Source organism: Triticum dicoccoides, chromosome 3A (genome assembly GCF_002162155.2).
Source record: "Triticum dicoccoides isolate Atlit2015 ecotype Zavitan chromosome 3A, WEW_v2.0, whole genome shotgun sequence".
Taxonomy (NCBI): domain Eukaryota; kingdom Viridiplantae; phylum Streptophyta; class Magnoliopsida; order Poales; family Poaceae; genus Triticum; species Triticum dicoccoides.
This window is the reverse complement of record NC_041384.1, coordinates 254,954,516-255,026,604: the sequence shown is the minus strand read 5'-3', so window position 1 is coordinate 255,026,604 and position 72,089 is coordinate 254,954,516. Positions and strand designations below refer to the sequence as shown.

The window sequence follows — 72,089 nt, the reverse complement described above, 5'->3', positions numbered from 1 at the left end:
TAGGGGATCGCAACAGTTTTCGAGGGTAGAGTATTCAACCCAAATTTATTGATTCGACAAAAGGGGAGCCAAAGAATATTCTCAAGTATTAGCAGCTGAGTTGTCAATTCAACCACACCTGGAAACTTAATATCTGCAGCAAAGTATTTAGTAGCAAAGTAATATGATAGTAGTGGTAACAATAGCAAAAGTAACGGTAGCAAAAGTAATGTTTTTGGTATTTTGTAGTGATGATAACAATAGCAACGGAAAAGTAAATAAGCGAAGAACAATATATGGAAAGCTCGTAGGCAATGGATCGGTGATGGAGAATTATGCCGGATGTGGTTCATCATGTAACAGTCATAACCTAGGGTGACACAGAACTAGCTCCAATTCATCATTGTAATGTAGGCATGTATTCCGAATATAGTCATACGTGCTTATGGAAAAGAACTTGCATGAAATCTTTTGTCCTACCCTCCCGTGGCAGCGGGGTCCTAGCGGAAACTAAGGGATATTAAGGCCTCCTTTTAATAGAGTACCGGACTAAAGCATTAACACATAGTGAATACATGAACTCCTCAAACTACGGTCATCACCAGAAGTGGTCTCGATTATTGTCACTTCGGGGTTGCCGGATCATAACACATAGTAGGTGACTATAGACTTGCAAGATAGGATCAAGAACTCACATATATTCATGAAAACATAATAGGTTCAGATCCGAAATCATGGCACTCGGGCCCTAGTGACAAGCATTAAGCATAGCAAAGTCATAGCAACATCAATCTCAGAACATAGTGGATACTAGGGATCAAACCCTAACAAAACTAACTCGATTACATGATAAATCTCATCCAACCCATCACCGTCCAGCAAGCCTACGATGGAATTACTCACGCACGGCGGTGAGCATCATGAAATTGGTGATGGAGGATGGTTGATGATGACGATGGCGACGGATTCCCCTCTCTGGAGCCCCGAACGGACTCCAGATCAGCCCTCCCGAGAGAGTTTAGAGCTTGGCGGCGGCTCCGTATCGTAAAACGTGATGAATCTTTCTCCTTGATTTTTTTTTCTCCGAACACGAATATATAGAGTTGGAGTTGATGTCGGAGGAGCTCCAGGGGGCCCACGAGGTAGGGGGCGCGCCCAAGGGGGCAGGCGCGCCCCCACCCTCGTGGCTAGGGTGTGGGCCCCCTGGTCTTGATCTTTTGCCAGTATTTTTTATTATTTCCAAAAATAATCTCCATGAAGTTTCAGGTCATTCCGAGAACTTTTGTTTCTGCACATAAATAATACCATGGCAATTCTGTTGAAAATAGCGTCAGTCCGGGTTAGTTCCATTCAAATCATGCAAGTTAGAGTCCAAAACAAGGGCAAAAGAGTTTGGAAAAGTAGATACAACGGAGACGTATCAACTCCCCCAAGCTTAAACCTTTGCTTGTCCTCAAGAAATTCAGTTGACAAACTAAAATTGATAAAGAAAAACTTTTACAAACTCTTTTTGCTCTTATTGTTGTAAATATGTAAAGCTAGCATTCAAGTTTTCAGCAAAGATTATAAACTAACCATATTCACAATAACGCTTAGGTCTCATGTTTACTCATGTCAATGGCATAATCAACTAGTGAGCAATAATAATAAATCTCGGATGACAACACTTTCTCAAAACAATCATAGTATGATATAACAAGATGGTATCTCGCTAGCCCTTTCTGAGACTACAAAACATAAATGCAGAGCACCTTTAAAGATCAAGGACTGACTAGACATTGTAATTCATGGCAAAAGAGATCCAGTCAAGTCATACTCAATGTAAACTAACAGTAATGAATGCAAATGACAATAGTGCTCTCAAACTGGTGCTTTTTAATAAGAGGATGATGACTCAACATGAAAGTAAATAGATAGGCCCTTCGCAGAGGGAAGCAGGGATTTGTAGAGGTGCCAGAGCTCGGTTTTGAAATAGAGATGAATAATATTTTGAGCAGTATACTTTCAGTGTCAACATCACAACCAAGAGATGGTGATATCTTCCATGCTACACACATTATAGGCGGTTCCCAAACAGAATGGTAAAGTTTATACTCCCCCTCCACCAACAAGCATCAATCCATGGATTTCTCGAAACAACGAGTGCCTCCAACTAACAAGGGTCCCAGGGGGAGTTTTGTTTGCAATTATTTTGATTTGATTTGCATAAAGCATGGGACTGGGCATCCCGGTGACCAGCCATTTTCTCGTGAGTGAGGAGCAGAGTCCACTCCTCTTGATAATAACCTGCCTAACATGGAAGATGCGGACAGCCCTAGTTGATACATGAGCTATTCGAGTATACAAAACAAAATGTTTATTTGAAGGTTTTGAGTTTGGCACATACAAATTTACTTGGAACGGCAGGTAGATACCGTATATAGGTAGGTACGGTGGACTCATATGGCATAACTTTGGGGTTTATTGAATTGGATGCACAAGCAGTATTCCCGCTTAGTTCAGGTGAAGGCTAGAAAAAGACTGGGAAGCGACCAGCTAGAGAGCGACAACAGTCATGAACATGCATTAAAAATTAATCAACACCGAATGCAAGCATGAGTAGGATATAATGCACCATGAACATAAATATCATAGAGGCTATGTTGATTTTGTTTCAACTACATGCGTGAACATGTGCCAAGTCAAGCCACTCGAATCGTTCAAAAGAGGATACCACCCTATCATACCACATCACAACCATTTTAATAGCATGTTGACACCGCAAGGTAAACCATTATAAGCTCCTAGATAATTAAGCATGGCATAAGAAACTATGGTCTCTAATTGTCATCGCAAACATGTTTATTCATAATAGGCTGAATTAGGAACGGTGAACTAATCATATTTACAAAAACAAGAGAGGTCGAGTTCATACCAGCTACTCCCATCTCAATCAGCTCATCATATATCGTCATAATTGCCTTTCACTTGCACGACCAAACGATGTGGATAATAATAATAGTGCACGTGCATTGGACTAAGCTGGAATCTGCAAGCATTCAATAAACAGGAGAAGACAAGGCAATATGGGCTCTTTTGTTAGATCAACAATAATGCATATAAGAGCCACTTCAACAATTTAATCATGGTCTTCTCCTATCGACCCCCAAAGAAAAGAAAAGAAATAGAACTATTTACACGGGAAAGCTCCCAACAAGCAAAAAGAAGAACAGGAAATCTTTTTGGGTTTTCTTTTTAATTACTATTACAAGCATGGAAATTAAAACTAGCTAAAAGCTACAACTATTTTTGTTTTTGTTTTTCTTAATGTTTATTAAACACACAATAAGAAAGCATAAAAAGAGAAAATAAACTAGCATGGATATTACAATGAAAAAGTATGAGCACCGACATCTAGCAATGAGTGTGTGAACATAAATATAATGTCGGTGGGAAATACGTACTCCCCCAAGCTTAGGCTTTTGGCCTAAGTTGGTCTAATGCCACGGATGTCCTCGTGGATATCCAAAGTTGTAGTTGGGGTCATACTGAGTTGCAGTAGTCATTGCATCGTGGGCTGCAGCTTGGAGGCGAGCTATCTCAGCCCTCCTCTTATACTCTTCTGCCTCCTCTCTGGTTATAAAATATCTCCCTTTTGCCTGAAAATCAAAGAAAGTAGAAGCAGGGAGAGCGACGTGATAGGTGTGTCGTGTGTCAAAGATTAGTTGGTACTGGAGGAACTGATCGTTCCTCTCAACAAAATGATGAAGAACCATAGCCTCATAATCCAAATAAGCAGGAGGCAACTCAATATCATCCTCACGTACGGTTATACCAAGAAAATTAGCTATGCGGGTTGCATAAATTCCACCAAAGAAATCTCCATTAAATCTATTAAGATGCAACCTACGTGCAACAATAGCTCCCAAATTATAAGATTTATCTCCTAACACGGCACTCCTAAGAATACTGAGGTCAAGGACACACATATGACATGCTTCATATTTAGCATTAATGTATCTACCTATGAAGAGAGCAAAATAATGTATAGCAGGAAAGTGAATGCTCCCTATGGTAGCTTGTGCTATATCTCTAGATTCCCCCACAGTTATACTACCAAGAAAATCTCTAAATTCAAATTTGTGTGGTTCACTAGCACAACCCCATTGTGGAAGTTTGCAAGCAGTGGTAAAGTCCTCTAAGTCCATAGTGTAAGAATTTTCATAAAGATCAAACAGGACAGTTTGAGAACTACGTGAAGATGAAAATTCAAACCTCCTCACAAAGGAACTAGTGAGATAGTGGTACTAACGGCATTTTTCTACCTTGAAGCTCACAAGATCAGCATTACGCAAATATGCATTAAATTCTTCCTTAATTCCTGCTCGATCCATGAACTCCTCTAAAGGCCATTCACAAGACCGCACTGGAGCGTCCCTTGGTGGCTCATCATCAGCATCACGCATTGCAAGCCTGGGTCCTTGTTTCCTTGAAGAACCACCTTAGTACATTTTCCTAAACATATTTCTTCCTCTGAAAAATTTCTGAAATTTTTAGTAACTTCAAATAAAAGTAAACCAAACTCAATAAAATTGATAGCAACTACTCCTACAAGTGCCTAGAGCCTGTATCATGCATTAGAACTACTTGGAACCATATAAATTTGGCATGCAAGCTCAAGAACATGGTCACCTAGGCAGCACAAATTTGCAATGAATAAAACACTAGAAAAAAACTAATAGGACCAATGGAGGAGTCACATACCAAGCAACAATCCCCCAAAACAGTTTTGTGAAAGGTGCTTTGAGCAAGGAGATCGAAAATCGCAGCAAAATGAGTTAGAACTCGTGCTTGAGCTGGATAATGGTGTTTGTGGGAGGAAGAAGGAGTGTGTGGGTGCAGGAATAAGTGGAGGAGGGCCACCGTGGGCCCACGAGGCAGGGGGCGCGCCCTCCACCCTTGTGGCCAGCTGGATGCCCCCTGTTGTGTTCTCAGTGCCAAATATTCTCAAATATTCCAGAAAAATCATATTTAAATTTCAGGGCATTTGGAGAACTTTTATTTTCGGGGTATTTTTATATTGCATGGATAATTCAGATAACAGACAGAAAATACTATTTTTACTTTATTTAATATAAATAACAGAAAGTAAAAGGAGGGTACAGAAGGTTGTGCTTTTTAACTTCATCCATCTCATGATCATCAAAAGGAATCCATTAACAAGGTTGATCAAGTCTTGTTAACAAACTCATTCGAATAACATGGAACCGAAGAAATTTCGAATAACACTATGTTACCTCAACGGGGATATGCACATCCCCAATAATTAGAATATCATATTTCTTCTTGACAGTAGGAAGAGGAAATTCAAAACCTCCAAAAATAATCGATGGAACTTTTCCAATAGAATTAATACTATGAACTTGAGGTTGTTTCCTCGGTAAGTGTATCATATGCTCATTACCATTAACATGAAAGGTGACATTGCCTTTGGTGCAATCAATAACAGATCCTGCAGTATTCAAAAAGGGTCTTCCAAGAATAATAGACATACTATCGTCCTTGGGAATATCAAGAATAACAAAGTCCGTTAAAATAGTAACATTTGCAACCACAACAGGCACATCCTCACAAATACCGACAGGTATAGCAGTTGATTTATCAGCCATTTGCAAAGATATTTCAGTAGGTGTCAACTTATTTAAATCAAGTCTACGATATAAAGAGAGAGGCATAACACTAACACCGGCTCCAAGATCACATAAAGCAGTTTTAACATAATTCCTTTTAATGGAGCATGGTATAGTGGGTACTCCTGGATCTCCTAACTTCTTAGGTATTCCACCCTTAAAAGTGTAATTAGCAAGCATGGTGGAAATTTCAGCTTTTGGTATCTTTCTTTTATTAGTAACAATTTCTTTCATGTACTTAGCATAAGGATTCATTTTGAGCATATCAGTTAATCACATACGCAAAAACATAGGTCTAATCATTTCAGCAAAGCGCTCAAAATCCTCATCATCCTTTTTCTTGGATGGTTTGGGAGGAAAAGGCATGGGTTTCTAAACCCATGGTTCTCTTTCTTTACCATGTTTCCTAGCAACAAAGTATCTCTTATCATAACGTTGATTATTTGATTGTGGGTTATCAAGATCAACAGCAGGTTCAGTTTATATATCATTATCATTACTAGGTTGAGCATCAACATGAACATTATCATTTACATTATCACTAGTTTCAGGTTCATTACCAGATTGTGTTTCAGCATCAGAAATAGAAATATCATTTGGATTCTCAGGTGTTTTAGCAATAGGTTCACTAGAAGCATGCAAAGTCATATCATTTTTCTTTTTCTTCCTTTTAGAAGGACTAGGTGCATCTATATTATTTCTCTGAGAATCTTGCTCAATTCTCTTAGGGTGGCCTTCAGGATACAAAGGTTCCTGAGTCATTTTACCAGCTCTAGTAACCACTCTAACAGCATAGTCCTTATTCTTACTATTCAATTCATTGAGCAAAACATTTTGAGCTTTAAGTACTTGTTCTACTTGAGTGGTAACCATAGAAGCATGTTTACTAATAAGTTTAAGTTCACCTTTGACATTAGTCATATAATCACCCAAGTGTTCAAGCATATCAGCACTGCATTTTAATTCTCTACCAAAATAAGCATTGAAGTCTTCTTGCTTAACCATAAATTTATCAAACTCATCTAAGCATGGGCTAGCAAACTTAGTAAATGGGATTTCAGCTTTATCATATCTATAGAGAGAATTTACCTTTACTACCTATGTCGAGTTATAAAGACCATGTGTTTCTTCAGTAGGCGGTAAATTAAGAGCATGTATTTCTTCAATAGGAGGTAAATTCTTAACATCTTCAGCTTTAATACCCTTTTCTTTCATAGATTTCTTTGCCTCTTGCATATCTTCAGGACTGAGAAATAGAACACCCCTTTTCTTCGGAGTTGGTTTAGGAATAGGCTCAGGAGTTGGCTCAGGAAGTGTCCAATTATTTTCATTTGTCAACATATTATTCAATAGAATTCCAGCTTCATCCGGTGTTCTTTCCCTGAAAACAGAACCAGCACAACTATCCAGGTAATCTATGGAAGCATCGGTTAGTCCATTATAAAAGATATCAAGTATTTCATTTTTCTTAAGAGGATGATCAGGCAAAGCATTAAGTAATTGGAGAAGCCTCCCCCAAGCTTGTGGGAGACTCTCTTCTTCAATTTGCACATAATTATATATATCCCTTAAGGCTACTTGTTTCTTATGAGCAGGGAATTATTTGGCAGAGAAGTAATAAATCATATCCTGGGGACTACGCACACAACCAGGATCAAGAGAGTTAAACCATATCTTAGCATCACCCTTTAATGAGAACGGGAATATTTTAAGAATATAAAAGTAGCGAGTTCTCTCATCATTAGTGAATAGGGTAGCTATATCATTTAATTTAGTAAGATGTTCCACAACAGTTTCAGATTCATAGCCATAAAAAGGATCAGATTCAACCAAAATAATTATATCAGGATCAATAGAAAATTCATAATCCTTATCAGTAACAAAGATAGGTGAAGTAGCATAAGCGGGATCATATTTCATTCTAGTATTCAGAGTTTTTTGTTTAAGCTTAGCTAATAATTTCTTAAGATCACTTCTATCATTGCAAGCAAGAAAGTCTCTTCTAGTTTCTTCATCCATAACATAGCCCTAAGGCACAACAGGTAATTCATATTTATTAGGAGAGCCTTCACAATCACTTTCATCAGTATTATCAGTTTCAATAATTTCATTCTCTGTAGCCCTAGCGAGTTGTTCATCAAGAAATTCACCGAGTGGCACAGTAGTATCAGACATAGAAGTAGTTTCATCATAAGTATCATGCATAGCAGAAGTGGCATCATCAATAATATGCGACATATCCGAATTAATAGCAGAAGCAGGTTTAGGTGTTGCAAGCTTACTCAAAACAGAAGGTGAATCAAGTGCAGAGCTAGATGGCAGTTCCTTACCTCCCCTCGTAGTTGAGGGATAAATCTTGGTTCTTGGATCTTTCAAGTTCTTCATAATGATAAGAGGATATAAATCCCAAGTGACTCAAAGAATGGAGCTATGCTCCCCGGCAATGGCGTCAGAAAATAGTCTTGATAGCCCACAAGTATAGGGGATCGCAACAGTTTTCGAGGGTAGAGTATTCAACCCAAATTTATTGATTTGACACAAGGGGAGCCAAAGAATATTCTCAAGTATTAGCAGCTGAGTTGCCAATTCAACCACACCTGGAAACTTAATATCTGCAGCAAAGTATTTAGTAGCAAAGTAATATGATAGTAGTGGTAACGATAGCAAAAGTAATGGTAGCAAAAGTAATGTTTTTGGTATTTTGTAGTGATGATAACAATAGCAACGGAAAAGTAAATAAGCGAAGAACAATATATGGAAAGCTCGTAGGCAATGGATCGGTGATGGAGAATTATGCCGGATGTGGTTCATCATGTAACAGTCATAACCTAGGGTGACACAGAACTAGCTCCAATTCATCAATGTAATGTAGGCATGTATTCCGAATATAGTCATACGTGCTTATGGAAAAGAACTTGCATGAAATCTTTTGTCCTATCCTCCCGTGGCAGCGGGGTCCTAGTGGAAACTAAGGGATATTAAGGCCTCCTTTTAATAGAGTACCGGACCAAAGCATTAACACATAGTGAATACATGAACTCCTCAAACTACGGTCATCACCGGAAGTGGTCTCGATTATTGTCACTTCGGGGTTGCCGGATCATAACACATAGTAGGTGACTATAGACTTGCAAGATAGGATCAAGAACTCACATATATTCATGAAAACATAATAGGTTCAGATCTGAAATCATGGCACTCAGGCCCTAGTGACAAGCATTAAGCATAGCAAAGTCATAGCAACATCATTCTCAGAACATACTGGATACTAGGGATCAAACCCTAACAAAACTAACTCGATTACATGATAAATCTCATCCAACCCATCACCGTCCAGCAAGCCTACAATGGAATTACTCATGCACGGCGGTGAGCATCATGAAATTTGTGATGGAGGATGGTTGATGATGACGATGGCGACGGATTCCCCTCTCTGGAGCCCAGAACAGACTCCAGATCAGCCCTCGCGAGAGAGTTTAGGGCTTGGCGGTGGCTCCATATCATAAAACGCGATAAATCTTTCTCCTTGATTTTTTTCTCTCCGAACACGAATATATAGAGTTGGAGTTGAGGTCGGAACAGCTCCAGAGGGCCCACTAGATAGGGAGGCGCGCCCCCCACCCTCGTGGCTACGGTGTGGGCCCCTGGTCTTGATCTTTTGCCAGTATTTTTTATTATTTCCAAAAATAATCTCCGGGAAGTTTCAGGTCATTCCGAGAACTTTTGTTTGTGCACATAAATAACACTGATACGTCTTCGTCGTATCGATAATTTTTGATTGTTCCATGCCAATATTATTCAACTTTCATATACTTTTTCGCAACTTTTTATATTATTTTTGGGACTAACATATTGATCCAGTGTCTAGTGCCAGTTCTTGTCTGTTGCATGTTTTTGGTTTCGCAGAATCCATATCAAACGGAGTCCAAACGGGATAAAAATGGACAGAGCTTATTTTTGGAAAATTTGGAAGGAAAATCAACGCGAACCAGTGCCCGAGGTGGTCACGAGGCAGGGGGGCGCGCCTGCCCCCCTGGGCGCGCCCCCTACCCTTGTGACCCCACCGTAAGGCAGTTGACGCTCTTCTTTTGCCGCAATAAAGCTAATATTCGGGAAAAAAATCACGGCGAAGATCTCAGGCCAATCGGAGTTACGGATCTCCTTATATATACGAAACGGTGAAACAGAGCCAGGAGAGAATGCAGAACCAGAGAGAGACAGAGAAATAGATCCAATCTCGGAGGGGCTCTCGCCCCTCCCACGCCATGGGAGCCAAGGACCAGAGGGGAAACCCTTCTCCCATCTAGGGAGGAGGTCAAGGAAGAAGAAGAATGGGGGCCCTCTCCCCCTTGCTTCCGGTGGCGCCGGAGCGCTGCTGGGGCCATCACCATCACCGCCATCTTCACCAACAACTTCACCGCCATCATCACCAACTCTTCCCACCTCTATGCAGCGGTGTAACCTCTCTCTTACCCGCTGTAATCTCTACCTAAACATGGTGCTCAACACTATATATTATTTCCCAATGATGTATGGCTATCTTATGATGTTTGAGTAGATCTGTTTTGTCCTATGGGCTATTTGATGATCAAGATTGGTTTGAGTTGTATGTTTTATTATTGTTGTTGTCCTATGGTGCTATCTGTGTCGCGCAAGCGTGAGGGATTCCCGTTGTAGGGTTTGCAATATGTTCATGATTTTCTTATGGTGGGTGGCGTGAGTGACAGAAGCACAGACCCGAGTAAGTAGGTTGTTTGCGTATGGGATAAAGGGGACTTGATACTTTAATGCTATGGTTGGGTTTTATCTTAATGAATCTTTAGTAGTTGTGGATGCTTGCTAGAGTTCCAATCATAAGTTCATATGATCCAAGTAGAGAAAGTATGTTAGCTTATGCCTCTCCCTCAAATAAAATTGCAATAGTGATTACCGGTCTAGTTATCGATTGCCTAGGGACAAATAACCTTCTTGTTGACAAAAGCTCTCTACTAAAACTAATTTAGTTGTGTATTTATCTAAACAGCCCCTAGCTTTTATTTTCGTGTTCTTTACTTTCTTGCAAGCTTACCCAAAAACACCTACAAAGTACTTCTAGTTTCATACTTGTTCTAGGTAAAGCGAATGTCAAGCGTGCGTAGAGTTGTATCGGTGGTCGATAGAACTTGAGGGAATATTTGTTCTACCTTTAGCTCCTCATTGGGTTCGACACTCTTACTTATCGACAGAGGTTACAATTGATCCCCTATACTTGTGGGTTACCAAGGCCTTTTTCTGGCGCCGTTGCCGGGGAGCAATAGCGTGGGGTGAATATTCTCGTGTGTGCTTGTTTGCTTTATCACTAAGTAATTTTTATTTGTTGTTCTTAGTTGTTTTCTATCTTTAGTTATGGGTAGGAAACGCAAAATACCAAAAAAAAATTAGTTGTGCCTACTGAACCAATGGTTGAAGAACCACTCAAAATCTATCACACTGCTAAAGCTTATTACTTGGATCATCTTCGATCCATATGTGCTCGTGCTGAAACCCCAACTAGCTTAGTTGAGGGAAAATCTTTAGATGAGCATGCTTGTTATGTGCGACACCGTATATCTGAAAAAGGGAAACTTTTACAGCATCAAACTAATACTATGCAATGTTATGCTTGGAATTTATGCTATTATTGTGATTTTACTTGTTGTTCTAAAAACCCTAAGAAACACCTTCCCTACCAATGTGAGTTTATTGATAATGGAATCTTATCTTCATATTCTAATGGTGTTTATAATTACTATGATGTTCAACAAATTGAAGAATTTGTTGCTTTTAAGGGTGCTTTTGAAATTGCTTCTTTGATTGAAAAGTATGATGCTACTCTTTACAAATCTAAAAAATTTGCTATACTTGAATATTGTTATGAGAATTATGCTTCTAATACCTATGATAAACAATATATTGAGGAATACTTCGCTGTCCAAGAAGAGACTAATGTTTTGCGGGGGTCTATGGAAGAAGAAATTGATGAAACTATGAGCTCATTGGATGAAAAAGATGAGGAGGAGAGCAAAGAACAAAAGGAGGAAGAGCGGATTGATCACCCGTGCCCACCTTCTAATGAGAGTAACTCTTCAACTCATACATTGTTTAATTCCCCTTCATGCTTACCGAAGGATGATTTCTATGATGACTGTTATGATCCCTTTGATTCTCTTGAAATATCCCTTTTTGATGATGCTTTCTATGCTTGTGGCCAAGATGCCAATATGAATGATGCTTATGTTGATGAACTTGCTATAGTTCCTTATGTTAAACATGAAGTTGTTGCTATTGCACCCACGCATGATAGTCCTATTATCTTTTTGAATTCTCCCAACTACACTATATCGGAGAAGTTTGCACTTATTAAGGATTATATTGATGGGTTGCCTTTTACTACTACACATGATGATTTTGATGAGTATAATATGCATGTGCTTGATGCTCCTACTTGCAATTATTATGAGAGAGGAACTATATCTCCACCTCTCTATGTTTCCAACACGATAAAATTGCAAGAAATTGTTTATACTATGCATTGGCCTTTACTTTGTGTGCATGAATTGTTCTTTTATGACATGCCGATGCATAGGAAGAGAGTTAGACTTCGTCATTACATGATATATGTTACTTTGTGCTCACTACTAAATTACAAATCATTGCTAATTAAAATTGGCTTTGATATACCTTGGGATCCGGGTGGATTCATTACTTGAGCACTATATGCCTAGCTTAATGGCTTTAAATAAAGCGCTGCCAGGGAGACAACCCGGAAGTTTTAGAGAGTCATTTATTTCTTTTGAGTGCTTTCATATAGTTTAAAAACAACAAAAATAAAGAGGGAAACCCAAAACTTTTTCAAAAAGAAAAGCGAAAGTGAGAAAGACGAGCATTGTTAATGTGGGAGCTAGCCTTGAACTTTGTTCATGCTCACGGAAACTTTGTGAATCTTGATTACAGAAACTTTTAAATAAAAATAATTATCCCCGTGTACAATTCCATTGTATTATAAAAATAATATGCCAAGGTTTGCCTTTAGGATGTTTACATTTGCTTGATGGTTTGTACGGTGCAGGACAGAAACTTTGGCTGTAGTGAGCGATTTTACATTTTTAGCTGGAACGTCAAATGGTTCTGATTCTTTTTGCAATGTCTTTATGTACAAAATTTTTATTTTTCCTAATTTGTGCATAATTTTTCAAGTATCATAAGTATGGTGAATGTTCAGATTGCTACAGACTGTTCTGTTTTAGACAGATTCTGTTTTTGATGCATAGTTTACTTGTTTTGATGAAACTATCGATTCATATTAGTGGATTAAGCCATTAAAAAGTTATATTGCAGTAGACACAATGCAAAAACAAAATATGAATTGGTTTGCAACAGTACTTAGAGTAGTGATTTGCTTTATTATACTAACGGATCTTACCGAGTTTTCTGTTGAAGTTTTGTGTGGATGAAGTGTTCGATGATCGAGAAGGTCTCAATGTGAGAAGAAGGAAGAGAGGCAAGAGCTCAAGCTTGGGGATGCCCGAGGCACCCCAAGTAAATATTCAAGGAGACTCAAGCGTCTAAGCTTGGGGATGCTGGGGAGGCATCCCCTCTTTCTTCAACAAGTATCAGTATGTTTTCGGATTCGTTTCGTTCATGCGATATGTGCAAGTCTTGGAGCGTCTTTTGCATTTAGGTTTTTACTTTTCTTTTATGCACCATGCTGGTATGAGATGGTCCTTGGTTGATTTATAGAACACTCTTTGCACTTCACTTATATCTTTTGAGTATGGCTTTATAGAATGCTTCATGTGCTTCACTTATATCATTTGAAGTTTGGATTGCCTGTTTCTCTTCACTTAGACAACCGCCATTTGTAGAATGCTCTTTTGCTTCAGTTATATTTGTTAGAGTACGGGCATATCTTTTGTAGAAAGAATTAAACTCTCTTGCTTCACTTATATCTATTTAGAGAGATGACAGGAACTGGTCATTCACATGGTTAGTCATAAAATCCTACATAAAACTTGTAGATCGCTGAATATGATATGTCTGATTCCTTGCAATAGTTTTGCGATATAAGGATGGTGATATTAGAGTCATGCTAGTCGGGTAATTGTGAAATTGAGAAATACTTGTGTTGAGGTTTGCAAGTCCCGTAGCATGCACGTATGGTGAACCGTTATGTAACGAAGTCCGAGCATGAGGTGTTTATTGATTGTCTTCCTTATGAGTGGCGGTCGGGGACGAGCGATGGTCTTTTCCTACCAATCTATCCCCCTAGGAGCATGCGCATAGTACTTTGTTTCGATAACTAATAGACTTTTGCAATAAGTATGTGAGTTCTTTATGACTAATGTTGAGTCCATGGATTATACGCACTCTCACCCTTCCACCATTGCTAGCATCTCTAGTACCGCGCAACTTTCGCCGGTACCATAAACCCACCATATACCTTCCTCAAAACAGCCACCATACCTACCTATCATGGCATTTCCATAGCCATTCCGAGATATATTGCCATGCAACTTCCATCATCATCATATACATGACTTGAGCATTCATTGTCATATTGATTTGCATGATCGTAAGATAGCTAGCATGATGTTTTCATGGCTTGTCCATTTTTTGATGTCATTGCTACGCTAGATCATTGCACATCTCGGTACACCGCCGGAGGCATTCATATAGAGTCATATCTTTGTTCTAGTATCGAGTTGTAATATTGAGTTGTAAGTAAATAAAAGTGTGATGATCATCATTATTAGAGCATTGCCCTAGTGAGGAAAGGATGATGGAGACTATGATTCCCCCATTCGGGATGAGACTCCGGACTTTACAAAAAAATAAAAGAGGCCAAAGAAGCCCAAATAAAAAAGAGGCCAAAGAAGCCCACCAAAAAATAAAAAAATGAGAGAAAAAGAGAGAAGGGGCAATGTTACTATCCTTTTACCACACTTGTGCTTCAGAGTAGCACCATGTTCTTCATATAGAGAGTCTCTTGAGTTATCCCTTTCATATACTAGTGGGAATTTTCATTATAGAACTTGGCTTGTATATTTCGATGTGGGCTTCCTCAAATGCCCGAGGTCTTCATGAGCAAGCAAGTTGGATGCACACCCACTTAGTTTTAGTTAGAGATTTCATACACTTATAGCTCTAGTGCATCCGTTGCATGGCAATCCCTACTCACTCACATTGATATCTATTGATGGGCATCTCCATAGCCCGTTGATACGCCTAGTTGATGTGAGACTATCTTTTCCCTTTTGTCTCCTCCACCGTCATATTCTATTCCACCTATAGTGATATGTCCATGGCTCACGCTCATGTATTGCGTGAAAGTTGAAAAGGTTTGAGAAACGTCAAAAGTATGAAACAATTGCTTGGCTTGTCATCGGGGTTGTGCATGATGTGAATGCTTTGTGTGGTGAAGATGGAGCATAGCCAGACTATATGATTTTGTAGGGATGAGCTTTCTCTGGCTATGTTATTTCAATAAGACATAATTGCTTGGTTGGTATGCTTGAAGTATTATTATTTTTATGTCAAAGGATAGACTATTGCTTTGAATCACTCATGTCTTAATATTCATGCCATGATTAGACATATGATCAAGATTATGCTAGGTAGCATTCCACATCAAAAATTATCTTTTTTATCATTTACCTACTCGAGGACGAGCAGGAATTAAGCTTGGGGATGTTGATACGTCTCCGTCATATCTATAATTTTTGATTGTTCCATGCCAATATTATTCAACTTTCATATACTTTTTGGCAACTTTTTATATTATTTTTGGGACTAACATATTGATCCAGTGCCCAGTGCCAGTTCTTGTTTGTTGCATGTTTTTGGTTTCGCAGAATATCCATATCAAACGGAGTCCAAACGGGATAAAAATGGATGGAGCTTATTTTTGGAAAATATGGAAAATTTGGAAGGAAAATCAACGCGAACCAGTGCGCGAGGTGGTCACGAGGCAGGGGGCGCGCCTGCCCCCCCTGGGCGCTCCCCCTACCCTCGTGAGCCCACCGTAAGGCGGTTGACGCTCTTCTTTTGCCGCAAGAAAGCTAATATTTGGGGGGGAAATCACGGCGAAGGTTTTAGGCTAATTGGAGTTACGGATCTCCATATATATACGAAACGGTGAAACAGAGCCAGGAGAGAACGTAGAACCAGAGAGAGACAGAGAGATAGATCCAATGTCGGAGGGGCTCTCGCCCCTCCCACGCCATGGGAGCCAAGGACCAGAGGGGAAACCCTTCTCCCATCTAGGGAGGAGGTCAAGGAAGAAGAAGAAGAAGAAGGGGGGCCCTCTCCCCCTTGCTTCCGGTGGCGCCGGAGCGCTGCCGGGGCCATCACCATCACCGCCATCTTCACCAACAACTTCACTGCCATCATCACCAACTCTTCCACCTCTATGCAGCGGTGTAACCTCTCTCTTACCCGCTGTAATCTCTACCTAAACATGGTGATTAATGCTATATATTATTTCCCAATGATGTATGGCTATCTTATGATGTTTGAGTAGATATGTTTTGTCCTACGGGTTATTTGATGATCAAGATTGGTTTGAGTTGTATGTTTTATTATTGGTGCTGTCCTATGGTGCTCTCCGTGTCGCGCAAGCGTGAGGGATTCCCGCTGTAGGGTTTGCAATATGTTCATGATTTGCTTATGGTGAGTGGCGTGAGTGACAGAAGCACAGACCCGAGTAAGTAGGTTGTTTGCGTATGGGATAAAGGGGACTTGATACTTTAATGCTATGGTTGGGTTTTACCTTAATGAATCTTTAGGAGTTGCGGATGCTTTCTAGAGTTCCAATCATAAGTGCATATGATCCAAGTAGAGAAAGTATGTTATATGCCTCTCCCTCAAATAAAATTGCAATAGTGATTACCGTTCTAGTTATCGATTGCCTAGGGACAAATAACCTTCTTGTTGACAAAAGCTCTCTACTAAAACTAATTTAGTTGTGTCTTTATCTAAACAGCCCCTAGCTTTTATTTTTGTGTTCTTTACTTTCTTGCAAGCTTACCCAAAAACACCTACAAAGTACTTCTAGTTTCATACTTGTTCTAGGTAAAGCGAACGTCAAGCGTGCGTAGAGTTGTATCGGTGGTCGATAGAACTTGAGGGAATATTTGTTCTAACTTTAGCTCCTCGTTGGGTTCGACACTCTTATTTATCGAAAGAGGCTACAATTGATCCCCTATACTTGTGGGTTATCTAACACCATGGCAATTCTGCTGAAAACAACGTTAGTCCAGGTTAGTTCCATTCAAATCATGCAAGTTAGAGTCCAAAACAAGGGCAAAAGTGTTTGGAAAAGTAGATACAATGGAGACGTATCAGTGCTACTTAAGCTTATTTACGTAAACAAGAGCAAAAGAGTTCGTAAAAGTTTTCTTTTTCACTTTCAGTTTATCAACTGGATTGCTTGGGGGAGTTGATGCGTCTCCGTCGTATCTACTTTTCCTAACGCCTTTCCTCTTGTTTTGGACTCTAATTTGCATGATTTGAATGAAATTAACCTGGACTGATGCTATTTTCAACAGAACTACCATGGTGTTGTTTTTTGTGCAGAAATAAAAGTTCTCGGATTGGAACGAAATGTTGCAAGGATTTTTTATTCAATAAATAAGAATTTCTGGAGCCAAGAACCACCGGAGGGGGGCACCTGGGTGGGCACAACCCACCAGCCTCCCCCCCCCCTCTAGGCACGCCCAGGTGGGTTGTCCCCACCTGGTGGCCCCGCAGACCTCAACCCTGATGCTATAAAATCACATATTTGGCGAAAAAAACAGGGAGAACGAATTATCGTGTTTCACGAGACAAAGCCGCCGCCACCTCCTGTTCTTCATCGAGAGGCCAGATCTGGAGTCCGTTTGGGGCTCCAAAGAGGGGGATCTTCGATCTTCGTCATCACCAACCCTTCGTCATTGTCAATTCCATGATGCTCCCCACCGGGAGTGAGTAATTCCCTCGTAGGCTCGCTGGTCGGTGAGGAGTTGGATGAGATTCATCATGTAATCGAGTTAGTTTTGTTAGGGCTTGATCCCTTGTATCCATTATGTTCTGAGATTGATGTTGCTATGACTTTGTCATGCTTAATGCTTGTCACTTTGGGCCCGGGTGCCATGATTTCACATAACCATTATATCTATGTTCTAGATCCGATCTTGCAAGTTATAGTCACTTACTATGTGTTATGATCCGGCAACCCTGGAGTGACAATAGTCAGGACACTTCCCGGTGATGACCGTAGTTTGAGGAGTTCATGTATTCACTATGTGCTAATGCTTTGTTCCGGTTCTCTATTAAAAGTAGGCCTTAATATCCTTTAGTTTCCAATAGGACCCCACTGCCACGAGAGGGTAGGACAAAAGATGTCATGCAAGTTCTTTCCATAAGCATGTATGACTATTTACGGAATACATGCCTACATTATATTTGTGAACTGGAGCTAGTGTTGTATCGCCCTAGGTTATGACTGTTATATGATGAATATCATCCAACGAATTCATCGATCCAATGCCTACGGATATCTCTCATGTTGTTCTTGCTAAGTTACTACTGCTACGTTACTGTTATACTCGCCGCCAAATCAGTGCTATCACTGTTACCGTTACTATTGTTGTTGCTACTACTATAAAAGCTATCATACTACTTTGCTACTGATCACTTTGCTGCAGATAATTAATCTCTAGGTGTGGTTGAATTGACAACTCAGCTACTAATACTTGTAAATATTCTTTGGCTCCCTTATGTGAAATTAATAAATTTGGGTTGAATACTCTACCCTCGAAAACTGTTGCGGTCACATATACTTATGGGTTATCAGTCAGGAAGTTGATCCTTAGAGGATATGAACTTGATATGAAGAAGCTTCTGTGCAACACGTTCCCTCACAAAGTGATATTCAACTTTGATGTGCTTGGTACGAGGAAGGAAAACTGGATTAGATGAAAGATACGTCGCACCAATATTATCACACCAAAGAACCGGTGGTTGCTCTTGAGAGACTACCAACTCTCTCAAGAGAGACTGTACCAACATGAGCTTAGCCGTGGCATTGGCAACCGCCTTAGACTCTGCTTCAGTGCTAATCCGAGAGACGGTGGCCTGCTTGCGAGCACTCCAGGCGATCAAGTTGTGACCAAAGAAGATAGCATAGCCCCTCGTTGATCACCAGTCATCCAGGCTCCCAGCCCAATCAGCATCAAATAACACCGAGAGAGCATTCAAGGAGGTAGACCGAAGATGCAAACCATAGGTGACAGTATGAGAGAGATAATGCAGTATGCGCTTCACAGCTGACCAGTGCGAAGTCCGAGGAGCATGAAGATACTAGCACACACGGTTTACCGCATAAGAGATGTCCGGCCGTGTGATAGTCAAGTACTGCAACCCACCAACAATGTTGCGGTACTCTGTAGCATCATTTGAAGGAAGCAAGGCACCATCCAAGGCTGATAACTGATCAGTCGTAGACATAGGGGTGGTAGCATGCTTGCACTGCAACATACCTGCACGTCATAGCAAGTCCAAGGAATACTTATGCTGAGTGAGAGTTAGGCCAGCAGGAGACTGTGAAACCTCCAGACCAAGGAAGTAATGGAGAGCACCCAGATCCTTGACAGCAAAATGACCACTCAGAGCAGACAGCAGACGATCAGCAGCAGTCCTTGAGGAGATGATAAGAATAATGGCATCAACATAAACTAGCAGGTACATAGTAACCTTAGGACAATGGAACATGAACGGAGATGTGTCAGAAGTGGGCGGAGAAAACCCAAGACGTCAAAGAACTGAGCCAAGTTAGGCATACCATGCACGGGGAGCCTGCTTGAGTCCATAAAGCGCCTTATCAAGATGACTCAATGATGCGGATGAGCAGGATCAACAAAACCTGGAGGTTTCCGCATGTAGACCTCTTCCTCCAAGACCCCATGGAGGAAAGCATTTTGGACATCAAGCTGACGCAGAGACCACCCTTTGGCAATAGCCAAGGATAGAAGCACAGGAATGGTGGTAGGTTTGACAACTGGACTGAAGGTATCCTCATAATCAAGACCATACTGTTGTTTAAACCCTTTAGCCACCAGTCGTGCCTTGTACTGCTCAATAGATCCATCAGCATGCTTCTTTGCCTTAAACACCCACTTGGAGTCGATGTTGACACCACACACACGAGGAACCAAGCGCCAAGTATTATTCCTCTATAGTGCCTGAACTCCTACTCCACGACATTGCGCCAATGAGGAATCCGAAGAGCTGCCTGAAAATGTCGAGGCTCAGCAGTGGGGTCAGCATCTGTCTGTGCCATACATGCCGCAATCCATGCAACCGTGCCGTCAGTGCGGTCCTTCGGCCGAAAAATACCACTCTGACTACGCGTACGAGCACACAGAATAGTGACAGGCGGCGGAGGTGGTGGCGGAGACGGGGTCGGCAAAGATGAAGACGACGACGCAGACTACTCCCCAGATGCAGAACAAGTCACACCAGGTGACAGGCCAGGCGAGGGAGTTGGCTCAGGCGACGATGACCGCTCAGTCGACACGGGCGGGAATGCCGGCGCGGGCGCCGGCTCGGGCATGGACGTAGGCGAGGATGTCGGCTTGGTCGGCGCATCGGGAAGCCCTGTGCCCGGCTCGGCCAGCCCCGTCGGTAGGCCAGATGATCAAGTGTAATATAGCAGGGTTTTTACGCCCAAACTACGGATGTCATGTTCTCCACAGGGATCTAGAACTTCGAAGCACACATTCAAAACATTCAGAACAACGGAACATAATGATCAAACCCTAGTGATAACAAGCAGCCACTAGCACAAGTTAAAACCAAATAATAAGCAGCAGAGGTAAAGGGGTTCAGAAATAGGATTTTCTCTTTTTAGTGGTTTACTTATAATCAAACAGACAAGTAACACTAGCAGATGGAAGAGGGTTCAGACATCACACACAACTCATGCAACCAATTAAAGTAACAATAGCTCACACGACAATAACTACTAACTCAATATCCAACAAAGGGTCACAACAATTCAGCAAGGATACATGAGGATTCAGCAAAGGTACACAAGTAACAAGGTAAATTTCAGACTCAATAGTGCATATATTTAGGGAACAGGAACAAGAGAAGATAGAGATTCAAAGCCTATGGGTCTTGATGATCTTCAATTCGAAGCTGAAGACGTTGCAGGCGAAGAAGAATAAAAGCAGGACCACATTGGAGACGATCTGTAGTAGGAGAGGCTTCCGCGTGGTCGTTGAGGAAGAGTAGCAGAGAAGATTCCTTGGGAAGATCTGGAGCAGAGCACCACCAGAAGGCCCGACGCCCCTGGCCTTTAGTCAATCCTCTCCCTCTCAGTAGCGAGGAGGAGGGGAGAAGGAGTGGCAGTGGCAAGGCATAGGAGATGCGGCGCTGGTGGTGACGATGATGACTGGATGATGGCACTGGTTATGGTGGAGGCGGGTGATGGAGATGGTGGAGGCACGGTGGTGGATCAAGCGGCGCTGGCGGCGGCGTTGATGGAGGCGTAGTGGTGGATCCGGTCGTTACCCTGCCTCCCTTGCCTTCGTTTGGTGTGGTGGGTGAATAGCGAGGAGGACCAGCCGCGCGTGGCAACAGACAGCTGTATGGCCGGTCGCGCCAGCCCCCGGCTCCTCTCACGCGTGCCATAGGACGCTTCCTCTGGTTCTTTTCGGTTTTGCCCCCTTTAGAACTGAACTCCTCTCCAAGTTGATCCCTGCTTTAGTGTTGGAAGCATTTTCGATGAAGATTGGGTGCCTAAACGCACCAATTCTGCATAATATGAAGAAGTGTTGTAAGAAATGTCATAATAGGAACATTTCTGTAGGAATGAATATTTTATAAGTAATTATTGTGGTCAAATGTTTAACTTGAGATGCAAAAAGGCTTAAAATACTATATGCATAAATGTGCTATCAATTTCCCCCACACCCAGATCTTTGCTTGTCCTCAAGTAAAGGAGAATGATGGTGACACTACCCACACTGCCTAGTAAAGATGCACTTTTGGAAAGATAGTAATTCCGACAATACTGGAACTAGGCAACTGTACTCTACTGAAGCTAGATTGTGATAAGCAATAATTTATAACACACTGTAAATGTTCCAAGTCAATGGCCTTGAGTGAAAGTGAATCCTATTAATCAAGAGCTAACTGTGTTTTCAGCCCTAAGATAAGCTGGGACCCCAAAATCAATTAAAAAACAAGTTACTTATAGAATTTAAAGCACAAGTGAAGATATTATATCAGTCTCACCGAAGGAGCATACTACCGATCCTGAGAACATAGTATACACCTGGCTCGACCAATTATTATTATTATTATTATTATTATTATTATTATTATTATTATTATTATTATTATTATTATTATTATTATTATTATTATTATTATTATTATTATTATTATTATTATTATCATTGTTATCTCCCCAAAGGAACATACCACCGATCCAGAGAACGTGGTATACACCTGGTTCGACAATTATATAAAATTTTACAGTCCAATCTACCAGATTTCACAAGCCACCGATCCAGGGAACATGACATGCTACTGTAGGTCGATCGGACTTAAATAATTATAAATATTTTATTTATTTATACGAAGATTACTTAGCTTAAGTAAAATAGGAGTAATTGAAAGAGAAATCCATAGCTAATGGCACTGTTTTTCACAGACTACAGATCCAGAGATCATAGTTACTACTTAAGTGCCCCCAGCTACTTAGCTTAACTTGGGACAGTCAGACACAGCAAATCAATTCATCAGTAGGTTTCACTTAGACTCAAGGCATTCCCATTGAACGTTTACACGGAGGTATAAAGTATTCATTATCACAATTTACCATAAGAAGAAGACATCTGCATAGTTTTAGTATTAAGAGAATAAACAATCTTCTTGAGGTAAATCCTACTTTGCAGTGATGAGTAACGTGTCACAGTGCAGAAAAAGAAAGATTTTCAAGGCAATTCAATGCCAGTCCTCATACTAAATTTTCTAAAGGTTGCTTCAAGTGGAACAGAATCACCTGGTATTTGTATAATCTTCTCCCCTAGTTTCTTTTCTCCACTCTTCCCGTTTTGTATTCCCTGTTTGTGCTCCCCTTGCCTTTATTCACTGAAAAAGAAAGACATAAACACATAAAAACTCTTCTGTGAAAACTAAATAGAAAAAGAACTTATTAAAGATTCAGGTTGCCTCCTGAAAAGCGCTTGTTTTAGGTCTTTAGCTCGACCATGTCTCTTCAGTAGGGGTCAGGGTCCTGCAAGGATTGACATCACCCCTTGGCTCCCCTCACGTTCTTGAATTTCCTTCTCCAGGTCTTGATCTTCGCTTGCATTCTCATCTTCAGAAATCAGAGGTGTGTCTCCAGGGATATAGGGCTTCAGTCTTTGACCGTTTACAAGGAAGAGACCTCCAGAAGTACTTTGCACTTGGATAGCACCACTTTTCAGAATCTTCTTCACCTTGCAAGGGCCATACCATCTTGACTTGAATTTACCGGGAAATAAATGAAACCTCGTATCATAGACCAATACCAACTGTCCAAGATGAAATTCTTTCCTCAATATATGCTTATCATGCCAGATCTTGGTCTTTTCTTTGTAAATTCTTGCACTCTCGTAAGAGTCAGCTCTCAGTTCTTCCATTTCACAGAGTTGAAGTTTTCTATGTTTTCCTGCTGTATCAAGGTCCATATTGAGTTTCCTTATTGCCCATTGAGCTTTGTGTTCAAGTTAAACAGGTAGATGACATGCTTTTCCATATATTAACCTGACTGGTGACATTCCAATTGGTGTTTTATAAGCTGTCCTATATGCCCAAAGTGTGTCTGGTAATTTCAGTACCCAATCAGACCTTGACTTTGATACTACCTTCTCGAGGATAGCCTTTATTTCTCTATTAGAGAGCTCCACCTGTCCATTTGCTTGTGGGTGATATGGAGTTGTAATTCTGTGATTATGAACTCCATATTTTGCTAAGAGAGATTCTAGTTGGGAGTTGTTGAAATGCGTTCCTCCATCACTGATAACAATCCGTGGCACACCAAATCTTGAAAGATCACTTGCTTAAATAAATTGCAAACTGACTTGGAATCAGCGTTGACGGTTGGTACAGCCTCAACCCATATTGACACATAGTCCACTGCCACCAATATGTATTTGTACCCTTTTTATGATGGCAAGGGTCCAACATAATCAATTCCCCATACATCAAAGAGCTCTACTTCAAGAATTCCTTTTTGAGGCATCTCTTGCCTTTTTGAAATCTTTCCAGTTCTCTGACAAGGATCACAAGCTTCAATATAGGAATGTACATCCTTGAATAAAGTTGGCCAATAAAATCCTGCTTGCAAAATTTTTGCTTGAGTCTTTCGAGTACTTGCATGACCTCCATAAGGGGATGAATGGCAATGATAGATCACACTTTTAGTTTCACCTTCCGGCAAGCATCTTCGAACAATACCATCAGCATAATGCTTGAATAAGTAAGGTTCATCCCAAAAGAAGTGCTTCATATCTGATAGGAATTTTTTCTTCTTTTGATACCCAAAATCTGTAGGAACTTTGTTACAGACCAGATAATTAACTATATCTGCGTACCATGGTGTATAGTTTTGTATACTAGTCACTTGCATAAGATTGATCCCTGGTGAAACATCATTGATTGCCAAGGAGTCTAATGCATTGTTTTGCAATCTCGACAAGTGATCTGCCACAACATTTTCAGCTCCTTTCTTGTCCTTGATTTCCATATCAAATTCTTGAAGCAAGAGTATCCATCTAATTAACCTTGGCTTGGCTTCTTTCTTGCTGAGTAGATATCTTATTGCAGCGTGGTCTGTATAAACTACACAATGAGATCCCACAAGATATTGCCTAAATTTGTCGAAAGCATACACTACTGCCAACAACTCCTTTTCGGTGGTTGTGTAATTAGCTTGAGCATCATCAAGTGTTTTGCTAGCATAGTATATTACATGCAAATCTTTTCCTTTTCTTTGTCCAAGTACCGCACCTACAGCAAAGTCACTTGCATCACACATTATCTCAAATGGTAATTCCCAGTCAGGGGATTGCACTATTGGAGCTGTGACCAATGCTTCCTTGAGCAGGTTGAAGGATTTTTCACATTCTACATCAAAGTTGAACTTAACATCATTGTTTAGGAGATTAGTGAGGGGTTTGGCGATCTTTGAGAAATCCTTTATGAATCTTCTGTAGAACCCAGCATGTCCCAAAAAGCTCCTCACTCCCTTCACATTTACAGGTGGTGGAAGTTTTGATATTACTTCGACTTTTGCTTGATCAACCTCAATTCCTCTTTTAGATACCAAATGTCCCAAAATAATTCCTTCCCTTACAAGAAACTGACACTTCTCCCAGTTTAGGACTAGATTGTGTTCTGAACACCTCTAAAGAACTGTTGCCAGATTATTCAAGCAATCTTCATAACTTTTTCCAACGACTGTAATATCATCTATGAACACCTCCACTTTAATTCCTATCATATCTGAGAATATAGAGAGTATAAACCTTTCAAATGTTGGGGGTGCATTACAAAGTCCATAAGCTAATCTTTTGTAAGCAAATGTTCCGTATGGGCAAGTGAAAGTTGTTTTGTCTTGATCATCCGGGTGAATTGGGATTTGCAGGAATCCTGAATACCCATCTAAGCAGCAGAAATATTCATGCCTAGCAAGCCTTTCCAGCATTTGGTCAATAAATGGTAAAGGAAAATGGTCCTTCCTTGTTACTTCATTTAACTTTCTAAAATAATTGACCATTCTCCACCCTGTGACAGTCCTACTAGGAATAGTTTGCCCTTGTTCGTTTTCAATGACAGTTATTTCTCCTTTTTTGGGCACCATGTGAATGGGACTCACCCACTCACTATCCTAAATTGGGTATATGATATCAGCAGAGAGCAATTTCAGAATCTCCTTTTTGACCACCTCTTGCAAATGGGGATTTAACCTTCTTTGGTTTTCTCTAATTGGCACACTACTTTCTTTCAAGTAAATCCTATGAGAGCAGACAGCAGGTTTTATCCCTTTCATATCATCAATCGAATATCCGATAACATCCTTGTACTTTTGCAAAACTGCTTGAAGCCCTTTTATTTGCGTTTCCGTCAAATCACTGTTTACAATAATTGGCCACTGGTTTTCATTATCTAAGAATGCATACTTCAAACTTTCTGGAAGTTGTTTCATTTCTATTTGCCTTGGTTGCATCTTCTCTAATGACCTTGCACAACTTTCCAACATGCTCACGGGTCTGATTTCCTCGTATCTGATTTCACTATTGTCCTCCTCAACTACTTCACAACAATTACTTCCATACCTCTCTTCATAACCTTCTTCCAAACATTTCTGTAATGTATCAATTCTGTAGCAGTGTTCTTCACTTTGCGGAACATGTGTTGCATGCTTCATGTCAAACTCCACCTTTTCATTTCCGAACCTCAAGCTCAATTTAGCTTCTTGGACATCAATAAGTGCACCAGCTGTGGCCAGAAATGGTCTTCCAAGAATCACAGCCTCACTCTTGTCCTCCATATCTAGCACTACAAAGTCAACCGGATAAGCAAACTTCCCAACTTTGATTGGAACATCCTCAAGAATTCCAACAGGTCTCCTATATGTTGTATCGGCCAACTGAAGAGTTATGGATGTTGGATTTAATTCTCCCAAGAACATCCTTTTGCTAACTGAATGTGGTAACACAGTAACACTTGAACCCAAGTCACATAGAGCACTGTAAGTTTTGTTTCCAATCACACATGGCACACAAAAACTTCCTGGATTATCCAATTTTTCAGGCATGGAGTTCTGAATTATTGCACTGCATTCCTTTGATAGAGTTACAACTTCTGGCTCAGACATGCTTCTTTTCTTTGTTAATAATTCCTTGAAATATTTGGCATACATCTGAACATGCAAGACAGCTTCAAGAATAGGAATAGTAATCTGAACTCCTTTCATAGTTTCCAAAAATTTGGCAAATTGCTTGTCATCTTTGGGTTTGTTGAACCTCTCAGGAAAGGGAATGTTGTTGGTTGTTATTGCTTCCTCTAGCAAAGGCTCAGCTCTTGTTTGAAAACCAGGAAATTCGACTTCAGTTTCAATTCGATTATCAACTTATTTCTCCTTTATTTTCTCTGATGATGTTGAAGGTGAAGTTCCGGATGAACTTGGCCTCATAGCAGGAGGCACATATCTCTTCGGAGTAGGAAATAATGGTCCTGTCATGGCTCCACTCCTTGTAGTCACTGCATCAACTGAAGATATCGCCCCACAGTGAGCTTTCGGGTTTGGAATTGGTTGAGCAGGCAGCCTTGCTTCATTTTCTCCCACCATACTATCCATTTTGCTCACAAGCATCTTAACAGAATCTTTTAAGCCATTAACTTCATTTGCCATCTTGTTCATTAATTCCAACTGCATCTTCATGATTTCCTCCATTCCATTTGACTGAACTTTTTTTTGTTCATTCTGCCTCGGCACTTGAAATTGACTTGGATGATTTGGTGGTCGATTTCCTTGTACTGTCGATCCACTTGCATATGACTGATTGTTCTTGTACGACAAGTTTGGATGGTTCCTCCAAGAAGGATTATAGCTATTTGAGAATGGACCTTGACCTTGAGCATAACTTACTTCTGAAACCGATGATCCAATTGCTGAATAGAAGGTACATTCTGTTGAAGGATGACCTGCTTGGCCACATACATCACACATTTGAGGCACACTTACTGAAGCTACGGAGGTACCGATGCAATTTGACATGATACTATCCATCTTCTTGTTCAAGATGTCAATCTGAGCCGCCATGCTATCATTTGCGGACACATTATACACACCAGGATGTGTTGGTGCTATTGCTCTTTCACTTGACCATTGAAAATGATGAGACGCCATACTTTCAATCAATGCAAATGCTTCATCAAGGGTTTTATTCATAATTCCTCCTCTAGCAGCAGAATCGACAAAAGCTCTGGTCTGAGTGGACAGTCCTTTGTAAAAGGTTTGTAACACCGGCCATCTTTCTAAACCATGATGAGGACACATTCTGATTAAAGAGTTGAATCTTTGCCATGCGTCATACAAACTTTCTCCATCATATTGAGTAAACCTTGTTAACTTGTCCCTGTATTTGGCAGCTTTTGTGGGTGGGAAGTATCTCTCAAGAAATGTCTGCAATAAGGTCTCCCAAGTATCTTTCATATGTTCAAGCAATGAGTGAAGCCATACTCTTGCTCCATCTCTCAAGGAAAATGGGAATAGTGATAATCTGATAGCACTCGGTGAAACTCCATTTTGCTTAAGGGTGTTACAATACTCCAAGAAAGTCCTTATATGCTCATGTGGGTCTTCTAAAGCTGTTCCACCAAATCTGGACTGTTGTACCATGTTAATCAGAGCAGGCTTCAATTCAAAATTGTTCGCCTGAATAATTGGTTGAACCATTTCTCCTGGTATCCCATGATCCCTTGGGATCCACAAGTCCCTGAGCAAAGGAACTTGATCAGTCATCTTTTCTTCTTCTTGATCTTGCAAAGTTTTGGCAACTTGAAACCGCGTTTGATTCTCTCTTCTTCTCCTCAATAAAGTCCTTTCAATTTCTGGATCAAATGGCTCTAGTGAATATTTAGGTTGAAGCATAAGACAATTTCCTGTAAAATTCCTGAAATTGACACATGCTAGTTTCTCTCAAAACTGCAGCCAATGTTAGGAAATGGTTAGTTGCCTAAAATAAATCCTGATCTACTTCTACTAATGTGCTAATGGAATTTAAATCCCCGCCAACGGCGCCAAGATGATCAAGTGTAATATAGCAGGGTTTTTACGCCCAAACTACGGATGTCGTGTTCTCCACAGGGATCTAGAACTTCGAAGCACACATTTGAAACATTCAGAACAACGGAACAGAATGATCAAACCGTAGTGATAACAAGCAGCCACTAGCACAAGTTAAAACCAAATAATAAGCAGCAGAGGTAAAGGGGTTCAGAAATAGGATTGTCTCTTTTTAGTGGTTTACTTATAATCAAACAGACAAGTAACACTAGCAGATGGAAGAGGGTTCAGACATCACACACAACGCATGCAACCAATTAAAGTAACAATAGCTCACACGACAATAACTACTAACTCAATATCCAACAAAGGGTCACAACAATTCAGCAAGGATACATGCGGATTCAGCAAAGGTACACAAGTAACAAGGTAAATTTCAGACTCAATAGTGCATATATTTAGGGAACAGGAACAAGAGAAGATAGAGATTCAAAGCCTATGGGTCTTGATGATCTTCAATTCGAAGCTGAAGATGTTGCAGGCGAAGAAGAATAAAAGCAGGACCACATTGGAGACGATCTGTAGTAGGAGAGGCTTCCGCGTGGTCGTTGAGGAAGAGTAGCAGAGAAGATTCCTTGGGAAGATCTGGAGCAGAGCACCACCAGAAGGCCCGACGCCCCTGGCCTTTAGTCAATCCTCTCCCTCTCAGTAGCGAGGAGGAGGGGAGAAGGAGTGGCAGTGGCAAGGCATAGGAGATGCGGCGCTGGTGGTGGCGATGATGACTGGATGATGGCGCTGGTTATGGTGGAGGCGGGTGATGGAGATGGTGGAGGCACGGTGGTGGATCAGGCGGCGCTGGCGGCGGCGTTGATGGAGGCGTAGTGGTGGATCCGGTCGTTATCCTGCCTCCCTGGCCTTCGTTTGGTGTGGTGGGTGAATAGCGAGGAGGACCAGCCGCGCGTGGCAACAGACAGCTGTCTGGCCGGTCGCGCCAGCCCCCGGCTCCTCTCACGCGTGCCACAGGACGCTTCCTCTGGTTCTTTTCGGTTTTGCCCCCTTTAGAACTGAACTCTTCTCCAAGTTGATCCCTGCTTTAGTGTTGGAAGCATTTCGATGAAGATTGGGTGCCTAAACGCACCAATTCTGCATAATATGAAGAAGTGTTGTAAGAAATGTCATAATAGGAACATTTCTGTAGGAATGAATATTTTATAAGTAATTATTGTGGTCAAATGTTTAACTTGAGATGCAAAAAGGCTTAAAATACTATATGCATAAATGTGCTATCACCAGGTGACGGAGTGATGTCACGAGCGGGCTCGGCGGACATCCGAGAGGATGCGGGCAGCTGCTCATCCAGAAGCTCAAGGCGTGCTCCGCGCCCAGTACCTGCACCATGGTTAGATAGCAACAAGGGGGTATATGCAGCATCAACAAATTGATCAGGCAAAGGTAAAGCGTATTTCTCAGGTGCAGTGAGAGTGGTGGAGGTGACCGGAAGTGCGGAAAAAGGAAAAACATTCTCATCAAACACCACATCACGTGAAATGTAGATGCGGTTAGAGGGAACATGAAGACACTTGTACCCTTTATGACTGTAAGCATCAATGAAACTGACATAGTAATTATGGCCACTAACATAGGTTTGGGCATGGCCTCATACATTTGAAAACACAAGTTCAGGCGGTTTATTGACTGCACGACTTGACTCGGAAAAAGGAAGTTGGTGACTCTTGCCTTGCTGACAGGCATCACAAACTGCATCAACATGTCTATTTGACACTACTGTAAGCTCATGACGATGAAGTACATGGCGAACGATGGGAGTGGCAGGATGACTAAGGCGTGCATGGCAATGTGACGGAGACACACGAACACCGCTGAAAGCACTAGGAGCTAGTGGCACATCAAGTGCATAGAGACCATTATTACGCAGTCGACCTCTAAGGAGTACGTCCCTCGTGTCCCGATCCTTAACAAAAAAATAAAAATGATGAAACTCAGCAAGAACATTATTATCACGGGTAAGTTTAGGAACTGAAAGTAAACTAGGTGAAACAGTGGGAACACGAGGGACATTAAGAAGACGTAATTGTGTGGATCGACGTTTAAGAAGTGATGCCTGACCAATATATGAGATGTGCATACCTTCCCCATTAGCGGTGCGAACCTGGTCATGTCCACGGTACGGCTCCTATGTAGAGAGCTTGCCATCTCACTCGTCAGGTGATTGGTAGCTCCCATATCCATGTACCGACATGCATCAATTGGACAGGAAGGAGTATGCCCCTGCTCATAACTCGCCAGGCCAGCCTGCTTCTCATTACCCTTGCCATTGTTCTCAATCCCCAAGAAATCCTGCTTCAAGCGACGATGACATCAAGAGGCAAGGTGACCATCAAGTCTGCATAGCTGGTAGGGGACCTGAGCACCACATGAAGGACAGCAGGCACGGACTCGGCCTCCCGTCGAGGTAGTGGTGTTCCACGAGTTAGGCACGGTCGACGGAGGTTTGCCACCAGTTGGTGGCTTGTAGGGCTTGCCCTTCCCAGCGTTGCAATGTTGGTGGAAGGGAAACTCGACGTAGAGCGGCGAGCCTGGATGCGCTGCTCCGAAGCGAGGAGACGTGTGTACAACTAACGCGGCTGAATGGGAGTGTCACAACCATTGATATTCTCCACCAAATTATCATAGTCGTCACTCAGTCCATTGAGCACATAAGAGGTGAACTTCTCCGGACCAAGAGCCTTGCCAATGGAGGCAAGTGTGTCAGCCATACCCGTCACCTTGTTGAAGTAGTCAGTGACGCTGAGATCATGAAGCTTCACCTCCCCAAGCGTAGTGCAGATAGCATGAGCCCGCGCCTGAGACTGTGAAGCAAAACTGATATGAAGAGTCGTTCACGCATCTCGAGATGTAGCGGCGAAGATGACTAGTGACGAGACCCCCTTCGTGAGAGAGGACTAGATGGCAGAGAGTATGGCATGATCCTAAGCAACCCAAGCATGATGCCCCGGGTGGTATGGTGGGGGGCACGGCAGAGTGCCATCGACAAAGCCCTCCAGGTAACGACTGCGAAGAAGTGGCATCACCTAAGCACGCCACGACAGATAGTTATCCGTCATCAGCTTCACCGGGATGAGATGCGCAAAGTAGAACGGTGCATTGAGTACACCATGATCCGAAGACGGCGATGGTGCATAAAAACCCCGAGGTGAAGGACCACTCGGTAGCACGGAGGGGCCACCAGCTCAATCGACGGACCACCGTAGGGCGCCCCATACAAGAAGGACGCGCCATAAGGAGGCGCGGTCACCGAGGCAGTCGGGTAGGCGTAAAACAACGGAGCAGTCGTAGATGTAGTCGACCATGGAGGGGCCGTGGCGGCGCCGTGGGATCCTGTCGCCGGCGCTTGCTGCTGCTGTTGGGGCAGAACGCCGCTGGAAGCGGCCGCGGGCGCTGCACCATATGTCGGCGCTGGTACGCCTGGTAATCCATATGCATACGCGGGCGCTGCACCATATGCATGTTGCTGCTGGTACGGCCGGTAATCCAACCAGGAAGCAGCCACGGGCGCTGCACCAGATGCATGCGGATGTGTACAGGGCGGGGCGAGGCCATTAGGAGCGGCGGCGGCGTAGTTGCGTAGATCGGCCACTGGTGTCGCGTTCGGGACCAGACCAGGAGATGCTGCGGCGGCGTAGTGGACCGGCGGCTCGGCGGCGCCATGGGAGCCTGGAGGCATCTGGACGGGGAACGGAGGGCGGCACCGGTCTGGGCCGCGGCAGCCATGGAGGCGGCGCCCAATGGGATGAGCGGTCGCGACGCAGAAAACAAGGAGGTTGGGGCGACCTGAGCAGCGGCAGCCGGGGCGACGAAGGGTGAGACGGCGGCGGCGGTCGGGGCCGACGGCATCGGGGTGATCGAGAGATCAAACGAGACAGGAGCTGAAGCGATCGAACCTAATCTAATGCCTGTTAAACATTAGGGTTTGGGAAACTGCACGACATCCAATATGGGTGTGGCTAGAATTGGATAGTACAGAACTTATAATTTAATTTTTATGCTGCCTAGAATTGAAATTGGATGATTTCCCCTTTGTATTATTGCTTGTAAATATTTTACTACTACCTCCGTCCGGGTTTTTAGGTCCCCTCGGTGCCGCACGCTCGTACCACATTTACAGGGCCGCTCCTTCGGGCGCCATGTAAAAAGTGAAGGCGCTGCGTCTTCCCAAAGCGCAATCAATTCAAAGCTGCTGGCGTATAGCTTGCATGCAGATGGGCTATTACTAATACTACTCCACCCCGCAATACTAGTACTCCACCCCGCAGAAGCACGAACAGACGCGAGCGCGACCAGCACGCCGCGGCCACCCACGCGACAGCTTGCGAGCATGCCGCCGCGACCGAAGACGGAGAAAACGGGGCTTCGCCGCCGCCGGCGAGAGGATGCGCTGCATCACGTCGTCCATACTGCGGCGGAGGTAGGCGTGGACGACGTGGCGCTGGCGCAGCACGCCGTCGAGGTCGATCCTAACGCGGAGACCCAGGCGGGGCGGGGCTTGGATGCGCCGCCGCCCGACCTCGTCGTTGGTGGGCACGCAGAGCTCGGCGTCGACGATGGGGCGCTCGTCGAGCATGGCGTCGAGGTCGATCCTGACGCGGAGACCCAGGCGGAGCTCGGCTTGGAGGTGCCAGCGCACGCAGAGCTCGTCGTTGGTGATGCGACTCGGGGTACTCAGGTAAGTGTTCATGGTTTATTTATGCTTGTCATGTTGATGCATGCTAGCCGGTGCAGTTCGGACGCCCATGGTATTTTTCCCCGGCCAACATGGCGTGATTTGTTCTTACAACATGGCTTCGCGCAGGGCATGGGTCCGGACCTTGGCGCGCTGCTGCACAAGGTGAAGCCACTCCCGCCGAGCCATCCAACAGCTTGTGTACGACCGGCAAGACCGAGCCGCCCATGAGTGCGTCCTCCGCTTGAGCTTGATGGGAGCGATCCGCGGCTCGGGTCAAAAGCTCCTCGCCGGCGTCCTGCTAGACCTAGCGGAGGAAGGCCGACGACGCGAGCTCCAACTTGTGGTCCTCCGGCGCCCACTCCGCCGCCGGCAGTCCCATCGTGCCCACGTCCAAACGCCTCCCCTTCGCCGCCGCCGTCCTCTAAGTCTACTGGAGGTAGGTTTAGATCAAAAAACGCCATGGAGTTCTGGAAGAAGGACGAGAACGAATGAGTACGATTAAGCATGCATCATGTGTTGTTCTTATAAGGAGAATTTGAAGCTGTGTCGATGGCCGTGGCGCCATTTTTTCTCTGGCCGAGCTTTGATCGATCCGTGGCATCGTGAATTGACCAATGGATGGTTGATCGATCCGTGGCATGATGAATTGTTCAATGGATGCTAGCGAGGGAGCAAGCTGATTGGGTCACGGCGCCCACGCCGGATCATGCAAGCGAGAGTACTGCATGCACGCGTGCAAGGAAAAAGCGAAGCGTTGCATGCATGCAGTAATATCTGTGCGAAGCTCGTTGGCCGTCGCTCTGCCACAATATCTGCTGCTGCTGCAGCAGATCCTGCCTTGGTCCGTGCGTTCCGGTCGGAGGGACTTAAAAACCCGGACGGAGGTAGTATTAATTTAATGAAAATACCATTGTTCTACAGTCACATGTTCAAAAAGACACAGACGATATCTCACGCAGCCGCAGCTGGGCACTCAGCATCAGAGCAACAATCCTATAAGGTCTGATAAGATGCATGGTGAATTTTGCCTAGCTCTTTGATTGTGGATTTAGGCTAGAAGAAAGAACACTCTAGGAAGTTGATGTAAGTAATCATGGCTACTAGTAGTTGAGGATAATAGCAGAACAAAAGAGTGTCGGTCTCCCAGCAACATGGCAGTTCAACCACGGAACTAACAACCTAACATGCATATCGTTGTTCTACGATCACAGGTTCAAAAAGACACAGACGATATCCCACACAGCTGCAGCTGGGCACTTAGCATCAAAGCAACAATCCTATAAGGTCTGATTAGATGCATGATGAATTTTACCTAGCTCTTTGATTGTGGTTTTAGGCCAGAAGAAAGAACATTCTAGGAAGTTGATGTAGGTAATCTTTGGCTACTAGTACTTAAGGATAATAGCAGAACAAAAAGAGTGTCGGTTTCCCAGCAACGAGGCGGTTCAACCACGGAACTAACAGCCTAACATGCATGTTGGGATACAAAATAGGAGTGGTACTCTGGTAGTAGTAGATCAATTCCATATGAGATTACAACAACCGGCCAGCGTTGTCGTGGATTCGCTTTGTTTGTATTTGACGAAACGTGTAATGCATGATTGATGACTCGCATAATTAAGAAGCTTAGAACGCCCCCGCAAGATGAGAAAGAAGAAGCTTAGAGACGATGATGAGTGTGTTTCAGACGAAATGCGCTGTACTAGGTCTAACAGAAACACGTCACGGATCGAGCATAGTTTAGTGAGAGACGGCGGAGCAGTAGCATCATCACTCTGCAGCAGATGGCATGGATAGGCAATCCCCATGAGAACCCTGGATAATCAATCACATTCCAGATTACCGGTACGGCCAAGCTGACGGGGCGCATCTAGATTTACACGCACGATTAGAAGACAGTGACCGGTCAGCGTGGTGCCGCTCCATCATAAAGAAAAAGGTCCGGTGGGGCGAGGGAGTTGAGAGAAAGAAGAAGGGGCGAGGCATCTATCTATCCATCATCAGCGGGGCACGCTGTTTGGGCAGGTTCACCGCACGCACCAATTCCCATACTCTCTGTGCATGGGTACGCACGCTCTGCCGGCCGGACGGACGGAGTGTTGAAATTCGTCCACAGAACCGATCACATCAAATCACAATAAACACAAAACTTTTATAGCCAAGGACTTTTATCGTGCCCTTTGTTTCTCTTTTTTTTATTTTCTGTTTTCTCTTTTTCTGTCAATGTTACATGATCAACCTGGTGCATATATATATATGCAGACCAGTACACGGACACAAGCCCACGCCCATGATACAAATCCTGACCGGACTCCTGTGCAACAACTTCTATTTAACTACGACTAGGACTAGGACTAATTGTACTTACGTGGACCAGTGTACTCTACGTATATGAACCGAACACAAACCAACCTAACGCAAACACGTATAGGAAACTAGACTCACACGCACATGTAACCACAGCACGTATGTGCATGTATACCTGTCTATTTTGCTCAAGATTACAGCTAACAATCTCTTCCTAATCTTGACACTTGTCTTCTGTGCTTCTCCGATCTTGAATCGTTGTAAATCCATCCCATGTCAACTCATCTGCTTACACCACGACAAATCAAATTGACGGTCTTGATTGCTCGCAAAAATGTCTCCCCAATTTTAACTTGGCGAATTTACGGACCACTTCAATTATGTCTTGGACTACCCAGTCTCGCCAGTAACCTGTGGAATACCCCACCCGGTGGACTTCACCATCCACCCTAGCAAGATACATGCCAGCTCCTTGTGGATCACACCACCCTTGAAGAGACTCACCTTCACTGGTTTACCGCCCCCACATAGTTGAACTTGATCATCTCGTCGAGACACATAGACGACCTGGATGGGCTTCATCTTCAACGCCTCCTCACAAAGACGAGCACTTGGACATGACGACGCTGACACAACGATGATGACCGACCGACCGAGATGTGTTGACTCGCACGACTCCTTGACTCATGAAACTCCCGCAGACGATGATCTTGATGAACTTCCGGCACCATACCTCGGTACCACCGCTCCCATCAATGATCATCTTCCACTGCCTGGAATGGGGTGCCACCGGACAGTTTTGCATGCTGGCGTGTCAGTTTGCTATCGTGCGATCCGGGTGAAGCGAGAGATGGGCGCCGCGGGTTTGTTTTCCGAGTTAGATTAGGTGATCCGAGGGAACTACGTGGGTTTGTGTAGCTGCGTCAAATTGTGACGTCACAGCTATCAAACGACGGACGACTTTGTCTGAGCATCTCCAGCCGCGTCCCCAACAAGCTCCTCTATGACCATTTTTTAGTGTCGGCATCGAAAAAACGGCTCAGTTCCGTTCCCAACAGGTCCTTCTAGGAGCCTATTTTTTGCCGGTTAGGTTTGAAACTGGCACCGACAGACACAGGCCGAACCCGGCGCGCTGGAGGGCGCTCGAGGGCGCCGTGGCAATCGTTTTTGACGCGAAAGAACGTCAGGCATGCCGACTCAGCGGCCCCCACGCCTCGTCGTCCTCATCGCCTTGGTTTTCTGTGGGGAATCAATGCCAAGGCTGCCGCCGGTCAGCCTTCCATTGCTTCCTCACGGGGCGGCGCAGTGCGGCGACGCGCCCCTTCCCGCCATGCGTACACATGTTGCCGCCCTCTGGCCGCTATAAAAGTCGCCCCCTCCCTCGCCGGTGGAAGCACCCGCCCGCAGCCCCCTCTCTCGTCGCGGACGCCCTCTCTTTCCCTCCCTCCCCGTCTAGCCACCGCGTGCACGCACAACAGATGGGCGAACTGTTCCCCGGCGACGCGGCGGCGGCCAACGGCTTCGGCCGCCGCTCGCTACATGAGTGGGAAGCCCACCTCCTCCACGAGGCGAACTACCCGGTGCCCCCTGACATGCGCATGCCGGGGCGGTGGAGGCTCAGCGTCGGGGGCGTCCCCGTCCCTCCTCTTCCCGACGTCGAACACCCCGCCTACTTCCACGCCGAGATCGAGCATGTGCGGGCCTCCCTGTCGGAGGAGGACTGGGCCCTCCCGGAGTATGACGCCAGCAACCACGAGGCGTGAGCGGCGTACTTCGAACGCCAGCGGGCGGAGCGGCTAGCCTCCATCAACAACGTGCCGGTGGTGCGGGGGCGCAACAACAGCGATGGTCGCCGCCTGTGGTGGGGAGCCCCGGGCCGCACACTCCACGCGGTCCTCGAGTACCTCGAGGGCGGCAACGATCCGCCGCTCGAGTACCCGGCTGCCCCGGCCCCCCGCCGGAGTGGCGGCGCGTGGCTGCCGAGGAGAATGCTGGGTGGGTCCTCCTCCTCCTCCTCCCGATCCTCCTCCCACTCCTCCCGGTCGCCGGCACTCGTCAGCGTCAAGGCCAAGCCCGTAGAAATGCCGCTTGGCCAGCGCACCCGCAGCGTCGGCTTCGTCATCAATGAGGGCGGTCGTGCCTCCTCCTCCCCCCTCCCCCACCTCGTCAAGCCGAAGACAGAGCCGGGGCTCGCCACCGTGAAGAGCGAGGCCGATGATGCACTCGATGACGAGTCCGCCATGAAGTTTGCGCGGGAGGATTGAGCCCGGCTGGAGATGGAGCGCCAGCGCCACGCCCTGGAGGAGATCGCCCCGCGCCGCCGTGGACGCGAGGAGGGAGGCGTGATCGTGCTCGAGGACAGCAACGAGGACGACGCGCCGCCGTCGGCCAAACCTGTCCGCCGGGGCGACCCCGGATCCAGCAGGGATGGCCGTGTGAAGGAGAAGGAGGACGGCGGCGACGACGACTACGCCGCGTTCAGCCAGTTCTTCGGCCTGTAGGCGCGGCCCTTTATTTTTTAGTAGATTTTATATTTTCTATATGTAAAAAAACTGTGGAATGCCTAATCTATGACGTGTTTGCCGAATATATGTCGTGTTTGTCGAATTTTGACCGTATGTTTTTTTTAAAATGTTTACAAAAAAAGTCTGGGGCGGCAACTGAGAACCTATCTCATGATGAAAATATCGCCGGTTCGCCCATAAACGGTGCTTTTTCTGACCCACAGGGACAAACGGCTGGAGATGCTCTTAGAAAATGCCGTAGCAACAACTTGTCTTTGCGCACAAACGGACAGTTGAAAAACGAGGTCGTACCAAAGCTCGCCCGCGCAGCGCCGTGTCCATGGCCAGGCCCAGGCGGCCTGCCAAGAGCTTATAAAAACTGCATTGCTCTTTTTTCAGTGAACACATATGCGTCGCAGTGGCTGCGGGGTCCAATCCTGATGGGGCAAGCGCCTCTATTATATGAAGTTGAATCTTTTATGCCCGCAAAAACATTATGTCTTTTTCCCGCAAAATAAACTTTGTGTCTTTTATTGTTTTGCTAGTTCTATAAAAAAATGTTGATTGCGTATAAAAAAAGTTAAAAAGGTATTAAAAATGTTCCTGATATATACAAAAAATGTACAATGTATATGAAAAAAAATTAGTCATCAAACATTAAATATTTGAAAAAAAAAATGTTAATCATCTATTTCAAAATATTAAAAGTGTATAAAAATGTTCATTATGTATATGGAAATTTTGAAACATGCACTAAAAATTTGAACAACAAAACATAAACTTTTAAAAATGGTGATCGTGTATTAAAAAAATTTAATCATATATTTCAAAAAAATTGAACTTATATTCAAAAAATTCAGATGTATAAGGTAAATATACAATCTGCATGAAAAGAAGTAGTTGTGAAACATAAATGTTAATCATGTATTTAAACATTCCTGATGTATACACAAAATGTATGCATATGAAAAAAAAAACTAGCCATCAAACACATATATTTAGAAAATGTTTATCAAGTAATTAGAAAGAATTGAACTTGTATAAAAACATATTGTTGACGTATACGAAAAGTACATACCTCAAAAATATTTATTTAAAAAATGTTAGCTGTGTACTTTTAAAATGTTTAGCATGTATAAAAACCAAGAAAAAACTATACAAACAACACATAGAAAACAAGACAAATGACAATCAAAAAGGTTTTTAAACTGGTGAAAACCATAAAGAAACACAAAGAAAAAGAAAGAAAGAAATGAACCCAAAGAAAACCAAATAAATTGGTGAAAAAGAAATATAAATACAAAAACCAGAGAGAATAAATGAAAATCGAAGAAAGATAAAAGGAAACAAAACAATGAAAACAGAGAAAAGAAAAGAAAACCAAAAGAAAAACGAAGAACAACAGAAAAGAAAATAAAAACAAGTGAAAAACAAAGAATACAAGTGTAATATAAAGAAAACTGGAATTATAACGAAGAAAAGGGAAAAACAAAATATGGTTAAAAAATAAAAATAAAAAGGAAAAGAAAAGAAAAATGAAAAAAATGAAAAATGGAAGAAAACCGGAGCAGAGCAAACCTATAGTGAGCGAGTCCTGCCCTAATTTGCCGGGCCGCGTGTGTTGTTCCTGATGCAAGAGTAGCTTCTATCTCGCTATAAGCGAGATATAGCTCTTGCGGAAAAACATTAGTTAACTATGAGAACTCATGACTCACGAGGGATACGCCACCAGAGAGGCCCACACGTTGCACTAAGGGTATTATTTAGTCGACTGGCTCAACATTCAACGGGTGGCCACCAAATAGGCCGACATGGTAAAAAAAAGCAGAAAAGAAGAGAACAAAAAGTTTCCCTCACCCGTGAGAGTGGTTTATTGTCAGCCCGTTTGGCGCCTTGGACCATAGGTGATGATCCAGCCTCGTCGTCGACGCTGCTCACCCATCTCGTCTTCACTGGGTTGTAGCTCTGCATGCTCGTGGTCGCAACACTCGGTCGCCGTGTTTGCACTCTCTCTGATCTCTCGTGGCACCACCATCCAGCGTGTAGCAAACTTCGTCGCCTTTCCTACCCCCCCTCCCCCCCAATCACCGGTAGCAACACTGCCATCGCCGCCCCTCACTCGCTATCATTTGGCTTTGCACGACTGTGTCCTAGCAAACAACAAATTTTAGGAAAAAAATCTTCAATAGTCGCCGGTCGCTGCACAAAATTCGCCGGTCCCAGTAAAATTATCGGCGGTTCTAGAAAAAAAAGATGCTTCCACATCGTCGGTCACGGCAAAAAAATTCGTCAGCAAAAGGTTAGGAATCAGTGGTCTCGGTTAAAAGGTAGTTCGTCAGCACCAGACTCCTGGAGAACGTCAGTCAGATAACATTTTCCCTTCCTTTTTCTTTTGTCACCATGGGGATTATTGGATTTGACCTCCGGGAGGCGCTGCGGCTGGCAGCGCGAGAGAAGCTTGGCGCCAACATAAACCCAAAACAACCGAAGCAAAGCAAAAGCCAAGTAGCCAACCGAACCAAAGCAGGAGCGAGTCCCTTCTAGAGAGCCCCTTGAGAGTCGCCTGTAGCTTCCCCGATCCCGCCCGATCCCCAATCTCCGACGACGGCGATGCCGGCCGGACGAGAGATGGGAGAGGTGTGTGGAGATCTGTAAATAGCAGGTCTAGGATTAGATCGAGTCTTGCCCAAGTGGTGTCTGGCGCTATGCCGTGGTGGAGCGCGCCGCCGGCGCACGCGAGCTGCGCCTGGTGGCTAGCGTCGGCGTTTCTGATGGTTGCGGTGGCGAGGTGCTGCGTGCAACCGGAGGAAATGACGGCGGCGACTCCTTCAATAAGCTCGTTGTGTTTCCTGTTAAGGTGGAGGCCCGGCTGCTCTTCCCTTTCTTTTCAAGCCATCGTGGTGGTGGATGGAGGAAGAAGGAGAGGCGGCGAGCTGGACTTTGCAGTTTGGGAAGGAGCTCATCCTCAATGGGTTTGAGACGAGGCAACGGCGCCCGCTTCGGCTGTCGGCAGCCGGTCCTCACCGTCTCGCCATTGAATATGCTGGCCGAAGGGCGGCCCTTTCTCTTCCTCCCGGCCTGGTGCCTAGATGGGAGGCAGTTCATCTCCGAATCGGAGTCTAAGGCTTCTTCTTCTGCGGTGTTGTGCTATGGGAGAAGCAGCTGCGGAGGTCCCGACGTACCAAGTGCTAACGTCCCCGGCGACGACGGGATTGGATCCGGTTGGGAGATGATTTGGACCCGATTGCATTTCTTGTTTCCTGTTCGGGGTCCTCCATGCAAAAAACAGGGACTGGTCTGTAATTTTCTTTCCTTTGTGTGTCCTGTTGTAAACTACGGTGTGCTAGTGCTACCGATCTATGGTTAATGCAGTTTCTGGGTCGCGTGACCCATCTTTTGTTCAAAAAAAAGCAAAAGCCAAGAGCAGATCCGTGGTGGGCACAAAAACTTGGAGAAAACGTAACCACGGCACGTGCAGCCTGTGATGCGTATTATAAGAGGAGTTCACCTCACCTAGCCACAACCTCCATTCCCGGAACACCAACTGCGCGCACCTCATCGGCCCGCGCGCCCGCCCGCTAAACCCTACCCTACTCGCCGGCGACAGAGGTTTTCGCGAGCTCGTCCGACAATGGCGTCCCGTAAGTCCCCCTCCGATCCTGCCTGCCTTGTTAGGTTTCCTCTCTTTTTTTAAAAAGAAAAATTTGATCGATGTGAATTGTGATGATGCTTTGGTTTGGTGTCTCTCTGCTGCAGGCCTCAAGTTTGAGAACTCATGCGAGGTCGGGGTGTTCGCGAGGCTCACCAACGCCTACTGCCTCGTCCCGGCCGGTGGGGCGGGGAATTTCACCAGGTTGGCTGTCCTCGACTCGATCTGTCATGGTTAATCGCGACCCCCTCCCCTGGTGGCTTCTTCTCTTCTAATTGGTCCTGTGGTTGCAGTGTGTTTGAGGCCGAGCTCGCCGACACCGTCCCGGTGGTCAAGGCATCCATCGGCGGCATGAGGATCCTCGGGACATTGTGCATGGGCAACAAGAAGGGCCTTTTCTTCTACCACACACCACCAACGACCAAGGTAAGAAAGAAAGGTCCTTCCTTGTCCAGTGAGTGAGTCAGCAGTGACCTGACATGGGTTTGAAATGCCTGCCTGCCACAGAGCTCCAGCACCTCAAGAATAGCCTGCCTGATGAGGTGGTCGTCCAGCGTGTCGACGAGCGGCTCTCCGCCCTCGGCAACTGCATTGCTTGCAACGACCACGTGGCTCTCACAAACCCAGATCTCACCAGGGAAACCGAGGAGATCATCTCGGACGTTCTTGGGGTGGAGGTGTTTAGGCAGACCATCGCAGGGAGCATCCTGGTCGGCAGCTCCTGCGCCTTCTCCAACAAAGGGGGACTTGTAAGCTACGCTCCTCATCACACCCACGCCAGCTACCTAGGGTTCAACCTAGCTCACTGCTTGATTTCTGAAACTCGTCGACCTGACTGTTCGTGTGTGTAGGTTCACCCGCAGACGTCGGTGGAGGACCTGGACGAGCTGTCGACGCTGCTGCAGGTGCCCCTCGTCGCCGGCACCGTCAACCGGGGGAGCGAGGGCATTGCGGCCGGCATGGTGGTCAACGACTGGGCGGCCTTCTGCGGTTCCGACACCACGGCCACCGAGCTCTCAGTGGTGGAGAGCGTCTTCAGGCTGAGGGACGCCCGGCCGGGGGCATTGGGCGCAGACGTCAGAAAATCCTTGGTTGAAAGCTGCTTTCTTTAGGGGAATTTTGCCTTGAGGGATTTTCTCCCTTGCTGTATCTGTGTTTGCCATGAATATTCTGAAGTAGTACTTTTAAGCTCGTGATAAGACTTTCAAGTAGCAAAGGCCGGAGGGTTTATCTCTGAAGACCTGAGTTATAAACAAAAATGAGGGCACAAATGACAATGCAATAGCCAAATATTGCGAGTCCTACAGTTCTGTTTTTCAGCTCAAGGCCTCTTTGGAGGAATAGTATAAGTGATATGACATGCATCTCAATTGTCAATCCTATAGTATAGGGAAAGAGATAGAAAGAGAAGTCACTTGATTCATAAGATACGAATTTTTATGTTGGTTCAGACTAATGTCATTTTTCCTTTGAAATGTGAAGGATTGATTTCAAGTAATTGCTCTAAATTCCTATCCTTTAGAATCCCTACAGAATTGCTCTAAACCCAAGTAAAACTGGCCTAAAGTTTTCTTCATAGGTTGTACCAAAGGAACGCTGCAGATTAGACAAGACCACTACACTTTATTATAAGAAATTCCAGGAACAAACTTCAATGTCCACATCCATCATACGAGCATCAGTAGAGAATTCCCACAAAAAGCAATCTAAGGCCCTCAGCCATCGGTCCTTCAAAAATTGCTGGTAAAATAGGGAATATTTACAGGGAAACAAGTAGAAAGAAACATAATTTAAGGATCAACATAAATAAGAATCTAGGGCAGCAGCTCGATATCTATTCCTGGCAGAAAGTTCAGTAGTGCATGAGCACCCAAGTGCAAAACAAACACTAGTGGTTCGTTACATGACCAAAACATTATTATCTCAATCATATACTTTAGCAGAAACCCGTAAGCAGCAAATGTATATTGCATGGCAACGGGATGAACCTAACGGTATTCCAGATCCTACTCGAGCATGTCAGATAATGTCTTCTTCTTGTTGAATGGATCGGTAGCAGCAAGTAAAGACGCGATGACATTATTGGGGAAAATGTTATCAGCCTTCATCCTCTCTCTAAATCCATAAACAGGTGTCTTTGCATGCACATATGCATTTAGCAGCAACTGGTACTGCCTAACCCTCCCATTATAACCCATCTGCCGCAACTGGTCAAACACCTTCTCTGAATTGTGGATGTCCCCTTTCTTTGAATAAGTATCAAGCAACATGAGGTATGAGCTGTACTGAGGCTTCATCTTGTTACTTTTAGACAGCTTGTGCAGTATAGATTCAGCTTTATCCACCTCTCCAGCGCCCACATAGAGCTTCACCAGCGAATCAATTGTTGAGATGCCTAGTCTGCAACCATCCTCATCCATGCGCTTTGCTAGCTCCTTACCCTTCTCGAAAAGGTTTTGATCAGCATACACCTTCATCAAAGCATTGTAGAATTTGGAGGAGAGTGTTTTCCATGTCGCGAACATATCCTCAAAGACTTTCTCTGCCCGTTCAACGTCTCCAAGCCTACCAAAAGATTCTATAGCAGACAAGCACTCGTCTAGACGAGGATTGGCCTCGCAAACCTGCCACATCCGCTCAACATCATCCTTCTTTCCAAGAAAAGCATACAAAGGTAATAAAATCTTGCAGGCATTGCGGTTTCCTTTGATATCACCACCCTCCATTGACTCCAAAATTGCTTCAGCTTTCTCACGGTGACCAGCAAATATGTAGTGTTTTGCAATTGTTGCTTGAAACAGAAGATCTGGCTCAACACCTTCTGCTTGCATCGACTCAATAACTTTTTCCATACCTGCAATATCTCTTATAGCACCTTTGGTGTCCACAAGGAGCTTATAAGTGAAGAGTGATGGTTTCACATTCTCCTTTTCCATCTTCGCGAGAACATCAGCAATCTTCTTCTTGTCCACCCTTTTGTACAGTAGCAGAAGCTGATTGATAGCAAATACTGTAACTGGGAACCCAAGATCCTTCATCTTATTGAAGACTTCCTCTGACTTCTTCACATTTGCTTCAGACACACAATTAGCTAAAAGAGTTCTGTATACAATCTCACCCCTATGAGATATAGGAATGCTATCTATATACTTTTCAGCTTTGTAAACACCATGAACTTTAGCCACCAAATCAAGGCGCGAAGCATAATCACGTTCTCCCAGATCAATTACTTTGGAATCTTCAAGCCACTCCAGGAGCTGCGTAAAAGTGAATGAATTATCTTTCATGTAATAAGACAAACATGCTGGGATAAGAGACTACAATAAGAACAGTCATGTATTCTCATGATACTATAGAGACAAGTAGTAAAGAAATTAAACAGGTGGCGATTGACACGGCAAAAGGCTATATAAGGAACATGTTTTATTGTTCAAAGAATGTTAATTCCATTGTATAGCTATGAAACAACAAATAATAGGCGTTCTATAAATGGTTTGAAGAACAAAAAAGGACTTGAGGTTGTACAAATGCATCCAGTAAAAAAAGTAATTTTGACTTCATTTTGATTTAAGCCAGAGATTGCTTGCATGTCTATCCATAATATGAGCAGCGTGTAAAAAAAAAGAATTCACAATCATGGGGAAATAGACAGAAAAGTTATACAGGGCAAAAGTTAAACACCTGCAATGCTTTGAAGTAGAACTTCCGCTTCCTAAGGTTCATAATGACATAAAAGATATCACTTCTATCAAATGTATTGCCACCATCAAGCCATTTCTTCAGTGTTCCAGAGACACCATTCCTTGGAGCTTCCAACATCACCTTGAGAAGGGGGGACTGGGAGGCCTTCTTCATTGGCTCCTTGTCAGGTTTTGCATCAGCATCATCTCCCAACAAGCCAATTCCATCAACAGCATCATCATCAGAACTCTCTTCAGATGGCAACTCCACATCCTTTTTATCAGCTTCTGGCGGAACCTCGAGATCAGAAAACCCGTCCTCCAAGTCATCGACCTTGTCACCAGAATTTGCACTAGTCTGAGAAGAGAAACTCCTACTCCACATGGACCAGCCAGATGAGAACGGCAACCGACAGGCTGGTGGCTTTGGTGTACTGCAGCAACACGATTTCTGGCAACCCTGCTCACAGTGTCGTTCTGCATTCTTAGTATCAGCACTTAGAAGTACGTCAAGGCTTGCGCAACTCCGGACACTTGCAACCTGGCGGGCACTGACCCTGAATCAGAGGCAAAAAATGTCAGCTAAACCAGTTAACAGAATTAAACTGTGTATGCAATACAAGATGCATGTTATATAGTCCTGAGCAAGCAGCCACAGGCAGATAAAATAGGTATAACTGGCTCATTTCATGAAAGATGGGCACATAATTGGACATCAATCAAGTAAAAGAAAGGACAAGTATGGTCCTTCAATCAAGCATCAGAAAGAAAAAAGGAAACGGGGAAATGCCAAGGCTTCAGGTACGTGGACATCCAACAGCATCGTGCGGAAGCAGGGGTGTCGGGGTGAGAACTGCGATTTCCGACTACAGAGCAGATCAAGGAATAAATGAACCCAACGACGGTGCGAGCTTTCCACCTCCCATCACCTGGAGATGCTATTATCAATGGTTACGATAGATCGCGACCTATTATTAAATGGGGATCGCGCTAGTACGGCACGGGGAATCAAATCAAAGGAATCTATAGGACGAAGAGATTTAACTGGCGTCGCCGCGACAAGACGAAATATACTGAGCTAATGGAACAGATCACGCGTCAGACTGTCCGCTGAAGCCACTGACCCATCATCCGGACAAGAGCATCTGAATCCCTAGAGGGAGGCGGGGAAGGGCGGTACCTGAGGGGGTTGGCGGCTCGGCGGAGCGCCCACATGTTTGCGGCACGGGAGATTGCTGGGCGGCGGTGGCCTGAGGCGTTGGGGAAAGGGGAGGCGGCGGTGCGGGGAAGGGGAACGCAGCAAGGGGGGGTGGGGAGGGAGGCGGCTAAAACCCTAGAGGAAGACGGGCTGCCTTTTGGGAGCGGGGAGAGGGGAACCTAAAACCCTAGCCGCCCGCGAGAAGAGGGGAATGGATGGGATAGAGGCGCGGTTCGGCGAGGAGAGTTTAGATATTTTTGTTGGGGCGCTAGGCGGAGAAATTACACTTTTCTTCCTTCATGTGCAACACTTTGGTACTGCAACTTTAGAAACATAATATTACGGTTCTTATATACATAAAAATATGTAACAAATACGGTCCTATGAACGGTCACCTCATCTCAATTGGTCCGTCGTTTTAGTGTCGCCGCATTTTTGTACAAACCCACCTCGCATTTTTGGAAACCAACGCGCGCTCTGGTTTGGCACCACACGTTAGGGTCATCGTCTCGAGCCTACTTGTCGGTCACACACGCCGAGTAATCAAATCGCCGCGGCCTTATTCAATAGTCACCTCCACTCCACCACTCCTCTCTCTCGTCGCTCTCGTCCCATCGCCTCCCTTCTCGTCTCTATCACCCTCATCTCTCTCTCTCTCTTTCTCAAATCCCTAACCAACCAACCAACTGCCCGTGCCGTCAATGGCGAAGACCAATGTATGGAAGATGATGGTCGACAACTAGGTCCGCACCGATCCGGTCAAGGTCGCCATCGCCCGCGAGATCATCGCCCGGTTCACGAGCGTACCATTGCTCGTGAATCACGCGAGGGGGTTGCTCAAGCAGTTCAAGGAGGGTGAGAAGGTTCGTGTGTTCCGGACGGCAAGGGTGTGCCTGTGGTTGCCATTGTCGTGTGGTGCATGCTCGAGTCGTGGTCTGATACGTCTTCGTCGTATCTATTTTTCCGAACACTTTTGCTCTTATTTTGGACTCTAATTTGCATGATTTGAATGAAACTAATCCGGACTGACGTTCTCAGCAGAACTATCATGGTGTTGTTTTTTGTGCAGAAATAAAAGTTCTAGGAATTAGACGAAACATTTTGAAGATTTTTTAGGGAATAAATAAAAAATACTGGAGCGAAGATCTATCGGAGGGGGTCCACCTGCAACCAACAAGGCACCAGGGCGCGCCCACCCACCCCCTATGACACCCTGTCCGGTTAAGATCAAAGGGACCAGATGGCACCTAACCAAAAATCCACTTGCTATATATAGGGGGCAACCCTAGCCCTACCCTGTCCAGTCCATCCAATTGCTACCTCTTGAGCACTGTGTTGGTTTCCCTTAAGAGGAAAGGGTGGAGCAGTAAAGCAGCATAAGTATTTCCCTCAGTTTTTGAGAACCAATGTATCAATCCAGTAGGAGACCACGCGCGAGTCACCTCGTACCTACACAAACAAATAAGAACATCGCAACTAACGCAATAAAGGGCTTGTCAATCCCTTCACGGCCACTTGCAAGAGTGAGATCTGGTAGATTACAATAATAAGATAATTTTTTTTGGTATTTTTATGATATAGATTGAAAGTAAATAAAGCAAAATAAAATAGATTGGAAACTTGTATGATGGAAAATAGACCCGGGGGCCATAGGTTTCACTAGTGGTTTCTCTCAAGATAGCATTAGTATTACGGTGGGTGAACAAATTACTGTCGAGCAATTGATAGAAAGGCGAATAATTATGAGAATATCTAGGCATGATCATGTATATAGGCATCACGTCCGCGATAAGTAGACCGAAACGATTCTGCATCTACTACTATTACTCCACACATCGACCGCTATCCAGCATGCATCTAGAGTATTAAGTTCATAAGAACAGAGTAATGCTTTAAGCAAGATGACATGATGTAGAGGGATAAACTCATGCAATATGATATAAATCCCATCTTTTTATCCTCGATGGCAACAATACAATATGTGTCATTTCCCTTTATGTCACTCGGATCGAGCACCGCAATATTGAACCCAAAGCTAAGCACTTCTCCCATTGCAAGAAAGATCAATCTAGTAGGCCAAACCAAACTGATAGTTCGAAGAGACTTGCAAAGATAAACCAATCATACATAAAAGAATTCAGGGAAGATTCAAATATTGTTCATAGATAATCTGGATCATAAACCCACAATTCATCGGATCTCGACAAACACACTGCAAAAGAAGATTACATCGAATAGATCTCCAAGAGAATCAAGGAGAACTTTGTATCGAGATCCAAAGAGAGAGAAGAAGCCATCTAGCTACTAGCTATGGACCCGAAGTGTGATAGCCTGGCTTATAGGGATGATAGACTACTCATATAAATAAGGAATTCCTTCTTTTTCGGAAGCCCATTCAAACAGAACTCCAAAGTTAAGCGTGCTCAGCTTGGAGTAGTTTCAGGATGGGTGACTGACCGGGAAGTTGCTCCCGGGTGCGCAGGAGTGAGGACAAAGTGCGCAGAAAAGACTAGTATTGATCTGTGGGGCCAGTCTAGATCCCGCCAGGAGTAATGACCACCGGCGGGTGTGTCCGGGGCGTTACAAGTTGGTATCAGAGCCGACCCTCGCGGTTACACGGATGTTTGTGGATAGGTGCGCGGTCATGTTGTTCATGACGTTTGTGACCTGTCATGGCACACGGCATGACACATGTACCGGACTGGATGCACAGATGTATGTACCAAGAGGGAATGTTCCTGTGGCCCGACGAAGACGTTGGTTCCTCTGAGTGGGGGTGTATGTGATAGCCTGGCTTATAGGGATGATAGACTACTCATATAAATAAGGAATTCCTTCTTTTCCGGAAGCCCATTCGAACAGAACTCCAAAGTTAAGCGTGCTCAACCTGGAGTAGTTTCAGGATGGGTGACCGACCGGGAAGTTGCTCCCGGGTGCGCACGAGTGAGGACAAAGTGCGCAGAAAAGACTAGTATTGATCTGTGGGGCCAGTCTAGATCTCGCCAGGAGTAACGACCATCGGCGGGTGTGTCCGGGGCGTTACACGAAGGTCTGAAGTAAACTACTCACACATCACCGGAGAGGCCATGGAGTTGATGTAGAGGCCCTCTGTGATCAGTGCCCCCTCCGGCGGAGCTCCGGAAAAGGCCCCAAGATGGGATCTCTTGGGTACAGAAGGTTGCGGCGGTGGAATTAGGTTTTCGTGGTGCTCCTGGATGTTTGGGGGGTACGTGGATATATATATATAGGAGGAAGAAGTACGCCGGTGGAGCAACGAGGGGCCCACGAGGGTGGAGGGCGCGTCAGGGGGGTAGGCGTGCCCCCTGCCTCGTGGCCACCTCGTTTATTTCTTGACGCCCACTCCAAGTCTCCTGGATCACGTTCGTTGAGAAAATCATGTTCCCGAAGGTTTCATTCCATTTGGACTCCGTTTGATATTCCTTTTTCGGCGAAACACTGAAATAGGCAAAAAAAAAACAATTTGGACTGGGCCTCCGGTTAATAGGTTAGTCCCAAAAATATGATAAAAGTGTAAAAAGAAGCCCAATAACATCCAAAATAGATAATATAATAGCATGGAGCAATCAAAAATTATAGATACGTTGGAGACGTATCAACATCCCCAAGCTTAATTCCTGCTCATCCTCGAGTAGGTAAATGATAAAATAATTTTTGATGTGGAATACTTCCTAACATATTTCTCAATGTAATTTTTCTTTATCGAGGCATGAATGTTCAGATCTGAAAGATTCAAGATAAAAGTTTAATATTGACATAGAAATAATAATAGTTCAAGCATACTAACTAAGCAATCATGTCTTCTCAAAATAACATGGCCAAGAAAAGTTATCCCTACAAAATCATATAGTCTGGCTATGCTCTATCTTCATCACACAAAATATTAAATCATGCACAACCCCGATGACAAGCCAAGCAATTGTTTCATACTTTTGATGTTCTCAAATTTTTTCAATCTTCACGCAATATATGAGCGTGAGCCATGGATATAGCACTATGGTGGAATAGAATGGTGGTTGTGGAGAAGACAAAAAAGGAGAAGATAGTCTCACATCAACTAGGCGTATCAACGGGCTATGGAGATGCCCATCAATAGATATCAATGTGAGTGAGTAGGGATTGCCATGCAACGGATGCACTAGAGCTATAAGTGTATGAAAGCTCAACAAAAGAAACTAAGTGGGTGTGCATCCAACTTGCTTGCTCACGAAGACCTAGGGCAATTTGAGGAAGCCCATCATTGGAATATACAAGCCAAGTTCTATAATGTAAAATTCCCACTAGTTTATGAAAGTGACAACATAGGAGACTCTCTATCATGAAGATCATGGTGCTACTTTGAAGCACAAGTGTGGAAAAAGGATAGTAACATTGTCCCTTCTATTTTTTCTCTCATTTTTTTATTTGGGCCTTCTTCTTTTTTTGGCCTCTTTTCTTTTTTTTCCGTCCGGAGTCTCATCCCGACTTGTGGGGGAATCATAGTCTCCATCATCCTTTCCTCACTGGGACAATGCTCTAATAATGATGATCATCACACTTCTTTTTACTTACAACTCAAGAATTACAACTCAATACTTAGAACAAAATATGACTCTATGTGAATACCTCTGGCGGTGTACCGGGATATGCAATGAATCAAAGGTGACATGTATGAAAGAATTATGAACGGTGGCTTTGCCACAAATACGATGTCAACTACATGATCATGCAGAGCAATATGACAATGATGAAGCGTGTCATAACAAACGGAACGGTGGAAAGTTGCATGGCAATATATCTCAGAATGGCTATGGAAATGCCATGATAGGTAGGTATGGTGGCTGTTTTGAGGAAGGTATATGGTGGGTTTATGGTACCGGCGAAAGTTGCGCGGTACTAGAGAGGCTAGCAAATGTGGAAGGGTGAGGGCGCGTATAATCCATGGACTCAACATTAGTAATAAAGAACTCACATACTTATTGCAAAAATCTATTAGTTATCAAAACAAAGTACTACGCGCATGCTCCTGGGGGGATAGATTGGTAGGAAAAGACCATCGCTCGTCCCCGACCGCCACTCATAAGGAAGGCAATCAATAAATAAATCATGCTCCGACTTCATCACATAACGGTTCACCATACGTGCATGCTACGGGAATCACAAACTTCAACACAAGTATTTCTCAAATTCACAACTACTCAACTAGCATGACTCTAATATCACCATCTCCATATCTCAAAACAATCATCAAGTATCAAACTTCTCTTAGTATTCAATGCACTTACATGAAAGTTTTTAGTATTGCCATGTTGTTCTAAAGGACTCTCAAAATAATATAAGTGAAGCATGAGAGATCAATTATTTCTATAAAACAGAACCACCGCCGTGCTCTAAAAGATATAAGCGAAGCACTAGAGCAAAAACTATATAGCTCAAAAGATATAAGTGAAGCACATAGAGTATTCTAATAAATTCCAATTCATGTGTGTCTCTCTCAAAAGGTGTGTACAACAAGGATGATTGTGGTAAACTAAAAAGCAAAGACTCAAATCATACAAGACGCTCCAAGCAAAACACATATCATGTGGCGAATAAAAATATAGCTCCAAGTAAAGTTACCGGTGAACAAAGACAAAAGAGGGGATGCCTTCTGGGGCATCCCCAAGCTTAGGCTTTTTGGTGTCCTTGTATTTTACCTTGGGGTGTCATGGTCATCCCCAATCTTAGGATCTTGCCACTCCTTGTTCCATAATCCATCGAATCCTTACCCAAAACTTGAAAACTTCACAACACAAAACTTAAATAGAAAATCTTGCGAGCTCCGTTAGCGAAATAAAACAAAACACCACTTCGAGGTACTGTAATGAACTCATTCTTTATTTATATTGGTGTTAAACCTACTATATTCCAACTTCTTTATGGTTTATAAACTCTTTTACTAGCCATAGATTCATCAAAATAAGCAAACAACGCACGAAAAACAGAATCTGTCAAAAACAGAACAATCTGTAGTAATATGTAACTAACGCAAACTTCTGGAACCCAAAAATTCTAAAATAAATTGATGTACGTGAGGAATTTATATATTAATCATCTGCAAAAAGAATTAACTAAATAGCTCTTCAATAAAAAATGGCAGCAATTCTCGTGAGCGCTAAAGTTTCAGTTTTTTTACAGCAAGATCAAAAAGACTTTCCCCAAGTCTTCCCAACGGTTCTACTTGGCACAAACACTAATTAAACACAAAAAACACAACCAAAATAGAGGCTAGATAAATTATTTATTACTAAACAGGAGCAAAAAGCAAGGAATAAAAATAAAATTGGGTTGCCTCCCAACAAGTGCTATCGTTTAACGCCCCTAGCTAGGCATAAAAGCGAAGATAGATCTAGGTATTGCCATCTTTGGTATTAGGAAAGAAAAGAGAAAAATTATTTTCCATAGCATTTATCTTTCTATTTTGAGATAGCACATGGCCATTGATAGTAGAAGAAAGATTAAGTATGTTACGGAAATTGGCATCTAAGCTAGCCCTCATTTCTTTGATAATTTCATTTTGGTAAAAGCACAAAAGAGAGGTAGATTCAACCTTCTCACACATGGGGTGTCCAAATATAGTTTTCATCCTTTCATAAGTACCAATAGGATCCCCCTCAAGAAAACCTTCTTCAAAGATAGAATCTAAAACTTGCTTGAATGAGGAGGGCAAACCAATATAAAAGCTTTTCAGGTAAACCTCAATTTGATATTGGGGCACATAGCTAGCTTGAATCCTTAATTGCCTATCCCAAGCGTCTTTCAAAGATTCATCAAGTAAATAACGAAAAATTCTGAGATCATCTTCATCGAAATTATTCAAACTCTCATTGATAACCCCGGTAGGTCTTTCCATAGCATCATTATTTATGAGCTTAGAGAGAACAGAGGGACTATCCAAGGTAAAACCCGGGAGAGAACCCTTAGCCCTTTTTGAATCGGCCATGGTACAAGAAAACAGATGGGAAAGAGGCGAATAAAACGGCAAGGGTGAAGTGGGGGAGAGGAAAACGAGAGGCAAATGGCAAATAATGTAATGCGAAGGATAAGAGTTGTGATTGGTACTTGGTATGTCTTGACTTGGCGTAGATCTCCCCGGCAACGGCGCCAGAAATCCTTCTTGTGACCTCTTGAGCACTGCGTTAGTTTTCCCTTGAAGAGGAAAGGGTGGAGCAGTAAAGCAACACAAGTTTTTCTCTTAGTTTTTGAGAACCAAGGTATCATTCCAGTAGGAGACCACACGCAAGTCACCTCGTACCTACACAAACAAATAAGAACCTCGCAACCAACGCAATAAAGGGGTTGTCAATCCCTTCACGACCACTTGTAAGAGTGAGATCCGATAGAGATTATAATAATAAGATAAATATTTTTGGTATTTTTATGATATAGATTGAAAGTAAATAAAGCAAAATAAAATAGATTGGAAACTTATATGATGGAAAATAGACCCGGGGGCCATAGGTTTCACTAGTGGCTTCTCTCAAGATAGCATTAGTATTACGGTGGGTGAACAAATTACTGTCAAGCAATTGATAGAAAAGCGAATAATTATGAGAATAACTAGGCATGATCATGTATATAGGCATCACGTCCGCGACAAGTAGACCGAAACGATTCTGCATCTACTACTATTACTCCACACATTGACCGCTATCCAGCATGCATCTAGAGTATTAAGTTCATAACAATAGAGTAACGCTTTAATCAAGATGACATGATGTAGAGGGATAAACTCATGCAATATGATATAAACCCCATCTTTTTATCCTCGATGGCAATAATACAATACGTGTCATTTCCCTTTCTGTCACTCGGATCGAGCACCGCAAGATTGAACCCAAACCTGAGCACTTCTCCCATTGTAAGAAAGATCAATCTAGTAGGCCAAACCAAACTGATAATTCGAAGAGACTTGCAAAGATAAACCAATCATACATAAAAGAATTCAGAGAAGATTCAAATATTGTTCATAGATAATTTGGATCATAAACCCACAATTCATCGGATCTCGACAAACACACCGCAAAAGAAGATTACATCGAATAGATCTCCAAGAGAATCAAGGAGAACTTTGTATTGAGATCCAAAGAGAGAGAAGAATCCATATAGCTACTAGCTATGGACCCGAAGGTCTGACGTAAACTACTCACACATCGCCAGAGAGGCCATGGAGTTGATGTAGAGGCCCTCCATGATCAATGCCCCCTCCGGCGGAGCTCCGAGAACGGCCCCAAGATGGGATCTCTTGGGTACAGTAGGTTGCGGTGGTGGAATTAGGTTTTCGTGGTGCTCCTGGATGTTTGGGGGGTACGTGGATATATATAGGAGGAAGAAGTACATCGGTGGAGCAACGAGGGGCCCACGAGGGTGGAGGGCGCGCCCAGGAGGGGTGGGCACGCCCCTGCCTCGTGGCTGCCTCATTTGTTTCTTGACGCCCACTCCAAGTCTCCTGGATCACGTTCATTGAGAAAATCACGTTCCCGAAGGTTTCATTCCGTTTGGACTCCATTTGATATTCCTTTTCGACGAAACAGTGAAATAGGCAAAAAAACAACAATTTGGGCTGGGCCTCCGGTTAATAGGTTAGTCCCAAAAATATGATAAAAGTGTAAAAAAATAAGCCCAATAACATCCAAAATAGATAATATAATAGCATGGAGCAATCAAAAAATATAGATACGTTGGAGACGTATCACCAATCCTCCTCAACGCCGCCACTCCTCTCCCTCGGGATCCACCCCGCCAACCAGCGTCTCCTCCGACCAACTCCCCTATTTTCCGCACGCCCCAACCAGCTCTTTCCAGCCCACAGCCACCTCCCACCAGATCGCAAGGCCCCCATCGCACCAGTTCTTCCGCACCAAAGCTCCTCATAGCCTCAACGCTCGGAGGCGCCTGAGGCCTCGACTTCCATCACCGCGCCTTGCCTCGCTGGAGCAGTGTGTCGCCCGCGAGCCACCAACGAAGACCAGCAGCAGCGCTGCCCCTCCGCCTTCTTCCTTCCTCCCTTCTTTCTCTCCCTTCCTTGTCTCACCTCCCTGACCTCTCTTTCTCTCTTGGAACAACATCCGCAGGAGCTCCGCCGTGGCCATGGAGCCCCAAGTCCGGCCGCCCCAAGCTCTGCTCCTCCCTTGCCTCAGCTCCATTGGGAGACGACCACGCTAGCCGTCGTTCCCCATCTCGACCGGATCTAAGGACCCCGCCGCCTCCAGCCACCTCTCTGCGGTCATGGCGTCGCTGGAGGTTCCCTGCCCCACCTCTACTTCAGTCGAACGGGGAGGACGACACGCCTTGTCCTCCTCTGCTCCAACGCACGCCTCCGGTGGCCTCCTCGTCAACAACGTTGTAAGGGCATATTTATCCCTTAGTTGTTTTGGTGATTGATGACAATGCTTTTTGCGGACTAATCGTGTGCATTGAGTATTTCAGACATTTCGTCACTAGGCACAAGACGATTTGGTACCCCTCGAAGACTATTGAAGACGACGTTTCTCTATGTTTATTTTCGGTGGATTTGAGTCGTAGGAAAGCCATACTATTAAGAGGGGGTCCGCTTTGGAAAGGTTTGGGTGGAATCATCACATACACGTCTACTCCTTTGCACCGCCTTTCCTTTGGCACTTTGGAGCATCATCCGTCTTTTCTTGTCTATGCAAAATATCATATTTGCTGATCTGGGCATGCAGTAGTACTGCTCCTAGGAGCGGTAGTACCGCAGGCCCTTGCGGTAGTTGAGGGAGTCCTGGATTAGGGGGTCCTCGGACAGCCGGACTATATATTTTGGCCGGACTGTTGGACTATGAAGATACAAGATTGAAGACTTCGTCCCGTGTCCGGGTGGGACTCTCCTTCGTGTGGAAGGCAAGCTTGGCAATTCGGATATGTAGATCCCCTCCCTTGTAACCGACTCTGTGTAACCCTAGCCCCCTCCAATGTCTATATAAACCAGAGGGTTTAGTCCGTAGGACGACAACAATCATAATCATAGGCCATCTTCTAGGGTTTAGCATCTACGATCTCGTGGTAGATCAACTCTTGTAATACTCATATCATTAAGATCAATCAAGCAGGACGTAGGGTATTACCTCCATCGAGAGGGCCCAAACCTGGGTAAACATTGTGTCCCCTGCCTCCTGTTACCATCTGCCTTAGACGCATAGTTCGAGACCCCCTACCCGAGATCCGCCGGTTTTGACACCGATATTGGTGCTTTCATTGAAAGTTCCACTGTGTCGTCACCATAAGGTTTGATGGCTCCTTCAATCATCGGCAACGATGCGGTCCAGGGTGAGGTTTTTCTCCCCAGACAGATCTTCGTATTCGGTGGCTTCGTACTGCGGGCCAACTCGCTTGGCCATCTGGAGCAGATTGATAGCTACACCCTGGCCATCAGGTCAGGTTTGGAGGCTTGAACTATACTGCCGACATCCGCGGAGACTTGATCTTCGACGAATTCGAGCCCATGTCAGGTGCACCGCACAGTCGCGACGAACATGACTTAGCTCTGCCGCCGGACGGTGTTTGGGAGATCACACATGTGGCTACTCCGGCCCTCAATACGGAGTAGATCATGCCGTCCGAGGACAGGTGGATGGACCCCGCCACGGAGGCCGCACACCCAGCAGCGATAGAGCCGAACACTGACTCCACCTCCTATGAGACCTGTGTTGCCGGATCCTTGGATTCGTCCCCGGCCACAGGCTCTGAACCGCCTGCATATGTGCCTATCGAATCCAATTGGGCACCGATCATGGAGTTTACCTCCGCGGATATCTTTCAGCACTCACCCTTGGGCGACGTGCTAAATTCATTGAGGTCTCTCTCCTTGTCAGGAGACCCTTGGCCGAACTATGTCCGGCTTGAGTGGGAAGTGGACGACGAAGAAATTCATTCCCCACCCACCACCCACTTAATAGCCACTGTCGACGACCTAACCGACCTGCTTGATTTTGACTCCAAAGACATCGACGGTATGGACGACGATGCAGGAGAGGAACAGGAACCACCGCCCACAGGGCGCTGGACAGCCACTTCATCACACGATATATACATGGTGGATACACCCAAAGAAAACAATGACGAGGAACGGAAGGATGCAGCAGAGGATAATTCCCTCGAGAAGCAACCAAAGCGACGATGTAGGCGCCACTCCAAACCTCGCCTCGGCAAAAACAGCGATAACAACGCAAGAAAGAACAATACCCCGGTCGACTCCAAAGCAAATGACGACCACATGGACCCAGCGACAGAGCAGGATGAACCAGCGGACAACGAACATAGCACGGAGCCGCTGTCCGATCACGGCGACGCCAAGGGTAAAGCTCATCAACCTGTCTCCGAAGAGGAGAACAGTCCGGACGATGATGCACACATCATCCCGGAAAGGAACTTGGAGCAAGAGGACCTCCATAGAAGGCTTATCGCCACCGCGAGGAGTCTGAAGAAACAGAAGCAAAGGCTTAAGGCCGCGCAAAATACACTCAACAGTAGATGGAACAAAGTAATCGACACTGAAGAAAAGTACAGGGCAGCCGCCACACAAAGAGCTATCCAAAACGCAAGCTGCTGCCCGAATTCGATGACGAGGCCTTAGAGCCTATAAAGCCGAAAAATAAAACAGCCGATCAGCCGGATCGACCACCCCGTGGCCGCGATAGGGCGGCTAACAGTGTCGCACATAAGTCAGCACACGATTTACGTGAGGACTTGCACCAAAAAGCCGGTATGACCAGGTCCATCTACGGAACTAGGAAGCGCGCTCCGACACAGAATTAGAACTGAACACTACAACCGTCAGAATGCCATGACACATACCAAGGTGCCGCGCACCCCCTATGCTTCACCAATGAGGTTCTGGATCATGAATTCCTAGAAGGATTCAAACCTGTGAACATAGAGGCATACGACGGAACGACGGACCCTGGGGTCTGGATTGAGGACTTTATCCTTCATATCCACATGGCTCGCGAAGATGATCTCCACGCCATCAAATACTTACCCCTCAAGTTGCAAGGACCATCTAGGCACTGGCTGAAGAGCCTCCCCGAAAACTCAATTGGAAGTTGGGAAGAGCTTGAAGATGCTTTTTGGGCTAATTTTCAAGGGACCTATGTCTGACCTCCGGATGCAGACGATTTAAGTCACATAATTCAACAGCCCGGAGAGTCATCCCGAAAGCTTTGGAACAGATTCCTCACTAAGAAGAATCAAATTGTCGACTGCCCGGACGCCGAAGCCTTAGCGACTTTCAAACACAATGTCCGGGACGAATGGCTCGCCAGACACCTCGGCCAGGAAAAACCGAGGACAATGGCAGCCCTAACAAGCCTTATGACCCGCTTTTGCGTGGGCGAAGATAGCTAGTTGGCTGGCCCATAGCGGCACTAGCGACCCAGGCACATCCGAAGTCAGGGATGGCAATGGAAAACCACAACGCAATAAAAGCAAGCGTCAAAACAAGGAAGACATCCAGACAACATGGCGGTAAACGCCGGATTCAGGAGCTCTCGACCCGGTCAACGAAAAAAAGGCATTTAAAGGTAGCAGAGATGGACCATCCAGCCTAAACAAGATTCTAGATAGATTATGTCAGATTCATGGCACCTCCCACAAACCCGCAAATCACACCAACAGAGAATGATGGGTCTTCAAGCAGGCCGGCAAGCTAAACGCCGAACACAAGGGGAGGGAGACACCAAGCGAAGACGAGGATGAGCCTCGCCAGCCGAACACTGGGGGACAGAAAAATTCCCACCGGAGGTCAAAACAGTGAACATGATTCACGTAACGAAGACGAGGAGCAAACACACACTCCGAGACGTACACGCCGTGGAGCCCTTTACCCCCAAGTTCAACCCTTGGTCGGCCTGCCCGATCACTTTTGATCGCAGGGATCACCCGACTAATATCCGGCAGGGAGGATTGGCTGCCTTGGTACTAGACCCAATAATTGACGGATACCATCTCACCCGAGTCCTTATGGACGGCGGTAGTAGTCTTAATCTGATATATCAGGACACAGTCCGCAAAATGGGGATAGACCCGACAAGAATCAGCCAAAGCAATACTACCTTTAAAGGAGTAATACCAGGCTCAGAGGCCCGCTGCACAGGCTCTCTAGTACTAGAGGTTGTATTCGGTTCTCCTGACAACTTCCAAAGTGAAAAGTTAACCTTTGACATCGCTCCATTCCGAAGTGGCTATCAAGCACTACTCGGAAGAACGGCCTTCGCTCGTTTTAATGCAATACCGCATTACGCTTATCTTAAGCTTAAGATGCCCGGTCCATGTGGCATCATCATAGTTAGCAGAAACACAGAATGTTCCTTACGTGCGGAAGAACATGTGGCAGCTTTAGCAGCCGAACACTGAACGCCCTCTCCAACCAGAATAAATGATAGGTCGTCAAGACCGCGGACACGGCTAGACGAGTCTGGCGCACAACTAACTGTAACAGCTCGGATAAACCCAAGACTGGGTCGATGAATACACCCCCATAGGTGGTGCTAGGGGCTTCCCACATGTAAAAAGGACTACAGTTCGGCTTGATCTTATTTAGATTGAATTTTAAAGGTTTATTAAGAATAACCAATTTTTCGCACGAAAGCTTTCACCTGGGCTTTTCTCTCTTACAGATGATCATCGTGCTACACCCTTCTAGGATACGGCACAACGGAGACACAGGCGCAGACGTGCAGCAGGGCCCCGTTCAAAGGTTTCTTTTTAGATTAAGACCCTATGTAAACCTTTTTTACTGTCTCTTGTTGCTTCACCCCTTAGGATACTCAACATAACCAAGAGGGATGTTGGCGTTATTGACATTTTGTCACGTCAGACTAATGCACGTACCTGGAAATTCAGGGCTTATTATCGAGGGTGTTACTCAGCCCAGTATAAATTGTAAAGACCAAATACCTTAGGGAGTGTTCGGCGTCACGAGTTTGGCCTTATATGCATCAGCTCCGAATCATGTCTTTGGTCAATAGTTGGGTTTTCCCGGCTCCCGTGTTTTGCTACCTTACATTCCGCTCTATCGGCTAAGGTGGCAGCGGGAGAACTACTGCGATTGTGCCCTGGTTCATCTGGACGAGAACCTTAGTAGAGAAAGCCGAAAACTGACTGTCATGATAAAGCGCGAGACTGGTCAACCACTCGAGGACTCAGCGGAATCTTCACGATTCCTCCGCATTAACGAAGGACCGGTTTCTCGGTCATGTATGTACGCACACCGCATTTGGATAAGCGCGGAAGTACCAGGGGCTATATAGTAGCCCCACTGTCAAACTCCTATGGCTAAGTGAAAGTGTTAAAGCAATATAGTCTGATTGCCTTGTTCGCCGCGCTATCACCTCCTTAATGGACCAAGACATTGGATCAAGTGTGAATACACGCTTTTCCGAACACCCCCGCATTATATGTGTGGGGGCTGAAGCCGACAACTGCAAACTTTCAGGTTATATACATACATAAAACGGCCGCACAGGAGGCCTCATAATACTTTCAGGCAAAAGTATAAACACAACCTTTTATAAGCCAAATAGCACTGTTTTTACAAATTGGGATACATGTCACTCGAACATGATACTCTTCGAGCACTGAGCCTCTATTAGACGAGCGTCTTCTAGGACTTCTTCAAAATAGTGCTCGGACAAGACCTGGCCTACGGTCGGACCCCGGGTTGCAATAGCGGTGGCATCCATCTCTGTCCAGTATGTCTTAACACGGGCAAGAGCCATCCGCGCACCCTCTATGCACGCCGACCTCTTTACAGCATCGATATGTGGCACAACACCAATGAATCTTTGCACTAACCCAAAATAACTATTCGGCCTTGGTCCTTCCGGCCAAAGATGATCCACGACAGACCTCATGGCAAGCCCGGACAACCTATGGAGCTCAGCCCACTCGGCCATTTGCTCATTTAACAGCAGCGGACGCGTTGGAGCACTGAACTGTGACTAGAACAACTTTTCCACTTCGTGATCTTTTTGATCTTTGAAAAACTCAGTCACATCTGCAGCACTCATTGCCAGGTCCGAATACACGTCTGCAGCACTCCATAATTGATCCAGAGGGGCATACTTCAGATCTCCGAACTTCGTCCGCAATAAAAAGGGCTTCCCAGCTGTGATATCTCCGGCTTGATGAAGCTCCTCCTTCGCTGCTCTGATTTTAGAGCGGGTCTCCTTGGCTGCTACCATGGTTTTCTCCAGGTCCGCCGCTTTCGCTTGGCTTTCCTTTTCAAGAAGCTCATACCAGTCAGCGGCATCCTTCAGCTCAATAGCCATGTTGGCTATTTTATCTTCGCTTTGGCGACGAGCAGCCTGTTCGGCTCTTAACTCTTCGGCCACCTTTAGGGCGGCCGCATCACTCCTCCTGGCTTGTTCCTTGGCTTGGGCAAGTTCCGCCCGAAGGGTCTCCACGGCGGCAACTCCATGTGCAGTCACAACACATTATAGATACTAGCATCATGCTCCTCTTAATATTTGTTGACCACCCGAAAATACATACCCTGTGCCTCGTCAAGCCGCTTGTTCACAAGCGCGATGTCAGCATCTGCCGCGTCAAGTTGCCGGCTAAGTCCGGCAAATTAAGCAGTCCGGCGAGCCACCGGACCGTCAGCTGCCTGCACATGAAAGTAGCACAATCATTACCTGGGACTACGATCCTCTGTTTGACGCCTCCGGACAGCAACTAGAGTCTCAGGGGCTACTATTTGTATAGAGCACACCTAGCGTGTGCGGTACCATCAAAAAAATTTATATATTACTTTGCGTACCTCAAAGCCTCTTAGCAGACTCACAAAAGCTTCATGCAACCCACTTTTGGCGGATGAAATCCTCTCAACCGCCGTACCCATTAAAGTACGATGCGCCTCTGAGATAGCCGCTTTCTCCAAAAGACTCATCAGTGCGTATGGTCATGCACTGGACAGTCCCGGACTCTTTCTGTTGCTCTCCATAGGAGATGAATATTCCGGACTTCGGGTGGCCAAAGGGTTACCTTCTGGCCTTGGCAGGTTAGGAGAAACCCTCCGTGACGACACCTCAGGGTCGTCCACGCCAGGAGGCGGGGAGGCAGGGGGAGGCGTTTCGCTCTCCATCATCTCCGGAAGAAGATCCCCCAAATACGAACTCTGTTGAGAAGGGCTACGAGCTGGACTGCAAGATATATGTCTCAGTTATTGTCCTCGGAGATAAAGCAGGATATATTTACCAAAAATACTCTTGATTCACTTACAGCTCGGTGGAGGGCTGGCCCCCTTGTGGGCACTGTGCGGTAAGGACGCCCTCCGGGGCAGGGCCCCCTGGCGAAGGTTTCTTCCCTCGTTTGGAAACCTTCGTTTCCAGGTCTTCAGGGGCGGTTATTTTCCTTCCTTGGGGAGAGGGGATTCTAGATTCTTCTCCCCGATTATCCTCCTTCGCGGAGACACTAATTCCCTCGGTTTGGATGAGTAATGCGTGAGGCCCGCTTTCGGCTTCTTTGTCTCTGCCTTTATCTTCCCCTGATGGCACTTGATAAAGTGCGTGCTCGAGCATCCTAGCTAGCACAGGATCCGGTGAGTCTTCAGGAAGGGGGGCTGAACACCTGATCATCTTCGCCTTTCTTATCCAGTCCTGGCCAAGAGCAATTTTTTCAGAACGATGTTGTGATAAATAAATAGACAGCATGTTCGGCCGCAGAATTACTTACATGGGTATCTAAACGATTGCAGTTTAGACCCGCATCCTCGGTGGTGTCCGGACACTTTATCCGTGATCCGAAGAACAATCCATACATCCCTTCGAGCGTCATGCCGAAGAATTGCTGAATAGTTCGCAGTCCTTCCCGGTTGAACTCCCACAGACGGAGAGATCGGTGTTGGCATGGCAGGACCCGACGAACTAGCATAACCTGCATTACCTTGACGATACTGACATCCCTCTTGAGGAGATCTCGGATGCGACTTTGCAATGTCGGCACGTCATTAACTGGCCCCAGTCCAACCCCTTGTTGACCCATGACGCCAGTTGTGGCGGGGGGCCTGAACGGAAGGTGGAGGCAGCTACCCACTTAGTACTTCAGGGAGCTGTGATGTAAAACCACTCCCGCTGCCATAAGTTGGACACCTCCGGGAAGGAACCCTTTGGCCATGGAGCATCGACGACTTTGCTTATTATGGCACCTCCGCATTCCGCGTGTAGCCCATCGATCATCTTCGGCTTAACATTGAAGGTCTTGAGCCATAAGCCGAAGTGTGGGGTGATGCGTAGGAAGGCCTCACACACGATGATAAATGACGAGATGTGAAGGATGGAATCCGGGGCTAGATCGTGGAAATCGAGCCCATAATAGAACATAAGCCCTCTGACAAAGGAATCAAGACTAAAGCCTAGCCCTCGGAGGAAGTGGGAAACAAATACGACGCTCTCGTTGGGTTCAGGAGTGGGGATGACCTGCCCTTGAGCAGGCAACCTATGCGAGATTTCAGCGGTCAGATACTTGGCTTCCCTTAGCTTCTTGATGTCCCCCTCTGTGACAGAGGAGGCCATCCACCGGCCTTGAAGGTTGGATCCGGACATGGTTGAAGGTCTGAGGCGCTTAGCCTGAACCTTGGGTGTTGGAACTCGAGGTGGGGGAGGGGAAGGATTGAGTGCGAGAAGAAAAGGACAGGTCTGTGCCCCTTTATAAAGAGGATGAATATCAAGCGTCCTCCGCGTGGCCGTTCAAAACTTGCCTAAAATCGAGGAGTCATACCAGCAGGCGCAGTTGGGTTACCCACACCCGTATTGATGAGAATCCCGTGATAAGGGGATACAATCTCTGCTTCGACAAGAGATACCAAGAAAACTGCCTCGCAATATGTGCGGTAGCTGGTTGAGAAAAACGGTTCGAATAATGACCGGGCCATGGCGTGATGTCATGTTATGAAAAGTTGTCAGTAGATTAGATTTGTGGAAATATTGTACTCTCTACGGTGGTATGTGGAATTTTTTTGTAGAGCTGGGCACAATCCTTGTGTTCAAAATCTTCTATGGAGTATTCGGAGAAGGAACCCGCCTTGCAATGCCGAAGACAATCTGCGCGCCGGACTCATCGTCATTGAAGCCTGGTTCAGGGGCTACTGAGGGAGTCCTGGATTAGGGGGTCCTTGGATAGCCGAACTATATATTTTGGCCGGACTATTGGACTATGAAGATACAAGATTGAAGACTTCGTCCCGTGTCCGGGTGGGACTCTCCTTTGCATGGAAGGCAAGCTTGGCAATTCAGATATGTAGATCTCCTCCCTTGTAACCGACTCTGTGTAACCCTAGCCCCCTCCGGTGTCTATATAAACCGGAGGGTTTAGTCCGCAGGACGACAACAATCATAATCATAGGCTAGCTTCTAGGGTTTAGCCTCTATGATCTCGTGGTAGATCAACTCTTGTAATACTCATATCATCAAGATCAATCAAGCAGGACGTAGGGTATTACCTCCATCGAGAGGGCCCGAACCTGGGTAAACATTGTGTCCCCTGCCTCCTGTTACCAACCGCCTTAGACACACAGTTCAGGACCCCCGACTCGAGATCCGCCGGTTTTGACACCGACAGTAGTACCGGCCTCTGGCGCGGTAGTACCGCAAGTGCCCACGGTAGTACTGCTTCCTTGGAGCGGTAGTACTGTGGCCTCAGGCCAGGCGCTGCTGCTTTTGCGGTAGTAGGGGCGGATGTAATTTTTTTACATCTGCACCCTACGCGGTAGTACCGCGCTAGGTGCGCGGTAGTACCGCGCGCTCTGGCCAGGCTCAGCAGCTTGCGCGGCAGTAGGAGCGAATGTAATTTTTTACATCCGCACCCCGCACGGTAGTACCGCTCCTGGCTTGCTGTACTACCGTGTCGGATTTTTGCATAGGTCCCAACTCAGCGGAAGTTGCCACGGATGTACTTTTATATGTCCGTGCCTTCCCAAAATCTGAACCATCCCTGCCTTGCGGTAGTACCACAAGGGGGAGCAATAATACCGCGCCAGCGGTTCTACCGCCCTCTGCTTCATTGCATCTGGGCTGTTCTGGTTTCTGGTGCTAGGGTGGTAGTACTGCGGGGCCCTATGGTAGTACCGTGTGCCCTTGCGGTAGTACCGCGTCCCCCGCGCGGTAGTACCGTGCTACGCAGGCTGAGTTGGTGGATAACGGTTTGATTTGTTCTTCCACTATATAAGGGGTGTCTTCTTCTCCGAGTTGACCATCTCTTCCACCCCCAAGCTCCACTATTGCTCCAAGCTCCATTTTCGCCCGATCTCTCTCCCTAGCCAATCAAACTTGTTGATTCTCTAGGAATTGGTTGAGAAGGCCTAGATCTACACTTCCACCAAGAGAAATTTGATTCCACCACTCATCCCTTGCAGATCTTGTTACTCTTGGGTGTTTGAGCACCCTAGACGGTTGAGGTCACCACGGAGCCATATTCCATTGTGGTGAAGCTTTGTGGTATCATTGGGAGCCTCTAATTAAGTTGTGGAAATATCACCAACCTTGTTTGTAAAGGTCCGATCGCCGCCTCCAAGGGCACCAATAGTGGAATTACGGCATCTCGCATTGTGTGAGGGTGTGAGGAGAATACGGTGGCCCTAGTGGCTTCTTGGGGAGCATTGTGCCTCCACACCGCTCCAACGGAGACGTACTTTCCATTAAAAGGAAGGAACTTCGGTAACACATCCTCATCTTCACTGGCTCCACTCTTGGTTATCTCGTGCCTTTACTTGTGCAAGCTTATTTGTGTTATATCCCTTGCTTGCTTGTGTACTTGTTCTTGTTGCATCATATAGGGTGCTCACCTAGTTGCATATCTAGACAACCTACTTTGATGCAAAGTTTAAATTGGTAAAGAAAAGCTAAAAAATGTTAGTTGCCTATTCACCCCCTTCTCTAGTCAACTATATCGATCCTTTCAATTGGTATCAGAGCCTCGTCTCTTTCTTAAGGACTTTACCGTCCAAAGAGTATGGTTGACACCGTAGACGGTGAGGAGGAGCACTCCGGTGCAAATCCGATCTCATCTATGGCCGATGGGGGAACCACGGTCTCTCGTGAGGAATTCAATGTGGCTTTAGACACATTGAAAACCTCCATGACGACCGAGGTTGAAAGCATGTTTAATAAATTCATAGAAGGGCTTAAACTATCTACCGCGCCAGTGAAAGTGGGTGATCCCACTAACAAGGTGACGGATGCTAACTCTGACAAGGGGGAAGCTACTAGTGAAAAGGCTCCTTCCTCTAGTGGTAAAATTGGCAACGACATCTTTGCCCATGTGGAACCTCCACTTACTTATGGTGGACCGATTCCTTCCACTCATTTGAATCATGCCAGTCCTCCCCCTAAGATTGTAAAAAATGAGGACTTTGATTCTTGGGTTTATCACTTTAAGCGTCATTTGAATCATGTTAATACTAACCTTTGGAGAATCATTAAAGAAGGTTTTTATCTGCATGACCGAAGCAACTTCACCCCTAGAGAAGCCGCGGACAATCAATTCAATGAGAATGCTCTCTTCATCATCCAAGATGCAATTCCACCCGAAGATCTTGCTCACCTCCGGCCATTCACTGTGGCCAAGGATGCATGGCGCCATGTTGTGTCCCTCTACCGGGGAAGCGCAAGCATTCAACGCTCCAACTATGAAGTGGTGCAAGATGAAGCCGATGAGTTTGCAATGAAAGAAGATGAAGAACCTCGTGAGCTTTATCGGAGATTGAATACTCTCGCGGTCTCACTTCGAGATCATGGGAGCAAGGATACGGATGACAATTGGATCAAGCGCAAATTCCTCAAGGCCATGATGCCTTACCACAAGGCCATGTCCTCCGTCATTTGTCAAAGGTCGGACTTCCACACCTTGTCCTCAAGTGAAGTGTCGGATGAGTTTGTGGCTATGAGCATCTTGGACAAGACCGCCGACAATGTGGTGTTACGCTCTCAAAGAGCAAAGAAGCCCAACCTTGCTTTCAAGGCCAAAGTTAGTGTGGAAGAATAATAATAATAATAAGAAGAGGAGAGCAATCCTGAAGATACAAAGTATGCTTATCATGAACACATGGCTCTTGCTTCAAGGCAATTTTGGAGCAAGAAGAACACAAGGCCCAACTTCAAGGTCAAGCAACGAGTGAGGACTTGCTATAATTGTGGCAATGTGAGCCACTTTGTTGCGAATGTCCTTATGAGAAAAGGGAAGACAATGGTGGCAAGCTCATCCGAAAAGACAAGGCCAAGTCTTTCCCCAACAAGAGCAACTTCATCAAGAAGACTCCTCCCAAGGGGTTGGTGGCACAAGAAGAGTACCATGAGGATGATGATGGTGAAGATGGTGAGTCGGTTGCCATGGCCTCCGTTGCCATTGCAACAACTCCACGGGCGTCTCTCTTCGACTCACCCAATGAGAACATCACCACCAAGTGACTCATGGCTAAAGCCTCCAACAAGGTAACTCCCAACATCAAAACTACCATAATTAATAATCCTTCATTGACGGATTGCATTGATGAACATGAGGGGTCCAATGTGGAGGAGAATGAATTTGAGTCCTTTATGAGTAAACTCAAGGGCAAATCCAAGAAGCACTTTGTTGTTCTCTTGGAACAACTTGGTGAAGCCAATGACATGATCGAGGCTCACGAAGATACCACCTCTAAGATGGAGGGGCATAGTCGTGACTATGCCGATAAGATTTCGGATCTTTCCAATGCTCTTGAGGAAGAGCGAGGTCTTCGTTTGGCTCTTGAGGAGTCATACAATAGTGACCACACTAAATTAAAGAAAGATCTTGATCATGCTCTTATTGTATCTCATGTGCTAAACTCCGAGAAGGCCAAGCTTGGGGTTGATCTTGCTAGACTCAAGGAGGAGTTTGACTTACTTGACAAGGCTCACAAGGTCTTGAAGGGTGCTCATGCTAGTCTCAAAGAGTCTCATGATCAACTCCAAGTAAAGCTAACCAAGGAGAAAGCCACCTTTCCTCATATGGTCTTAATTGATAATGCAAATGCTACTAACCCATGTTGTGAGCATGTGCATCTTGTTGAGGAGAATGCAAATTTGAAGAAGCAACTTGAGAAAGGCCTTGTGTCATGCATACAAGGTGAGAAGAACCTCAATGACCTTTTGAGCAATCAAAAGGAAGTTGTGGCCAAGGAAGGAATTGGGTTCACACCCAAGTCCAAGAGCAAGACGAAGGATGACAAGGCCAAACGACCTCCCCCTCTCAAGCAAACGTTTGTGAAGGAGGGAGAGGGTGCTTCTAAGAAGAAGAAGAGCAATGTGAAGGGTAGTGATGCCAAGAAGGGCAATGCTACCCCTCCCGACAAAGCCGGCGACTTTAACCCTTCTTATGTATTATGCCGTGCTAGTGATGGACATGTTTATGCCAAATTTGTTAGTTCTTCTTATGAGTACATTGAATGGTATATTTGGGTTCCTAAGACCCTTGTTACTAACATCAAAGGACCCATTACAAAATGGGTACCTAAAACCAAGCATTGATCTCTTGTAGGTGTTTGCTTCTGGTGGGGGATCATGGTTGCTCGACAGTGGAGCCACTAATCATATGACCGGAAGCAAGGACTTGGTGGTGGACGTTCACAACATTCCATATATGCCCACAAATGTCGAGTGGGGTGATGCCTCGTCCTCTCAGGTATTGGGACTTGGCAAGGTTGTCATTTCTCATGATCTCATGATCGAGAAGGTCATGCTTGTTGAGTCCGTTGCATACAATTTACTTTCCGTTCGTCAACTTGCACTCATGGGCTTTGCCACTTTCTTTGATGTTGATACCGTGGCCCTCTTATGGAGCAAGACTCTTAAAGTAGCCTTCGTTGGGCATGTCGAGAACGGTCTCTATGTGATTAACTTTTCGGAGCGACCCACTAAGACCGCGACATTCCTAATGGCTAAAGTTGATGTGGGATGGCTTTGGCATCGCTGTTTAGCCCATGTCAATATGAGATATTTGCAAAGTCTTCTCAAGGGGGACCATGTCCGTGGACTAACAAATGTTAGTTTTGCTAAAGATCATGCTTGCAGTGCTTTTATCGAAGGAAAGCTACATGAAAAGGCTCACCCTCCCACGACTATCATTTACTCGAAGAGGCCTTTGGAGCTCCTTCACATGGATCTCTTTGGGCCTCCATCCTTTGATAGTCTTGGGGGTAGAAAGTATTGCTTGGTGATTGTGGATGATTATTCAAGATACACTTGGGTATATTTCTTCAAGAGGAAGAGCGAGACCCAACAAACCGTCATTGACTTTGCAAATGAAGCTCAATGTCAACACAATGCAAAGATCTTGACAATAAGAAGTGACAACGGCACCGAGTTCAAGAACTACACCTTGGATGAGTTTCTTAGTGATGAGGGGATCAAGCATCAATATTCCGCACCTTACACCCCTCAACAAAATGGTGTAGCGGAGAGGAAGAACCGGACGTTGATGGATGTGGCAAGGACCATGATGGCGGAGTTAAAGTCTCCATATAACTTTTGGGCTGAAGCCATCAACACTGCGTGTCATGCATCTAATCGGCTCTACCTCCGCAAAGACTTGAACAAGACTCCATATGAGATACTCACCGGTAACAAGCCCAACCTCAAGTACTTCCGGGTGTTTGGGTGTAAGTGTTTCATTCTCAAGAAAGGTGTTCGTTTGTCTAAATTTTAGGGTAGAGCTCATGAGGGCATATTTGTTGGTTATGCTACAAACTCCCATGCTTACTGTGTCCTCAGTAAGTCCACGAGACTTATTGAGGATACATGTAACGTGGAGTTTGATGAGAATAATGGCTCCCAAGTGGAGCAAAGTGGCACTTGTGATGTAGGTGATGAAATTCCTCCCCAATCCATAAGAAGAATGGGTGTTGGTTTTATGCTACCCATTGAGGATCCCCTTGTGGCCGAAGGAGAAGGACAATGTTCCACTCACGTGGAGCCATCACCAACCCAAGGCCCACACGCTTTCGAAGAACAAAGTGAAGGCCCTCAACCTCATGAACAAGACCAAGGGCAAGATCAACCTCAAGATGGTGTTGAATCACTAAGTGATGCCCAAGGTCAAGTTCTCTCATCCAAGCAAGTTCAAGATCAAGAATGAGCTCAAGACGACGCTCAAGATGATCAAGTAACCACTCCTCAACTCTCTCTAGAGGAGGAATTAGAGCATCGTGCCGCCAAGATCGCATCCAAGCTATCCACCAGAGATCATCTCATGACAAATGTGCTTGGAAGCTTAAGAAAGGGGGTAAGCACTCGTAGACAATTAGCAAACTATTGTGAACATCACACATTTGTATCTTGTGTTGAACCCCAAAAGGTCTATGAGGCGCTCGAGGATCCAGATTGGCTTAATGCCATGCATGAAGAACTCAACAACTTCGAGCACAACAAGGTGTGGAGATTGGTGCCAAGGCCAACGGGGAACCATAATGTCATTGGAACCAAGTGGATATTCAAGAACAAGCAAGATGCTCATGGGATTATCATTCGCAACAAGGCTCGTTTGGTAGCTCAAGGCTACTCCCAAGTTGAGGGTATCGACTACGGTGAAACCTTTGCTCCCGTTGCTCACCTTGAATCCATTCACATGTTGATTGCTTATGCTTCTCATCATAACTTTAAGTTACAACAAATGGATGTGAAGAGTGCATTTCTTAATGGTCCTATTAATGAGTTGGTATATGTGAAGCAACCCCTCGGGTTCGAGGACCCCTATTTTCCCGATCATGTGTACCAACTCGATAAGGCACTCTATGGCCTTAAGCAAGCCCCACATGCATGGTATGACCACCTTACCGAGTTGTTGCAAGATCGTGGTTTTGAAATTGGGAAAATCGACCCCACTCTTTTTACTAAGAAGGTCAAAGGGGAGTTGTTTGTGTGCTAACTATATGTTGATGATATTATCTTTGGTTCCCCTAACAAAGCTTTCAATGAGGAATTTGCCGCACTCGTGACCTCCAAGTTCAAGATGTCCATGATGGGAGAGTTGAAGTTCTTTCTCGGGTTCGAAGTCAAGCAACGAAGAGAAGGAACCTTCATCAACCAAGCCAAATACACTCAAGACATGCTCAAGAGATTCAAGCTAAGTGATGTCAAGCCGGCTTCCACTCCAATGCCCGTCAAATGCCAACTTGACATAGATCCCAATGGTAAAGCGGTGGATCAAAAGGTATATCGCTCCATGATTGGCTCCTTGCTTTACCTTTGTGCATCTAGACCGGATATCATGTTGAGTGTGGGGATTTGTGCATGGTTTCAAGCCGCACCTAAGGAAAGCCACTATGTGGCGGTCAAGCGAATCTTTTGATATTTGTCTCATACCCCAAACTTTGGCTTATGGTATCCAAGAGGATCTAACTTCAACCTAGTGGGCTATTTGGACTCCGATTGGGCGGGAGACAAAGTGGATAGGAAGTCAACTTCGGGAGGGTGCCAATTTCTTGGTTGCTTTTTGGTGAGTTGGTCTTCCA

General features: G+C 45.1%; 2 protein-coding genes, 1 non-coding gene and 1 pseudogene across 3 annotated transcripts; 3 read left to right on the top strand and 1 right to left on the bottom strand.

Annotated features, from left to right (window-relative positions):
- The first annotated feature begins 27,742 nt into the window (after window positions 1-27,742).
- LOC119273809 lies at window positions 27,743-27,849 on the top strand. The gene has a single exon (XR_005134991.1). It is a non-coding gene; the product is annotated as a small nucleolar RNA R71 (small nucleolar RNA).
- A 4,800-nt stretch (window positions 27,850-32,649) lies between these two features.
- On the top strand, window positions 32,650-33,798 carry LOC119271523. Its single transcript, XM_037553322.1, has 2 exons — window positions 32,650-33,235; window positions 33,362-33,798. Exons 1-2 carry the CDS (start codon window positions 32,888-32,890, stop codon window positions 33,461-33,463), a joined length of 450 nt encoding a protein of 149 aa, XP_037409219.1. The 5' UTR covers window positions 32,650-32,887; the 3' UTR covers window positions 33,464-33,798.
- A 6,700-nt stretch (window positions 33,799-40,498) lies between these two features.
- LOC119268030 lies at window positions 40,499-43,059 on the top strand (annotated as a pseudogene).
- A 331-nt stretch (window positions 43,060-43,390) lies between these two features.
- LOC119268029 (pentatricopeptide repeat-containing protein At1g80270, mitochondrial-like) lies at window positions 43,391-46,758 on the bottom strand. Its single transcript, XM_037549520.1, has 3 exons — window positions 46,556-46,758; window positions 45,377-45,932; window positions 43,391-44,952 (listed from the first exon to the last, which is right to left on the bottom strand). The coding sequence occupies exons 1-3, from the start codon at window positions 46,588-46,590 to the stop codon at window positions 43,702-43,704; spliced, it is 1,842 nt and encodes a 613-aa protein (XP_037405417.1). The 5' UTR covers window positions 46,591-46,758; the 3' UTR covers window positions 43,391-43,701.
- Between the last annotated feature and the right edge of the window lie 25,331 nt (window positions 46,759-72,089).

Coding starts and splice junctions, on each gene's coding strand:
- LOC119271523 (XM_037553322.1), top strand. CDS start 32,888: ATGCCGCCGCGACCGAAGACGGAGAAAACGGGGCTTCGCCGCCGCCGG. Junction 33,236..33,361: donor ATGCGACTCGGGGTACTCAG/GTAAGTGTTCAT, acceptor GGCTTCGCGCAG/GGCATGGGTCCGGACCTTGG.
- LOC119268029 (XM_037549520.1), bottom strand. CDS start 46,590: ATGTGGGCGCTCCGCCGAGCCGCCAACCCCCTCAG. Junction 45,933..46,555: donor CGAGCCGCCAACCCCCTCAG/GTACCGCCCTTC, acceptor CCTCTGATTCAG/GGTCAGTGCCCGCCAGGTTG. Junction 44,953..45,376: donor TCTACTTCAAAGCATTGCAG/GTGTTTAACTTT, acceptor ACTTTTACGCAG/CTCCTGGAGTGGCTTGAAGA.